The sequence below is a fragment of the Ostrinia nubilalis genome, chromosome 2, assembly GCF_963855985.1.
Source record: "Ostrinia nubilalis chromosome 2, ilOstNubi1.1, whole genome shotgun sequence".
NCBI classification, from domain to species: domain Eukaryota; kingdom Metazoa; phylum Arthropoda; class Insecta; order Lepidoptera; family Crambidae; genus Ostrinia; species Ostrinia nubilalis.
Window position 1 is genome coordinate 17,511,838 of NC_087089.1, and position 72,089 is coordinate 17,583,926.

Sequence of the window (72,089 nt, forward strand, 5' to 3'; positions counted from 1 at the left end):
AAGAGTCGTTTTGGCAAGCAGAGAGTGCTCTCTCCAAAACATTATGATATGAGAATCTTTTCAAACTTTCTTATTTTTAGTGAAGGATGAATTTATTCTTAATTAACTCAAAGATAGCAAAGTTTCTATTACTTACACCAAGAGCAAAGATCAAACGAGTCCTCAAAAGTCACATTACTTTAAACGATAATAAAAGATCCCAGATACCAGGAAAGATTGTTTAATTTCTGCTCCGTTTTATGACAGTTTTCTAGCGTACAATACTTGAAATTCGGAGAAGTCATAAATTATTGTCATGTTATTTTAAGGAAAGTGAGCCAATAAACATATTTTTAAAGAAATCAGACGAATAACCTACGAATGATGATGTTCTGACTTTTGATAATAATATTTTCTTTGACTTAAATTTTTGATAATATTAATAACTAGCTGACCCGGCGAAATTTGTTCCGCCTTAATGGCAATAAATAAGCAGACTTTTTTTTATTTCGAACGGGATAAAAAGTATCCTATGTCCTTCTGCTGGTTCTAAACTACCTCCCTGACAATTTTCAGCTAAATCGGTTCAGCCGTTCTTGAGTTATAAGTGGTGTAACTAACACGACTTTCTTTTATATATGTTACGGCTAAAGATAGGTGTAAACATAAACTTAAGATTAGCCGGCTAAACTTAAGTTTATCTTCGACGAGGTGTTAATGTTAGTTTCTTCTATCTTTAGCCGGCTAAACTTAAGTGTAACCGCAGGCCCTTGGCTAAAAATGTAGAAGGAAATGGAAAAGGAAACAATGTAATAATGTTTACTATTTTGACACGAAAACTTTATTAACACGTTCCGACGCTGTACTCCAGTCCACTAACAATCTTCACATAAATGTTTCATACACCTTTACCCGTACTGTTGTTCACAATATTTTGCAACAACAAGTCTGCTCTCTATGAAACTCTAATGTAAAATCGACGGTTGTTGCCGTAGTGATTTTTAGATTGATTTTCGTGAAAACGGCGAGACCCGTACTGCCATAATATGAATGAATTCCACCTTTATTGTATGTGAAAGTGTTAAAAAATAATCACTTTCATTACACATACTTTTATGTACCTACCTATGTAGGTATTCAAAATTACAATTATTACAAGAACAAAATATTAATCACTTAAAACAATATCTACCTAATCATTAAAATAAAATAATAAGGAACCATTTGGTCATTACAATTGAATCTTCTGTAGGTATTTAAAATTACAAAATAAAACTGCGCGCGCATTGTCTCCCCACCGCCCCCTCAAGCCCTCCGCCGGCCTGGCGCGCCCATCGAATACATTTTTAGCCGTTTCGTTTTGGCTGATGTGCACATTAGCCGGCTAAAGATGGAATATCACGACGCAAACTAACATGCTATCGAACTTTAGCTGCTTCTCGAAGATAAACTTAAGTTTAGCCGGCTAATCTTAAGTTTATGTTCACAACTATCTTTAGCCGTAACATATATATAGATATCAATGATATTATATAAAAACAAAAGCAGATATGTTATAAGCGCTCGCGCTGTGAATACTCAAATACGTCCCAATTGGGACGTCTTGTGTTTAGTCTTCGTGTGGCCTGCGTCGTGCGCAATCGCGTGCGTACCACACCGTAAGTTCCTGTGTTCTTACCAAAATAAATAAAAAATGCCATCGTGTGTGTTTCGAAAGTATACCAATTATGACTCTAAAGTAAAAAAAATACAAGGGATCTCTTACCACATGTGATTATGCAAAATTATTTAGTATTTATATTTTCAATTATTTATGCAAACAATCAAGACGCCATGCGCCATGTTCAAGTTAAGAAAGAGAAAGCGATCTTGTTTTGACGTTAGAGCGATAAGGATGCGTGCGCTGCGGACATAGATTAGTTAGTACAGAATCGTTAAAACTATAGCTATCTCTTTCATTTGCGTGCTATTTCGTATCTTTTGTTTCACTTATCAGTTACATTTGTCAATGTGTGCAATTTGGAATAGCTCGGCACGGATTAAAATCGTAATTTCTATGAACGTAACATATCTATAGTTCTATAATATCATTGAATAATATGAACAAATAAAGACCAAAAGAGTTACTTACAGAGGTACTCGTACTTACCCATGCCAAATTACAATCATTTCTATTTGCTCTGTCTTAAAGGTTCAAAAAGCCAGAGTAGGTAATTTAGTAGAATAGTTTTACCTTAAACCAAATTCAAGTGCTATTGTAAAATTATTGTGAAAATTCAATAAAACCCATAAATTATTATAAAAAAAACTGTATATTTTTAATGCAATTTAGTAAAGTTTACTAACTAAATCTAGTGGTGTATTTGGTCAATAAAAAGGTGAAGTATTCTTATAAAATTATTCACATAATGTACGTTATGATGAAGCATTATCCAAGATCTTAAAGCTTAACTATCTTTCTTTATTTCAACCTTTTTAACCGTTCCGGTGCTCGTTTCTGTGTCATTCGATGAACCAGAATTTGAATGTTCTAAGTTACTACCACTACTGCTGCTTTTACTTTTATCGCTTCTTCTTCGTTCTTTCCTACTTCTCTTTAAAAATGAATTACTCTTCTGTTTTAGTTTGACTGCCTTCTCTGGAGGTCTGTGTATACTTTCTGTTCTGTGCTGTAGTTTATTCAGTCCAAAGTTTGGTTTTATTTGAGCAGTCTTTTCTAAATCACTTACATCTGGTAGATGCAAGTCTGAAATGCAAATGTAATCTTCTTTATTTTTTGGTGCTATGTGACCAGGATTTATTTTCACTGGCACTATTTCTAGCTTCCTTTCAAATGCAGTTACTGGTCCTTTGGAGTCTAGCATAGTATCTGTTGGTGATTCAACCCCACCAACAAGTTCTTGTATAAGTTTGTCTTCAAATAGTTCGTCAATGTTTTCTTCGTCGATGTCTTCATCTTGATCATCGTCATCGGAATAAAACGATGAAAATGAAGTAATTGAGCCAGTCGTTTGTGAGTGAAAATCGTCGGGTAATTTAATACGGGGTACATTCGTGGGAATTTCGGTTTGACTTGGTGATGGTTTAATGATTATGTTTGACTCTGGAGCAGATGACGATGCAATTATTAGCTTAGGGAATTCTCTCTCTTTTGTTATTGCTGTTGAATCTACTGTATCAAAACTCGAAGGTTTTTCAAAGGACCTGCTAAATACTGTGTTGGTATACGGTGACAACGTATCTATATTTTCATAATTCTTGGGTTTACTCGTATCTACCTCAATTATCTTCTTGTGGTTTCCACCATCAAATGATGATAGTGGTTTAGTATTTTTGTAAGCAAGTCGTCGATCTAACGTAGTGGTTCTAGGAGGTGGCTGTGGTGGAACTTTAAGGCGATCATAATCAGCACTACCCATATTCCTGAACGTTTGTAAAGCTCCTGGCTGTAAAGACAATCTTTTTTGCGCCTTGGGTAAATCTGGAAGAACTTTTGGAAAGTTGCGCTTTTTTATAGTCCACAACGCTTCTTCCGCGCTCATAGGTTCTATTTGCACACTTTCGTCACGGGATGTGACGTTTATATCATTTCTAAATGTCACTGGTGGTAGTATGTTAATAACTTGTGTGCCGCTTTCCATTTGATCTTTCATCAATTTTTCGTAATTAACATCAGTTACTGGATCTGATGAGGAATGTTTGTGGGATATTTTTAAAGGAACACTTTGCCCTACAGATAACGTGACTACGTTTTTGAAAGTTGGACTTTTATCGTCAAATTTTGGAAGAGTGAACTTAGTTATATCGAGATCAGTTTGAATTTCTCCATCGGTTTTGGATCGTTCCAGTTTTTTATCTTTGTTGGAATGTTTGATTTCTTCATAGTCCAACGACTTTGAAATTTCTATGGGTTCTTGTTTTAGTATAGAGTTTGTTCGTGCAGCTGGTGTGGCATCAATAGCCACTGAAACCTTTTTGGACTTGACACTATCAGTGCCTTTACTTTTTAAAGAATCAGTAGATTTTTTAGGATGTTTAGTACTTGATAATGAATGTTTATTGCTGCTCAAAGACGAATAAGAACCAAGTGCCGAAGTTGAAGTAGTTTTTTCAGACGTACGTGTTTTCCCAGTTTTTTCAAGTACAGCCTTAGCATCACTTACTTTTAATGTATCTTTGTTAATTTTCTTTGAATCTGATAATAATTCTTCCGATCTCGTAAAAGGTTTAGGTAAGCTCAGTTGCTTGTCAGTATTCAAATCAGAATTAGATTTTCTGAGAATACCTGGAGAGCAGCGATGCATAACTTCATTAGCAATCCAGTCCCTTACTTTTGTATGAGCATCTAACGTGCTCGTTGATAAATGCCTTCTGAGTTGAAATCGTTCTCGAAAACCTCCGGAGTCGTCTGATTTTGGCGTTTTACAGGGTTCACTTTTCTTCTTCGTCTTTTTGCTGTTGTTTTTAATTTTACTAAAACTCATTGACTTGATAACGCTGCAACTATTTTTGAGTGTTTGCAAAGCGCTTTTGTCATCTTTAGAACTTTTTTGGCCAATGACATCAACTTCACCAACATCTGCGCGAGAATGAGCACCACTGATTTCAACCATATTACGCATTGATCTAATGTTACGTCTTTTTATGTACACTATTGAGCAAATACCGATATTCAGTATTATGAATAAGACAGCCAGAGATATGACAAGAGTGATTGTAGCGCTTGATATCTTTACAGGCAAGTTATTTGGATTATTCTTTTGTTTTTCAGTTGATGTGCGTATTGATTTCTTTTCTATTTCCTCTATTATGTTCGGAGGAGGTGGTGGCCTGTGTGGTGTTGTTAATAACTGGATTTGTCGGTAAATAGAGTCAGTGTCTGTCTGCCTATGAACAGGGGCAGAGTACGAGTGGACTGTTCCGTATGGTGCGCTGAATGTAGGTCTCTCTACTGCTGGTCCCGGCCTTGGCCATGATTGTCTGATCGCATCTGTAAAAAATTCAATTTCATTATAACGTTTCATTTTAATAAAAAGAATCGAGCGTATGGAGTGAGTGACACTGTGGATTATATGAGTGATTTTTAGTTAGTAGCGGTATATGATTATTTGAAGAAAATAAACCTTGTCTCTTTCCCAATTCCACATAATTAACAAGACATGTGAAGGTTACTCAAAAGAGGTATGCTTGAATAGGCATAACAAACTATGATATTACTACTGTTTCAAAAGGGATATATAATTACAGTTGCTCGTGCCCCGGTGTGTTGGTTTAGGTCTCGGAGTTGAGGAGGTGGGCGTGTAATCAAATAGTGGATCCACAACGTATCCCCTCATCTTCTTAGGAAGGACCTCCGTCCAAAAACTCGTGTAGTTTGATCTGTATAAACTGCTTATGTGGGGCGGGATATCTGAAATAATAATTCCTTGTTTGGGATTACGAACAGTTTGTTCAATTAATGGTATCCGTGTAATGTTATCTACTATAAATATTCTGCTGGGCATACTAGTTGATGTGATTAACGATAGCTGAAGAAGATCTGTATTTTTTGTAACAACGCTGTAAGGCTGCGTTGCACCATCTTACTTTAAGAAACGTCAAAAATCTGTCAAACTTCGCACAAAAACATCGGTTATCGTTATAATAACGGTTAAAGTTAGGTGATGCAACTCAGCCTAACCTAAGCTGTAGTGTAACAATTATCATTTCAACAATTACTTTGCAGTACGGCTGGGTTGCACCATCTTACTTTTTAACATTAACAAACGTCAAAAATATATCAAACTTTATACAAAAATTCCGGTTAACGATAACGATAACCATAAAGTTACCGTTAAAGTTAGGTGGTGCAACTCAGCCTAAGTGTAGATACGAATGTCGGTTAAAGTCTAATACTGCGGTATCTTTACGAATTCCATTTCTAAACTTATAATTTCGAAACAAAGCTGGTGTCTTTTATGAATAAATAGAAACTCAAAGTAACTACAACTACCTACGTTGAAAGTTTAAATCAAGCCTCAACTGCGAAACTTATACCGCAGAATACGTCTCCCACTCAATGTATAATTTATAGTTAATTTAAACAATTAACGTTACAGGTTAATTCGAGTTTATACTAGATTGTGTGGGAATTGGTTGTTCAAACAGACTGCTGGCGTCTTAGTTAAACTTGCCTCTTGTGAATAGATAACGTGTTGAGCTGAGTTTGCTCCGTCCTTTGGCACGGCAACCAAAGAAGGTCGTGTTACTTGGAATTCAGTACAAATGACAATAAAACAGTACCTTATGTAATGGCAATAGGTCATATTTTGCATTAAAAGCGCTTTAATTTGACTGTATACAGGGTGTCCCAAACAGTAGTGTCAAGCCGTAGCCCAGAGGTAGAGCATCACTAGGGCTATCCAAATCATCCCTATGTATGTCAGAGCACAGTTCATATCGAACAGCTAACATTTACAGAGCTTGTCAATTTTATTGCGTTTACGAAGACAATTCCAACAGTATGTACCACAATTTTTGATAGTTTTCGAGTTATGATTATTTTAAATTTCTTGGCACTTTTTTGGTCACTGTGGCGCGAATAGTCAAGTTACATGCTTGATTTTTTATTTATTATTAGATGAATACTAAGACCTAGCTCATTCAGAAGTATTTACATCCATTACACGAAAATAAACTAGAAATCCTGTAGGTTGTAAAAAAAATCATGACTCGTAAACTATAAAGTCGCGGTGATTCGGGTAGCCCTAATGATGCTCTACTTCTGGGCTTCAGCTTGACTCTACTTTTTGGAACACCCTGTATAATATTTATTATTTATACAAACTTGACGATATTACAATGTTAAAGGTACGCTACATGTGCGACCAAATAACGATATTTTAGGAATTTGGTACTAAAGCACTTTAGGCTGGATCGACATACATTTTTAATCATAAAAGCTTCGAGATACGCTAATGAAAATGCCTCATGTATTTTATAATGCGTACTGGCATGGAGTGGAATTCCCTGTAAGCCTGTGTTCTCGAATTCCTACAACTCAAAGCCTTCAAGGCACGAGCGAATAGGTATCTTATAGATAGGCTCGATCGACCATACATAGTATCTGTTCTCTAGAGTGAAATTTTAATCAAGAGCAAGCTAAGATACTACATTAAATACAAGACATGGACGTGTATCAAACTTAATAATTGTTTTTTTTTATACCTAATTTTGTTAACCCCTCGTTGTAAGCTGAATGCTTATTTACTAGTGGGTTCACCACAAAATGGTCCGGCGGTGGCGGGATTTGAACCCTCGTAACTCGGATCACGATTCAGTCCGACACTGATACTATTATGCTATTGTCGAAGAAGCGTTGTTTTAAAATACTCGGAAAATCGCTTTGCAGATCGTTTGGCTAGCACATTCGTTAGCGAACAGAATGATTGAATGCTCTAAATGAGTCTGAATGCTCAATTAACGGTTTGTTCAAAAAATAAATGCAAACCTCTTAGCGAGCATCTCTATACGAGAAAGGGTTCAGACATATTGGGCTATCACTGTTATTAGAGTAATTAGTAATTCTACGTATTTATTAAGAAACGGGACTTATATTAATCGTAGTCTCGTTAACCCTTTGAGATAAGCTCAATAAAATATGCTTGTGTTACGCGTGGGTTCACAATAATGATCCAAGCTTCAACCACACCAACGCGTGCAGATCGCCATCGGCGGTACGATCAAAGGCGAATGACAGGTCGCGCAACCTATGACAGTCACGTTCACGCGACCTGTCATTGGCCTTTGATCGCGCCGGCGATGGCGACATGCAAGCGTTTGTGTGGTTGAAGCACCAGTGGCGACAGGGTTAGAATCAAACTGATTTTAAACGTACGATATTGAACTTACCTAGTTTTAAGTATGACTGGTGAGCAACGTCATACTCGGGCCACTCCACATTATATTGGTTCCACTGCTCCTTATCTGCTGTGAAATATTTGTTTACACTCTGAGTGTTTGGTGTCCTGTAACATACAACATTATGTATTAATATACACTAGCTTACCGCCCGCGGCTTCGCCCGCGTGGAGTTTTGTCTGTCACAGAAAAACTTTATCGCGCGCGTCCCTGTTTCAAAAACCGGGATAAAAACTATGCTATGTCCTTTCTCGGGACTTAAACTATCTCTATGCCAAATTTCATCAAAATCGGTTCAGTGGTTTAGGCGTGAAAGCAAGATAGACAGACAGACAGACAAGTTACTTTCGCATTAATTTATAATATTAGTATAGATAGATAATACCCTTCATATACTACCCTACTGGCAACATTCTTTTAGCCAGTAGAGCGGCGTATAAAATTCATTTCCAATAATGGAGTTGGTCTGTTTCGCACTTCTAATTTGAATTAAAAGTAAAAACTTTACCCAACAAAACTCCTTTGACCATTGAAGCGAAAACATATTTCTTTTCTAAAAAACAAGTCCGAATGCGAAACTAGTTTTCAACTACAAATTAAAGTTCCTTACCCGATTTTAACGAAGTTGGTCCACAGCCTCATTACGACTTCGCTCAGCAGTTTCTCGCTTTGGGTGTACACCGACGGGAAGTGGGTGGTGGCGCCTCCTAGCGGCACTCCCAGGACATAAGGCATCTCTTGCCCGTGGACGCTTTTGTTTAGCTGTGAACAGAATTTGTATGTTAACTAGCTTTGTTTCTCCAGTCCGTCTGGTCAACGTAGAGAATGAAACTTTTATTCAGTACTTAGGCCCTTTTCAGGGCGCTTATACACGACCCAAATATAGCTTGCCCTACCATTACTTCGGGACAACATAATGGGCTGGTGCTAAGAAGAAGTGGCGGAAGAAACTAATGCCCGTTTTCACCATCAATGTTTGTATTATTATTATAAAGAGCTGTGGTTTTCTGAATAAAGAAAAATAAAATAAAATAAGATAATCAATCCCTAATTTTAAAGTAACCCCATGGTAACACAGGAATTTTGTTTTCATAGGTGTCACTTAAAAATTAGTGATTGATGATGAAAACGGGCATTAGGTTCCTTTTGCCTCTAGTAAATTAGAAAGATTCGTGATCCTGCAGTAGAGACCAAATGGCCTGATGATAACAAACTTGAGTTCATGACTTCACCCGCGTGATTCTGGGTGTAACAGGAAGACCATCTTACTTTAACTTTAACAAACGTCAAAAATTCATTAAATGTATACAAAAAACACCGGTTATTGTCATAGTTTACGGATATAGTAAGTTGGTGCAATTCAGAAAAAGCGGCGTCCCTCCTTTAAAAAAAACTGGGTTAAAACTAGTTCTCACATTATTGTCTTAAACTATTTCTGTACCTACCAAATGTTGTATTTCACTATAGATATTTTAAATGAACAGGTTTAAAGTCCTTGTTCCGTAGCATGTTTAATCTGCGCATCTCTATTGATATTCCGTTATCCTAGACTCGAAAGGACATTGTTTTAAAGCCCTGTCCAAAGCCGGAAGTCTGGGAACGAGTGAAGGGACTACCGAAGATGAGTAAAGTTCTGCATCAATGTTTTGTGAAAATTCAAGGACTATTTGACTTAAAGGTGCATATGCATAAATGGAGACCTTTATAATATTTTTCATCGTGTTTGCGATACGCATTGTATCAGTAGACTGTATGAAATGGACATAAATTCATAAAAAATAACTTATGCTCTTAGGAGACCATTTTAATTAAAATACCATTGATTTTTCTCTCTTTACAGGCTAGAACAAAAAAAAAGGAAAAATTTATTTTTCACCAATTTTAACCTTTTAAAGCGTCTTATTTTTCACAATTTATAGATACGGTTTAACAAAATAAAGTAATATTTCTGGCTTCCTCCTATTACTGCAGCAATATAAACTATTGCAATAAAATGCAAGATTTATTTCAACCGCCTATCAAACGTTTTCATCGTAAATAAATTGCGGTTTTTGAACATATTTCAATCAAAACTATGCAGTTAATAGATCCATAATAAAGATAACTGAATCTGTTTTAATAAATACGGTCGTAAAATTGAAATATTTGTAGGAAATCGCGCAATAAATTAATTAACTTCAATGGCTAACATTTTATAACTGTAAATTCTGATTATTAGGAAGTCGTTAATGAATGACTTACTACATTAAAATATTACTTGGTAATTATATGTATGCGTTACGTATAATATTATGTATTTCGAACACTATTTTGTACAGATTATTTAATTTGTTGTGCATAACCATGCTAAAAGCAATTGGATATTTTAAATGAAATATAAGAACATTAATATGTATTTATGGTGATGATCTCACTCTAAGGCTTGGTTGGACCATCTTACATTGATAGCGATTAATCACAATTTAAGTTTTATAGCCATCAAAGTTGGCTCAAGCGTAACTACCTATTTTTTGAAGAAGTGACTCTGGATCCTTCTAAAAACACATTTTTGAGGTAAAAACCTTTCCTTTAATAAAATGAAGTGTAGAACTAGGCTTTCAAATGGAACCAATATTGGTGGGAAGTGGGGATGCATACGTTAGAGAAGTGCTTGTTGCGGGAGGTGCGATTTATTTGATGCCGAGTGTATTTATTAGAGATGAAACGGATAGTTGTTTGGCCGGATACCGGATACCGGATATCCGGCCTGCTGCTAGGCCGGATAGCCGGATATCCGGCGGCCGGATAGTTGGCACATTGTGAGTTTAGCGCCGCACAAGTGCTTCGAACGCGATTAGTAGACTAGACTAGTCACACTTTTCGAAAATCGAATCAGTCCGAATAGAATGTCAGATTTTTCCACTTGTAAGGGGCAGATCAATTCGGGCGATTTCAGTTGCCATATTGAGTGTGTGATTGAATAGTGAAAATTAAATTAGTTAACTTGCTGCGTAATCTGACTGAACTGCATCATGACATCAGACCATCAGTGAAAAAAGATCGCTTATTTCACGGTAATACTATCATACACTATTGTAACTTCATATAAACGGACAAAACGCGAGCTTTCCTTCGAAATTCAAATCTCGGTATGCGCTCGACATGCGAAAGTCGGGGGTGTCGCGAATGTGCCACGGTAATAAACGGATGATGTGTTGTTTTTGAAACAGTAAGCGCTCTTTTTTTATAAAAATAATTACAACTACCTATTTATACAGGGTGTTTGTTAGGTAAATAGGTTTATAAGCTGACACACGCCCATGTTAACATATTATGCATATAAATGGTATGGTGAAGTCAGTGATATCATTAATTTAATTTGTTTATATTTCATACAAAATAAAATGTATAAAATCAGATTTGTATGAAAATTAAAATTATTAAAATGATGATTTCAATTTTCTGACTTCACTAAGTATGCACATGTTAACATGGGCTAGTGTCGGCTTATAAACCCATTTACCTAACACCCTGTATAATAATCAAGAATTTTGTACGCCTCAGTCGAGGCGCATACATTTTACGGTCGCAAATTTATAAGATTTATTACTAAATCTTAACACAAATATATTTTTTAATTAAATGTACTAATCACAAAACAACATGCATTTTATCCTATTTCATTCAGTTAGTTATTTTATTTGTCAAAATAAAATAAAAAATTACAATCGCAAAATACATTCACAAAACTAGATAAAAATTCTAAGTAGGCAGATGTAATGAAAATAGGGTCTGCAGGTGGGCAGCCCTATCGCATGTTGTCATACGGTGACGTACCGCGCTGCTGTTGACATTTATTTAAAAAATATGGCCGAGTTGGAATACTGTATAGATAGTATTACCGTGCTTATTTTATTTGGCAATATTTCGACATTAACAGATATTTACTATTTATGTATTCATCATTAGAGTGAATAGCCCAGAAAAAGAAATTAGTTTTTTTTAAAGGCCTAATAATATGGCTTTTTTGTAATTTTTTGGACTTTAAATAAAAGCCGTCATTATTATAAGCCATTTTATTGATGTTTACCTCAAAGATTAATGTGTTTCATTTGATTAATAGGAAATCGTCGTAGTTTTTTAATATCCGGTATCCGGCCGGATAGTGAGTTACTATCCGGTATCCGGCCGGATAGTAAATTTAGGCCGGATATCCGGCCTACCGGATAGTTACCGGATATCCGTTTCATCTCTAGTATTTATGGTGGTGATCTCACTCTAAGGATGCGTTGCACCATCTTACTTTAACTGTAAGAAACGCCAAAAATCTATCAAATTTCATACAAAAAATACCGGTCATAGTGATAGCTACGGTTAAAGTTAAATGATGGAATGATTAGATTTCACTATTGAGACCAATCATAGGCCTACAGAACTGAATATATGTTTAAGTGATTTCGTTATACGAGCCTCAATAACTTTTCTAGCCTTTTCTATCCAGTCCAAAAATAAGACAAACACAATGCATCGCACGTCGCCACAGCTTTTTATTCCGCCGTTTAGAGCACCTGTTGAAGTGAAACTTTGAAAGGTGCAAATCCCCTAGACTTCGGAACGTTTATCATTTGTCTAGCACTGTTTCAACGGAGCCGCGTATGGAATATTGATCGTTGATATTTGTCGAGACACCTCCGAACATAAGTGTACCTACCATGAGTTTACGTTAGGTGTGCTCGCTAGCGAGTAGGTACGTCAAAAATCTCTATGAAGATTTTGTTTCTTGAAAGTAGCCACTAGGGGCGCTGCACAATATGTCATACAAATTAATGTCATTTTTTTACGCAGTCGCTAGCGAGCACACCTATCGTAAACTCATGGTAAGCACACAGTATAGTTGAACGATTTTGAAACGTCAAATGGAACGATTTTGAAAATAACCGGGCATTGATGGCAGCGCCCTCCTACAAATGACATTTCAGTGTTTTCCAACGTGACAAAAATCGGAACCAGCGATCCAGTATTAACGGTGGCACACCCCTGTCAATGTCACGGGCGGGACGGTTTAGTGTAGGACATCTATAATTTTATGTTAGACGTCAAAAGTAACTTCAAAAATTGTTCCATGTTATCTAAAGAAAATCATGTTTAGAAAAATTTTTATATACAGTGATGCGAATTTGTATATTCTCGAAATAGCCACTTAGCATAAACTTAAGATGCTCTCAGAGTCTTTAGGAGTTGGGTTGGGGTAGAGTTCAACATTTTGTAGCGATAATCCCGGACAGATGAAAGTGTTAAGACCTAATTTTGGCCCTTTATAGGGAGTTAGGGGCTTTTAGGATTTGGGGTTCAGTTTATTTATTAGAAAACGATACAGAACTAGCAGATGCCCGCGACTTCGTACGCGTGGATCCCGTTTTAACATGATATGGGTTGAATTTTGCAAAATCCCGTCTTAGTCAGCACCTACGTTCTAAATGGGGGTTCTATGCAAAATTTGAGACTCCTGGCACTTGTAGTTTTTGAGATTTTGTGATGAGTGAGTGAGTCAGTGACCTTTTGCTTTTATAGATATAGTTAATAGTTAATACGTACTTGAGCATAATCGGTGCTAACAGAGTTATGTCCAAACACGTAGAAGTACGACTGCCTGTTGGACTTGGACTGGTAGTTGGCGAAGCTGATGGTCGGCGATATGGTTCTGGCGTCGCTGAAGATGTTCAGGATGACGTCACGATTCGTCTCCACGCTCCATCTTTGGGGATCAAGTTTCGATGGAGCGTACCTTGAACAAAAATAATAATATCAGCCTCAATTAGGAAATATTCGTTCGATTCAGTCAAAATACGTCAACTGCTAGACAAATACTTTTCACAACGACCGGCCATGCGCTCTGCCCGCATTCACGTACTTCCCACCAAAATGCCTTATAAACTGTTTCATCTTAATCAAAATGTCAAATATTCGCAACAATTTTTTGGCTGAATGTTTAAGGTAAATTGAACAAATTGTACAAGTCACTTGAGAATTTCAATAATTCAATAGAGTTACCAATGTCTCTCAGGTTAGGCCGTACTGGGATTAATCTCCTAAAACCTGAAGTTTGTTCAAGTTATAAATTATGTAGGTGTTATGAAGGAAATTAGGAGATCGTTATTCAAATTTGTTAGCTTATTCGATTCACGTCTTAGCGCTCCTGCACACGACGCCGCCACCGCGCCGCCGCCGCGCCGTCGCCGCGCCCCTACACTGTTCATACGCAGCAAGTAAAGCCCGCCGCCGCGCCGCCACCGCGCCATCAAAGCATAATTTCGCCAGCGGCGCGGCGGCGGCGCAGCAGCGGGCTTCACGCGGCGCGTATAAACAGTGCAAAGGCGCGGCGACGGCGCGGCGGCGGCGCGGTGGCAGCGTCCTGTGCAGTGGCGGATTAAGAGTATCCGAGGCCTTAAGCACAGAGCCTGTGTAGGCCCTCTATTGCTTAAATGGAAATGGAAGGAATGGAATGGAAGGTATAAAGTACCTATAAAATGAAAGTTCATCAAAATAGAAAGTGTAGTAGGTAAAATGTAAAACTTAAAACATTATTTTCCTTGCCTTAATCAGAGCAAACTCCGAGATTACATAGTCGAAATTTATCCGACGAAGTATGTCTGCCTCAATACACATTAATGCTAAATAATTAAGCTTGTCTGGACGGATTTTTGTTCTTTGCGGGTTTTTTCACCTTTTTAGTTGTGAGAAGGATCGTTCAGCAAAGCAGTTAGTAATCATTAACCCTATACTTGGCAACGACGGTTTTGGTTAATATTTGTGATTTACACTATAAATATTAGATTTATGATGAGTAAAAATCATGTAAAAAATACGAAAAAAAATCTTAGGTATGTAGTTTTGGAAATATAGTATGTATCTTTAAGTGCACATTGCCAGCTTTGTAGTAAATTAAAATATGGTTTATTTGTTAATATAAATTAGTTATTTAAATGAAAATTACTACAAAACCTTAAGATATTCCTTATTTAAAAAACAAAAAATAAATATCTTTTACAAAAAACTGAAAACAAAGTAAAAAAACACTTCAAAGTATGTAACACCTTGAAAGTATAGCTGCATTTGGATGTATGAGAACCACTCCATCAGCGTCGTTGGAGTACCTCCTGAACCTCAGACCCCTCTTACCATCCAGGAGAAGCAAATGCAGATAGAACACATGGGAATCTTGCAAAACCATCAAAGATATACCAGGGGTATTGATGCCAACTGGTACCGAACTGTGTTCACGTCTTTGATTGAAGATAATTAGATATCCAACTTATAGTGGAAACACAAGATAGCGGAAATGGATCTCTGGAACTCTCAGGGAAACTATGCAGCAGTCAAACTGGCTAAAATTCTTCAATCACCAGCTTTATAACCAAATGCATGCAGCAGCCTGGACAGGCTGCTCGCTTTTTGGGGTGATTTGGGTTGGTTGGAGTAGGAAAATAACCACCCAAGAGAATCAGGAGGCTAAGTGCGGCTTCTAATTCATCAGCTGAAGTGTCACCGCTACTGACTTTTGTCCTGGTTCGAGATTTTGGAACCATAACCAGCATTTTGCGAGCCTGATTTTGTTGCTGCAGCACTAAGTTGTTCAAAAAAACAACCATTCTTTAGTAAATGAATTAAAACTCACATCAGTATATTATAATTTACAGCTTTAAATATTACTAACTAATAACATATCCCTTTTATATGCGATAAAATCTATGAAAAAATCATAAAATAGAGTCAACGAGAACCTGGCAATGTGTCTTTAGAGATACATTCAAAATTGAAAGTAAATTATTACGTATCTGACAATGTGCATTTAGAGATACATTCGGACAATCCGCATCGTACAAGAATAATTATACAAGTTTTGGGTTGAAAAAACAGCACTATCATCAAGAAACATTTATTTACTATCCATATTACTACAAATAATCACCAATATTCTTTAAAAAAAACACCGAAAATATTAAAAAATATCAGCCGGTGCGTAGGCGCCTGTCAACGGTCTGACATTTTGCATATTACTGTTAAATCTGTACAGCCTGTAGCGATTCTATACTGTGCAACACAATCTGTAGTATTTGGGCTAACGTTATATTAAAAAAACATTTGAAAATAGTTTTTGGTTTCTCCCCCATATTTTTGTTTTGGTCAACGTATCTATAAATGCACAATGCCAAGAAAAGGGTTAAGCTGTGAAAGATTCTAAACGCAACCACAATGATATTAGTCTTACACTAGCACACTTCTTTTGTTTCTCTTCTTTTTTCACATCGCATGTTTATTTTAATATATGTATACATTTATAAATATATACACATACAGGGTGTCCCGTAATGCAACGTCAAGCCGGAACTGGGTGTTGAGTCAAGTTATGCTGGTTATAAAAAAAATAAAATAAAAAATCTATGTGTCATTTTGTCAAAATAATAGGCATTTAAAAAAAAAAATATCTACTCCCGGTGACGGTCTTTTTACTCGTGTTGCCACAAATCTTCACTTTTTCTAAATTTTTTTTTGTTATGTAACCCTGAATAATGCTTCTGTTTGGAATTTATTGTACCCTTAAGACTCCGCCTTTATCCGAAACTATCCGTAACTTTTGAATCAGTTTCGGTTACGGTTATGGATATTTTTTTTATTTCGGATATCCGATAGTAGCCAGACTTAAGCCAGAACTTTGAACTTGAATTTTGGGCACATTAGAATAATATTTTTTAACCAAGGTAGATAAAGTTAAAAACGGGATTATTTCCAAAAAAAACAAAAATTGTCGACAATTACAGCAAGAATTTACCAAGTGTTATACCATTTTGGAATCCTTACTAAATGCGCCAAATTATGACTTCACTTGCCATACTCGCGTAGTACAATTTTTTTTCAGTACAGTCAGTTTAAACTAGGCAAAATTTTTATTTTGAAAATTTTTTTGGGAATAATGTATTTTTTTCATCCAAGCTGGAGTAGCTGGTTTCGTAATTTTGATAACAATTTAGAGAAGCATTATTCAGGGTTACTTAACAAAAAAAAATTTTGGAAAAAGTGAAGATTTGTGGCAACACGAGTAAAAAGACCGTCACCGGGAGTAGATTTTCTTGTTTTTTTTTAAATGCCTATTATTTTGACAAAATGCCACATAGATTGTTTTTTATATTTTTCTGATAAAAAGCATAACTTGCCTCAACACCCAGTTCCGGCTTGACGTTGCATTACGGGACATCCTGTATACACAGTTATTATTATTTTAATACGGGTATTATTTTATTTCGCAAATAAAATAAATATATTTGCCCACGGGCTGGAAGACGTAGCGTGGGCAGGCTTCCTACTAGGTGGACCGACGATCTGGTAAAGGTCGCGGGAAGAGCCTGGATGCGGGCAGCGCAGGACCGTTCATTGTGGAAAACCTTTGGGGAGGCCTTTGTCCAGCAGTGGACGTCATTTGGCTGAAAAGAAGATTATTTTACTATGTAGCATCTTTAACCGCTTGAGTCCCAGACGGCATTAATTAATGTCATAACAATTGATTATCTATTGTGTCTAGATTCGCGGCCTTGAAGGATTAATTTACTATAATTATGTTTATTCAACAAATGTTTGCACATTATTATTATTGTTATATATTTATACTAGCTTTTGCCCGCGGTTTCACCCGCGTGAAATTTAGTATGTCACAGATCGTCATAAATTATAGCCTATATGTTAATCTGGGTTATAAACAGTAATACTGTAAAGTTTCAACAAAATCCGTTCAGTAGTTTTTGCGTGAAAGAGTAACAAACATCCAGACATCCAGACATCCAAACATCCAGACAATATTATTATCATGACATCCAAACTTTCGCATTTATAATATTAGTAGGATTTAAACGGCCTTGTTGATATGCAGTTTAGATTAGTGTCCGTGACTTCCACTCGGCATGGGGCCCACTGAAAACCAGCGTCGTGGCCTTCCCCACCATGGGCCACGGCATATGCTGAGTGGAATCCCATTGCGATGGGCATCGCTGTTGCGACAGGATAGCACTGCTCATTGCTCAGTTCACTTTTTATTTCCTTGTAATATTTATGTGCCATTTCTGTCTTTTTCTCTGTCATGTATAAGTGATGTTCATCGTAATAAATTTTTCTTTCTTTCTTTCTTTAAACGCCACTTGTATATTTGGGAAAACGCACTTTACTTTATCTACACTATAATATTATAAAGAGGAAAACTTTGTTTGTTTGGTTGTAATGAATAGGCTCAAAAACTACTGGACCGTTTTTAAAAATTCTTTCACCATTTGAAAGCTACATTACTTACAAGTAACATAGGCTAAATCTCGATAAAATGTAGGTATGAAATGAAACGCCTCCATCCTCTGCTGGCGCGCCAGCAGAGGATGGAGGCCCCTGGAGAACAGGGGCCCCAAGCACGTGCTTGTAGTGCTTATACGTTAATCCGCCACTGGTCCTGTGCAGGAGCGCTAAGACGTGAATCGAATAAGCTAACAAATTAGGCAGTTCGATTTTTTCAAATTTGAGACAAAAGTTTTATTACAGAAATTGCTTCAAATTGCCCAATCATACACCACCATGATGTAGCTAAAATTTTGCCAGGCATTTTCATTTCAGCTTTTAGTTTTCCAGTTCAGCTATTCGATTTAGTATTCATATTTAACGAAACATGTTTTGCATGTTTTTACCACAATAGCTTTATTTCACAAACGTTTAGAACAACGGGCTTGTATTGTTAGTTAGGGATTGTTCTGATATCAAAACAGAATAAAAATATTTTACAAACACGGTAACAATTCAGCAGGCTATCAAAGCGTGTTGTGATTGTTTTCAACCGACTTCAAAAAAGGAGGAGGTTCTCAATTCGACCCGTATGTTTTTTTTCTATGTTTGTTACGCGATAACTCCGCCAATTATGAACCGATTTGAACAAATCTTTTTTCGGCGTATAGGTAATACATCAAGGGTGGTCCCATTTAAATTTAATAATAGAAAAAACAACCCCCAAGGGTGGAAAATTGGGGATGAACTTTTTTATACGCAATATCTCCGCCGATTATAAATCAATTTGAACGATTATTTTTTTGTTGAATAGGTATTATCAAAAGGGTGGTTTCATGCGAATTTGAAGAAAATATTTCACCCCCAAGGGTGGAAAATTGGGGATGAACTTTTTTATACGCAATATTTTTAATTTTTAGTTTTTTTTGTGTTCACGCATTTGAAGTCGGTTTTATTTTTTTTAAAAGTTAATTATTATGAAAACCTTTTGAACTATAAACTTTTACTCGGAAATAATGCTTTGTGTAAAATTCAATGGAAATCAATGGAAAGCACGTCTCAAAAAATTGTGGCATTTATTATTTCGCGGGAAGAACCTGGATGCGGGCAGCGCAGGACCGTTCATTGTGGGAAACCTTGGGGGAAGCCTTTGTCCAGCAGTGGACGTCATTTATTTTGGCTAAAACGAACGAATGATTTTTATTTATTTATTGATATGTACAACTACAGAATACAAACATTATAGCGTGCAACGGGACTATCCCACAGCTGCCTCGTAGCCGAGATCTGCAGTGATCGGTACAAACTTGACATTCGCTATCGGGCTACATTTCAGTGAAAGAAGCAACTACTTATAGCATTGTAAGGTTTATTAAAACATATATTTATATTTCGTCTTTATTATTTATGGTCAATTGGGCATGAAAATTTAGTTAATAAAATACTTTAATTTGTTGCAAGGATAATACTGTAAGGCTGGGTAGCATCATCAAACTCCATACAAAATATATCGGTTACTGATCGTTAATGTTCAAAGTTAGGTGGTGCAACTCAGTCTAAGAATACGACGACTTACTGTTTCAAAACTTCCTTCAATGCTTCTTCCTCTGCCCCCTCCAAGACGACCTTGGCGTACTTGATAATGAACTCATCCCTCTGAGTGTCGAGAACACCTTGCCCGAGCTCTAACACTCCGAAGTCGTGGTACGTCTCTAGTTCTGACACTCCGCTTAGCAGTTGGTATCTAGGAAATAAAATAGGGTAATTTTAGTTCATCATGATCACCAACAGACCTCTACAGTCCACTGCTGGACTATGAGCCTCCTCCACTATAGTGGAGGGTTTTGCCATAATCTCCACGCTTGGCAGGCGGGTTGGAGACCGCAGTTTAAAAGATTGATGTTTTTCAGAGAGCGCTGCTGCCCGTTCTCTGTTTGATGTGTAGTCCCTAAGTCGCCTTTTACGACACCGCACCCGTGGGAAGAGTAGGGGTTGGTGACAAATGTATTCTACTCTGCCGTCACCACACGGCTTTTTAAGATTTATTTGTCTGTATAATATTTGCTTAATATTACTGTTAAATTAAGGTGACAATAGCATAACATTAAATTAACGTCCAATTATAAAGGTTGGTAACTAGACTATAGTCGTTCGCTGAACTATTGTGACGAACTCCTAACAAGCGTTGTTAGAGGTTAACCAGAATAGTTAAACACGGAATAAATTATACAAATTAAGTACTACGTGTTAGATACTCTTTTTGGTATCTTTCGGGTTTCGAAATTAGATGAAAATAATGATTTAAATGACTTATGATATAAAACGCCTTTTTTGTTAGTTTGTAATGTTTTTTTTTACGGTATAAGTGTTCAAAGTAAGTTATGTAAAACCGTTGGCTATTATAAAACTGTATATAACTACAGATATATTTCTACGATTTAATAACCATGTATGAATTAGCAAGATCAATACAAGAAAATTCTTTCGGAAAACTAATAATAGCAGAGCCGTTTATAGACTCAGCAAATGAAATACAATTTACTTCAATAGGCGTGTAAATCCGTACAATGGACACTTAATCAATCACGAATATTCGGCTGATCACGCGAGCATGAAAGTAATAAATATTATTGTCGAATAAAATCACGAATTATTCGCACGAAATAGGCGAGCATTTAATAAATATCATAAAATGTAATGATGAATAGAATTTAAGCTTTTCAAGCAACGCCACAAAAAGGATCTTTCGCCTGTCGAGTCTTCCAGTGACTTGGCCCACTTTTAGCTTGGTCCACAGGCCAAGTCGCCGGATTCAATTTTTAAATATTTTTTCTTCCCACCATAACATTTTTGTTGATTTTGCGTTTAATATGTATTGTATTGGCTCTGTGCACGATTACAGCGTCAACTAGCGTCCACAACTTTGTGGGCTCTGTCACATTGACATTTAGGTCGTCTATTTGTGAAAAAATATCGAAATGAAAAAATAACAAATATTTTCGACTAATAAATTGTTGTGATACCACGATTTGGGTGGAAAAAAGGTTTTGAAATCATTTTGGTCATTCAAATCAAATGAGGTAAGTCCTAAAAGTGTGTTTAATTTTGATTGTGTCAGGGTTTGTTTACTTCATTTATAGTTGTAGTTTTACAGTAAAACGAAAAGAAAAAGCTACTTTAACGGTTTCATTATATAACAGTAAATATATTTAAATGTTCCTGTATCGCTAGTAATAAATTAAATATCGTTTTCAGATCGAAATGAGTCTTGTTTTGAAGACCGGGTTTGTGAGTGTTACAATATTAAATTCCAACCACAAACCGTATTTAAAGGAAAGTTGTTGGTATTGGCTGGACAAGTCCGAGATGTAGAAGAATTAAGAACAAAACAAGGGCAGAGTTCAATAATTCACGCTCTCATCATAAGGCAAACATCTGTGCACAACAACTACTGTGACTCATTTTTGTACTACCACGTTGTATGGTCTAGTTATTTCCAAATTGTAAACGGCTATTAAACCAGCCCTATCGAAATACAGTCCACTCTTTTATTTAAGTTCCCAGTAGGACCCTTTTCATGCGATTAATGAATGATATTAAAATGTATTAAGTAGAATCGCTTTGCCATTGACAGATACATCTGATGACAGAGCTTACATTATTTCTACTTTTGACCACCATGAGCGCTGCGATAGATTATGTTACCCCCACCTAGTACTTCGCACCCAGCGAATAGTCATAAAGACATTCAAGGTGGGCTCAGTTTCCGGAAGAAAAAATATTTAAAATTTAATCCATCGACTGGGCCCGTGGTCCAAGCTAAATGTGGTCCAAGTTGCTGGAAGACTCCGCCATTCAACAACCAGCCACTGCCAGCTATCTTTTTGAAGTCGTCGATCCATCGAGCAGGACGTAGAGTATGAAATGCTTTTCGGATCAGTGAGACAATTTAATTTTAAAACAAAAAATGGCCAGGCTTTTCGTTTCCAAAAAACTATTTTTACACGAGCATGGAAAAATATTTATTCGGTAATAATATTATACTCATTTAATTTCTAGGAAACATGGTATCTAATAATTAATTGGTAAATAGAGCAAAAAATATTTGTTCCAACCGGACCTAAATTTTCCTCATTATTGGCGCTTTAGAAATTGTATGAATAACGAATATTAATATTGGAATAATGTTCCATTTATATTTATAAGGAACTAGTTATTAGAAATTGATACTGGAGAAAAAAAAATCGCTTCATCTTTAGACGGTTCATCAACAATAATAAAAAACTACCTACTAGAAGTAATTAATAAGCCAGCTTTCTTCAAGATCTTATCACTAGGTTTTCAATTTCTGCATGATTAGGTAATAATCACATATTTTACTAACTTCTCAAGTACCTACACTTCATTGTCGCATAGCTGGTTTGGCTGGTTTGATAGACGCTCTACATTCATTTATTTGTTTCATTTGAATATGTACGTAAGTATTTTAATGAGGCTTTTGTCAGCATATCGGTGCACTATTACTTTTGCAAGTACCTAGTTAACTGACCTCAGTTACTTTGGAGACTACTAATCAGTGTGCTTACCATGAGTTTACGTTAGGTGTGCTCGAGTACGTTAAAAAATATATGAAGATTTTTTTTATGCTAGACAAGGCAGGTATTTGACCGCAATCGCACCTGGTGTTAAGTGAGATGCAGTCTAGGATGGATAGATTTTAGTTCTTGAAAGTAACCGCTAAGGGCGCTGTACAATCTGCCATACATTTAATGTCATTTTTTTACGCAGTCGCTAGCGAGCACATGTAACGTAAACTCATGGTAAGCACACAGTAGGTAGGTAATTCTGTTCAAAACTTACTTGCTTAGCAAATTGGGGAACGACTCCATAGTTCTGGCAGGCTCGCTTGGGATGAAAGATCCTGCCACTGTGGGGCCCAATGGAGTCTCAAACTCTCGCGCGAGTATTTGCACTTTCTTTATTTCTGAGAGCCTGTGAACAAAGTTCAATTAATTAAACCAACATAAGTTCTCGTCAAGTTACGATTTACCTAATCTAATCGAAATTAGGTAAATCGCAACTACACTGAAAAAAATGTTTGGTTAGGTACCTGCTTACACAACAAAAGTGACCATCGAACTAAGTGTTAACTATAACCAAGCTAAGTCGAGCTTACTACAGAATTATTTGTTTAATTTATACAACATTTTGGTCTTCATAACCAAAGTGTTCGGTGGTCACTTTTGTTGTGTAAGCAGTAACGAAACATTTTTTTCAGTGTATTTCTAATCGTTTCTATTGATCGGTTGATGTCTCAATTCTGGTATCAGTTCAGTCTCTATGAGCTGTTTAACATGACTCAATCAGATCACCTGACTGCTTATTATTCCCTACGAAACACGGAACCATTTTATTTCGAAGACATTTAATTCAATGCAAAATCTTTGAGAGACGAGAGAGTCAATACACAAGACCCCGTAGAATGCAGAAGTATTTTTGTGCAAATCTTTGAGAGACGAAAGAGTCAATTCACAAGACCACGGAGTATTTTTGTACACCAACCTTTAGACATAACATTTTTAATCATCCGAAATTAATTTAAAAAACGTAGCACGAGAGATTTACAATCCCGAAATGAAACCTAGGAAACAATAAATCCCAGTCTTTCCCTGAAACGGGAGACAGCACACGATAAAATCTAGACAGACAGAGATAAGCAGCCGAGTGAACCTGCATTGTGCCAGACAAATGCTTTAGGGAATGGCAGAGTGTAAATGTAGCAGTTAATTCAATAGCGCTTGATATTTTATTGCTTACGGACAGTTAAGCTTTTGATTGAAAAAGCAGCAGCATTGTAACACCATCTTGTTTTGACTTTAATAAACGTCAAAAATCTGTCAAACTCCATACAAAGAACAGGCGGTAAAGTGGTACAATTCAGCCTAAATCTATACATTAAATGACTGCCGATCTCTACTCTGGACAATTTTATACTGATTTAATTGAATTGTCAATATAATAAACACAAAAGCTATTTTAAGGAATAGTACTTTATTTACAATAACATCTAATAGTCGATAGATAACGCGAACCTAAATATAACCTTTACTTCATTCATCGAATGTGTTTATAAAATACACACAAGAACACAATAAGGTAAGTAATTTACATTTATGTAGGTACTCTCATTACGAAGTTGTCACACACGTGGAATTTGCTTAAGCCTATTTAAAAGTGTTTCCAAAGTCAACCCAATTTTCATGCGAATTACAAACGCGTTGTGCTTTGTAATTTCAAATGAAGTCACACGGCTTAAGGAGACGCTAATTATCTTCTGTTGTAAAGGTTTCAAGTTAATTGGTAATTTAACTCCACATTATTATTATGCTGTCTTTGGGAACCTGTAAACTTCTTTATTATGCGTATTATGTTATTAATTTACATTCGAGAAACGTTATGTGAGAGAGCATTGTGATTGGTTCGTGCGTGTGACTCCGCCACTCAAGTATTGTCTATAGAATAGGTTTTTGGGACCCTGTGCGTCCACACGCACCGTGAGACCTCATAGTAATGTTTGTGAGATTGTTTAAAAATTGATAAATCAAACATTTTACTATTCTTCGTCGGTCTGATATAGTAATTGTTATTCTGAACATTGAATGGTTATTTTCTTACTAGAATTTACCATTATTATGTTATTTCACAAACGTATTTATTTTATAAAGGAGGTACTTGTAAGTATGTATCAGGTTGTTATGTTTTTGCAAAATAAATTGGTATAGTACAAAGGTCGGCTCCAAACCAAATATCATGTAAAATTGTTTACAAGTATCTTTCATCCTTTATAAAATTTTAATAAGCATTAAATAAAATGTAATAAATCTAGACATTTTTTCAATCTAAGTCAAAATATTTCAAGGTCGGTAGTACAAGTTAAGGCCAATACTAATAAAAACAACATACTCACGGTTTCTTCTGCAAGCAAGTCATCATGTCCTTGGATGATGGGTTGCAGTCCAGGCTCTGGGCTACTTGCAGCGTGTACTGGGTCGGGTCTTTGGTCATCGCCCAATCGGACAGAGCTGAACCGGACATAAGGATGGCTCGGTGGAAGAGACCTGCAAAGGTTTCAGTAGTATGAAAGGGGTACTTGTTGTTAATTCTAGATTTAGAAAAAGGGAAGCTACAGTGGGGTGGGATTTCTTCTGCAGACATGACGTCATCATTTCTTTGGAAGATGGGTTGCTTTCAAGGTTTTGGGCCACTTGCAGCGTGTACTGGGTCGGATCTTTGGTCATCGCCCAATCGGACAGAGCTGAACCGGACATAAGGATCGCTCGGTGGAAGAGACCTGCAAATGTTTCACTAGTAGGGAAAGGGTAGATACATGTGCCTTGCCTTAATTGCGGTTGGATTGGTTAGAATGACAATAGTTACTTTAGCCACTTCTTGAAGTAATCTATCCATTACATAATTTTTCATCGGCAAACTTGTGAAATATTTGTCACATAGCAGTCGTAGAATTTGTCTACTAAATATTTGTCTATCCGTAAGTTTATTGTGATTTTAGCAGCTAGTTTGGTGGAATAACGCTTTGTGATTATGTGTTTTCTCATATTAATTAGATGTAAAGTTTGGTAAACCAGTTTCTATTCAACTGTAGTTGCTTTGCTTTGTTTAACATTTAAATTAAAGATATAAATTGTTACTTAGTCGGCAATTCAAAATCGTTGCCTAGAAATACAAAATGCAAACAGGCGATGCTCAACACACGAAAGCAACATCGTGACTAAACAATCGTTTTTTTAACGAAAGCTCGCAGCTACGAGAGCTTTTCTAACTTCGGCTGGACAGACTGACGAGTAAAAGTACTCTCTCCGATACGGGCTGATAGTGCGTTTCATGAACACTATGAACAGGACAAAAAAGTCACACTTTCTAACTCGATTATCATGAGCAAAAAAGTAGAGCTTGTGTTAGAGCTACCACTGGTAATATTTAAATTTCAAATACTAATTTTGCTGGTGGGCAAACTGTAGGACGTTCGAAGAATCGTCTGAGGTTACTTAATTCAGGGTCACGATCCTCAAACTGTGTGTGAGAGGACTCAAGAGCAGGCGGTCGTTATTTTTAACAGATAGGTACGATGTAAAAACCACCAATGGTGAAATTTATTAACAATTAATAATAACGTAATTTTCAAAGCTTTGAATGTAATAAAATTCATAATAAACCTAAACCTGGAATGAATTTTCGCATAGAAACTTTCATCCTGTATCCGAATCTTTTTGATATTTATTATAAGGACAATTTTATTAACACTAGAATATTCTTCTCTTTAATCCTAATAAATTTTTTACCAAACTTCAAATAAAATACAGGTTTTTATTCACGGCCTTGCTCGCGTGAATTTGAACTGTCACAAAAATACTTTATCACGCGCACTTTTCCGTTTCAAAAAGGGTTTAGGTCTCACTCTTATTTATTTAGTGGCTTAAGCTTAAAAAAGTTAAAGACAGCCAGAGTTACTTACCTTTATATTAATTAGTTTGGATGTTTAGTTCCTTAGGCGTAAAGCGTTAAAGTCAGATAGCCTTACGTTCGCATGTATGATATTAATTTGAATCCATTTAAAATTCCACTCACCATTAGATATAGGAGACAGCATCAAATAACTGACGCACGCCGCACCAGTGCCGTGCCCCATCAACGTGACGGAGTTGGGGTCTCCGTTCAGGTCCTCGATGTTGTCCTTGATCCACTGCAGCGCGGCCAGCTGGTCTAACAGACCGTTGTTGCCGTCGAAGTGTTCTGTCAGACTTGGCTTCAAGAAACCTGGTGGTTTAAGATCAATATTAGTACTTTCAGCTAGTGGATTGTAAACCAAGAGCTCGCATAACTGACAAGGTTTTCTAACTGTACATACTGCAATCTACTCGTACACAAACACTATGGGAAAATACGCCAGCTATCTCTTGGTCTATAAACCGCAAAAGAACGAGAAAACTGTACCTAATTGTGTAAAAACTGGGTTGTATCTGCTCGCAATTAAACGTCATGTCGAAATTTTAATAATAATGATATGAAAAATGTAGGTATGACCTTAATTGGGCACGCTGGCTTTCTAGTTAACGTAGAGACGTAACTTATACATCAAACGTTACTTATTTTTACTTAGCTTTAATTAAGCTATGTTTCCTAATCAAACGATTAAGATATTGAAACTTTAGTAAATTGTGCCTGTTCAAAAGATAATATATTTACTCAAATCAAGGACCAATTACGTCGTTTTTCAACCTTTTTAAAAGCACCAACCAAATCCATTTTATCATTTTACGGGAAAAAAGTAAGAACGTCTAAACCGCGACAGCAATTCCAGATCTTTTCCGACGTAATTGTCCTATTCAGGGAAACTTATAGCCTTTAAGATTTTTCTTTCTACTTTTAAAGACTAAAAACCCGGATGGGTATCATTGAAGGAAGTTACCGGACCGTAAAAACGTGTTTCGTCAACAAAATGAGTTCCTGTGCAATAAGGAAACTTGGTATTCTATTACTGACTTTAATTATGTTTTATAGAGTATCAAATAGCTTCAGCTGATTTAATTTAGAAATAAATAAATTTCGTTGACGCATTTTAAATATTCCAAACACTAAGTAACAAACTAAGGCCCAGAACACACGATGAAACGCAACTGCAACGAAACTGCAACTTCTAGTTACTTTTGAGTTGCATCTAAGTTTCTGTCATAGCGTCCGTTGAGAGACCACAAATGACGCGATCAGTTGAAACCGATTTGAACTGGTCAAACTGGTCGCGTCATGTGTGGTCGCGATACTTGTTAAATATAATTATGATTTCAAGATGCCAACATTTCATCATCACTTTTCATCATTAAGTTTCCGCTTTAACCCTCTTTAATTAACCAGAGGCATATGAAGTATTTGGTCTACATTCTTCACGGTTGACCAGACTGGTTGCTATCATTTTAACGTCAAAGTCAAAGTCAAAATTTATTTATTTGTATAGACTAATTAAATATTACTTACAAATCGATATACATTTTGCTCTTAAGGAGCCTCTACATGTCTCATAATCTTTTTACCCTACCAGTCACACATATTAATCTATCTATATAAATAAAAATGAATTGATGTTCGTTAGTCTGATTAAAACTCGACAACGGCTGGGCCGATTGAGCTGATTTTGGTGTTAAAATGTTTGTCGTAGTCCAGGGTAGGTCTAAACGGTGAGCAAATAAGGAAATATTTGATTATTTATTGCCTTTAAGGCGGAACAGAGTTCGCCGGGTCAGCTAGTATCAGAATAAAAGGTTTTATAATTCATACATGTCTCATAATCTTTTTACCTTACCAGTCACACATTATATCAGAATAAAAGGTTTTATAATTCAAAAATAATTACCCAGTATCCCCAATCTGAAGTTAAGGGTTATGACCATGATGTTTCCGTAGGACGCTAGAATCTTCCCATCGTACGGGTTCCCTGAGCTCCACTCGAATGAGTCTCCGTGGATGAACACCAGGACTGGAAACTTTTTGGACTTTTGATCTGAAATAAAAAGACGAATTGAATATTTCCTCATTTCTAAGTCAGTTAAAATATTAATAGTTTTAAAAATATTTTAAATAACGTTTTAATCTACACTTATCACCTATTCGTTAGTCTCTTTCTATTCTCTATTCTAATGTTAGAGTTCATTACACTGAAAGTTATGGTAGGTACTCTTTGAGGTCTAATTTTCAGAATTCTATGAATAGGCTCATAGAGTCATTTATATTATGAGGTTGAATCAAATATAAAACTTGATACACGGGTTTAATGAAATAAAACGGTTAGGTACACATTAGATATACGGTATAACAAGTTCTTTGCTTAGAGTTAAGTTACTTAATTGACCTTCAAAGATACTATTAATAACTTGACACTTAAAAATAATATCTACTTTCTACTTTACTGAATGACTTTGCCTTTTTCTTAATAATCACAAACAATCCGACAATTAATCACAACTAAATAACTGTTATTTGACTGTTTGTTTCTTTCTCTTTCCAAAGCAATATTCGCTGAAATACTAATCTTTATTTATTTGATAATCTCCATCCGTTTCGAGCAAAAAATTATGCTCGTTCCCGCCGGATTAATTTCAACTTTATTTCAAAAGAAGAAGGTCCAATTTGGGTTGTGTACAGAATTGGTAGAAACCTTTGAGTTAGTCTAATCGCTCACAAGGACTATTACGAAGGGCTTTAGCCTCAATCAATCTTCGCCCGTATTTACAAACGATGCTTGCTTAAGTGAAGCAGCAAATCGAACGCACAGCGTTGAATAGAGCTCTGTGATTGGTTCGTGTGTCACCCTGTGCGACCACGCGCACTGTGAGACCTCATAGTAAAGTTTGTGAATACGGGCGCTTTTCTCTTAGGTAGATAGACACCTATAGCAATTCAAAGTCAAAGTCAAAGTCAAAATTTCTTTATTTGTTTGGACTAATAAATAGTTCTTACAAATCGTCATTTTGCTCTTAAGGAGCCTCTACATGTCTCATAATCTTTTTACCCTACCAGCGCTTCGAGACCAACATTTGGCAAGTGCTGAGAAGAAGCGCCGCAACAAACTCAGTCACCACTGTCTGCCGGTTAATATAAATAAATAGAAATAGTAGTAGTAGGTACATTCGATTCAGGAGCAGTTCACTGAATTTACCATGCATTCTTGTTTGGTGTATCTTATAAGAATGGGTATACAAGATTGCGTGGTATATTAAACAAGGTAGTGACGTGCTAATATCTAGACTTACATATTAAGATACTAGTAGAAATGACTCACATACATAAATTTGAATAACTTGGATTGACCAGTCCCCGAAAGCAGCGCCTGTTCACAGACATGACGAGTGAACCAGCCATCGCTTCACTCGACCATATTAGAGGGAATGTAACGACCCGCCTCACTACGCCACCACCCCAGAGACATTTTAGTGAGAATGACAATTCCAAGTTATCTCTTTAAAATAAAAAACTAATATTAAAGCTAAGTAACAGTCCAGATTGAGAAGCATGACACTATAACATTTGAGAAATTATTATGAGTTTATACATTACTTTTCATTTTAATTCTTTTTAGTGCGAGCATGAGAGGACCATAATCCTACTCCCAGGATGACTTATCATTAAGAAAATCTCGAGTTGTATAATAGGCTTTTTTAAGCATGTGATCTTTAACTATATCTTTAAATTTATTATACGGTAGCTCTTTATATTTATCAGGGACTTTGTTATAAAAATGGATACCTTGTCCCATAAAAGAGGCAAACACTTTATTAAGTCTTAAAGCGGGTATAGCCAATTTATTTTTATTTCTAGTGTTAATTTGGTGAATATCACTTTTCTTTTTGAATTCAGTAATATTTTTTTGAATAAATAGAATACAGTTTAAGATGTATTGTGAAGCGGCCGTGAGAATGCCAATTTCTTTAAACAATTCTCTAAGGGATGCTCTTGCTTTCATTTTATACAAGTATCTTATCGCACGTTTTTGCAAAATAAATATTGTTTCAAAATCTGCAGCTTTGCCCCATAGCATGATTCCATATGACATTAGGCTATGAAAGTAGCTAAAGTAGACTAAGCGAGCTGTTGAAACATCGGTTAATGACCGTATCCTTTTTATTGCAAAAGCCGCTGAGCTGAGTTTTCCCGCCAGAGTTTCTATATGGGGGCCCCACTGGAGTTTTGAATCCAGGGTAATTCCCAGAAATACAGTAGAGTCTACCAGATCGATTGCATTATTATTAAGTTCTATTTGAGTACTAACTGTTTTTACGTTAGGCAAAGAGAATTTTATACATTTTGTTTTCTTTGCATTGAGTTGTAAATTATTTGTAGTGAACCAACTTAAAACTCTTGTTAGTGCATTATTTACATCGTCAAAGTTATTTTTACTTCTGTCGATATTAAAAATCAAAGATGTGTCATCAGCAAATAACACGATTTCGCAAGAGTCCTTAACAAAATATGGTAGATCATTAATGTATATAAGAAACAAGAATGGACCCAGAATGGACCCCTGCGGAACTCCCATTTTCACAGGTGACCCAGAAGACAAAACACCATTTATGTCAACTTTTTGAACTCTAAAGTTTAAATAGGATTGTATTAAATCCAAAGCCGAGTCCTTTACCCCATAATAGTGCAGTTTGCGAATTAGCGTTTGATGTTCTACGCAGTCAAAAGCTTTTGAGAGATCACAGAAGACCCCTAGTGCATTTCGAGAATTCTCCCAAGCCTCGAAGATATGTTTAAGTAGTGCAACCCCAGCATCGGTGGTGGAACGACCCTTGGTGAAACCATATTGTTCACTATGAAATAGTTTATTAGAGCCAAAGTGAATCATAAGTTGCTCCTGTATGATTTTTTCAAAAATCTTGCTCAGAGCGGGCAAGATAGAAATGGGTCTATAATTGCCAGGGTCGGTTTTGCTACCAGACTTAAATAATGGCATTAGTCTACTATGTTTCATGAGGTCGGGGAAGATTCCCTTCTCTATGCAATTATTGAATATTATCGCTAACTGTGGGGAAATTATATCAATAATGTGTTTGACTATCTTGACAGAGATGCCCCAGATATCAGTTGTACTCTTTACGTTTAAAAGATTAAAAGTTTTAGTGATATCCAATGGAGTAATATGTTTAAAAGAGAAGTGCGAGTCACAGGGTGTCACGTGGGTTTTCAATATTTCTTCGGCCTCGGAGGGAGATGACTTCTTTATGTCATTGTATTTTGTCGTTAAAAGAAAAGTTTTTAATTTTTTATGTTATGTATTTCATTTACGTCGTTCAACAGTCATTTAATTTTAGTAAATACATAATATTAGTATTTTATGACATAAAATGTAATGATTTATTGTTTCCGTTCCAAAACAGTTGAAATCAAAATAACAGTAAGAGTAGGCGCACACCGTTGACTTTTAGTTGGCCGATAGTTGTGCCCGATTTTCATTTGTATGAAGAATCGGCCAAATCGAATCGGCGTAGTGTGTACTCCCATACATGCCCATACTGATCAACTGCCCGACTAAACTATCGGCCGACGAAAAAACAACGGTGTGCGCCTACTCTAAATGAATGATGTAGGTACTGAAAATAGGTGCGACTTAAATTCGGAATCAATTGCGAACTCATTTGTGTTTAAAGTAAATAAATAAAAAGATAAAACTAACGGTATTTACTAAAATAACATTGAGTTTATTCATGTTCATTAATTTCTGTAAAGTAAAAATCCTAAATATTAGCTTGTAGGTATGAAATAACAACAGAAACTAGCAACAGAATAAATCAATCTACGATCTCAGAATACAGAATAAACACTACTATAATAGTACTTTCAGGTACAAAAATAATAAAATTAAAATGCTTCAAATACGAAATTTCAGGACTTATAGCGACATCTAGAGCATTTCTCCGTAAACTATTTGTAGGAGAGGGTCGTGTCCTGAAAAAGCAACCCAGATTACCCGTCTCTTGCTTTTCAGAGCAGTGGAAACCTTTTCAGTAAGAGTTTCGTTACTTCGAGTATAGATGGCGTTATTTGTAGGATTTGGAGACTTGTCTGTGAATTGTATTAATATGAATCAAGAAAATTATTGTTGCATCCTTTTTAATAAGTGGAATACAGTTATCTAATAACTGGTAAAATATGAGTATTTGTAACTAAATTTAAAAAGCCTTGTCAATTTGCTACACGTTTTATCTGAGTAGGTACATACAAATTTATTTGAATAGGCTTTTTGGCTTTTTAGACTTTTTTTATTAGTACCTTATTTGAAACACAAAATATAACATTGTGGACTGATTTTTCAATCATCAGATAAAAGAAGAAAAAAATACCTACATTAGAAAATGAAACAAAATCAAACCCGTATTTCTATTTCTCCGCATTGAGTGTATTACGTATCTATACCACACACTCATATAAAAAGCTCAGAAAAAGCCTATTCCATGAATAACGCAAACGGAAATGAGTCTCCGGCGACGGCTCCGCTCGAATCGAGCTTTCTTTGACGTGCCGCCATTAAGCTTTTATAAGCTTTTGTTTAGGTATATTAATGAGGTAGTTGCGGGCTCGTGTGGGCTGGATGACGGAGCTTTAATTTGAAATATGTAAGAAAAGGGATCTCAGGTTTTTCTTGATGAAAAGCTTGCGAGATATTCTTGACATGACGAAATTGGGGACTTTGAAAGAAAAATGAGAGTAATTACATGAAAAAAAGCTAGTATTAAGAACAGTTCCAGAAGTTAATGATTTTTTGCCTACAATTCTGCTTCCATTTTTCTCGTTTTACACTATGTATTATTACTTAGCATTTCACCTGCGTCTCATTGAAATAATTACTATTGGCACTTGTTGTAATGCCAATTATAGTCACATACCTTTATTGATCATTTTAATCATTGTTAATACCTGCGTAACAGTGTCAATAGCAATTATACGAGAGACAAAACTAAATTGAACCAATTTACTGGGTAAATATGAATAAAAAATATAAATACAACGATTGATGACATTTTGGCTAATACTGACCAATCTTTATTAAGCTAGTTGGTATTTATAAAGTATTTTAATGAGTTTATCAAAAAATGTACAAAGTGAATTAAAAATGCGACTAATTTTGTTTGCTTTCTTTGAAACAAGCATACCACGAGTTCCTTCAAAAGATTCTTTAGATTTAAATTATGTAAATTTTAATATTCAACCAAAATCCAGATATTAAAGTACGTTAGAAAAACTGAAATTTCATTCGAAAGTTTTGGTTATTACTGCTACATTTTAACTCTAGTACCTCAAGGGTAAGACCACTTACGCCGGCTAAATGGATTAAATTCTAGTTTTATTTAACCCCGTGAATGGAACGCAACGTCAAGCACCCCTTTTATTTGAAGTCAGTTAAACTCCAACTTCACGTTTCGTTAGGTAATTAAAGAATGTTCCGGACAATAAAACTCAAAAAGGTGTAAAGCGTACTTCCAGGTTAGTTTATAGGGTTCAGTGATTTAGAGGTACTAACATAAAATATGTTGACCCATTTCACAGTCGCATACATAGGCTTTTACCGAGTAGGTAGGTATTGTAGAGAAGGTAGGGTTGAGAAAAAAAAATACAAAGTTATTTTCTCTTTAAACTTAAACTCCTTAAACCATGGTTGGTGCCAACTAGTAATCATACTTAACCTTTAAGACTAACACTGACCGCGGGGCCCCTTGTATTCCATTTTAGGATAAAACCGCATTCTAAATTGTTTTATAATATTAACGAGTATTTAAATACTCAGGTATTATACATCAGCTTATCATACATTCTTGTGGCGGAGTTTTGGGCTGACGCTATGTAGGTTTGTTGGCGACATCAGCTTGCCACGTATTATCTAAAAAATTGCTAAATGTGATTTTCAAAACCTATATTATACATATTCGTCATTTCGAACTCCTCCTATGTTCTTGTGATAAATTTCATTGCGGGTCCAATGACAGTTTAACTTTCCCCCGGGACAAACTTGGCCTTCATTGGTTGGGTTTTTATGGCGGTCAAGCTGTAGATCCTGGCTACACAGGAGTTGCAGTGGTGGGAATAGTCCCGTATATTTGTCATTTTGCGAAAAGAGTAGAATTTTATAATGTGGAGCTGCGATCCAGTGATCCGATTATACTGTGTGGGTTATGCTAAATTCAAGTGCATTCTTTTCATAAGTACCAATATCAGCAGTCCATACAGACTCGCAAAATTCAATTACAATTCGCCTAGAGACCCCTAAAAACTGGAACAATAGCGTCCAAACCCTTGCATTGCCCGTCTACTCCCATTGTTTACTTCGACTTCTTTGTTCCAAGCTTTGTTTGTGGGGAAATTACTTGAAAATTTCACTTGATTTTCGTTGAACCGTGTATTACATAGGAGCTTTGGAGTCAGTTACAGACGATAGGGGGCGTTGCTGTTGTCATTTCGTCGTCGAAATGCTTATTGTTTCGGTATTTTGGGTAACTTTTCGGATAGTTTGGGCTCTGAATTGTTACGGTTTTTAGACAGTTTGAGATAATGGCTCGGAGGAATTAGTCTGGAACACGGTAATGTTTTTAATGATAATTTTAAATTACTAAAGGCGATATTTTAAAATGTATGTGCCAGGGAAGCGAACAAACTTATCTGATGATTTTGAAAAACTTTAGTTTTTACACTAAAGTAACAGAATTACTTTAGTGTAAAAACTAAAGTTTTTCAAAATACATTTATTACTAAATTAATTAACATTAGTTTTCATATCATGCCCACTTGAGAAATTACAACACAATTTTCCCGACACAAACTTTCACCCCTTATAACATTTTTATTAACCATAATAAAGTAACATAATATACCTTTTTTATTTCAAAACTCATTCATCTTTACCAAAAATCATCAAAGTTGGTTCATAGCCAAGACAGTATATTAATATTGCACACAAAACTCTTCCAGATGTTTGGAAAAACGTAGTCTATAGTTGTTAAAATTATGGATTTTCATATCAGTTTCTTATACATACACATAATTTAATTCTAAATTATTTATATTTTCAGCTAATTGTATTATTAGTTATTTCACTACAAGACCCATTTTGCGATATCCGCTTTTCCCCCAATTTGTGGTGCCGTCGGAAGAAGCCAAAAATAGCGGTAGAGGAAATAATGAAATGTTTTCCTTACATTAATTTTAGCCATGGATTTTGTTATATTTGAATTTTCTCCAGTGTTTTTGGGTAAATACTTTATTTAGGTATGATAGAACAAGGAAAGTTTTGGTTTAGATGATGGTCTAGTTTTGTGAAATGATCTTCGTTTTTCCTTCATAATTATTAGTAAATAATTCTTTTTTTTTTCTTTATTCTTTCACCCGTATTCACAAACGATGCTTGCTTAAGTGAAGCAACAACGCTATGCGAAGTTGAAGCGTTGAATAGAACTCTGTAATTGGTTCTTGTGTGTCACTCCGCCACTCAAGTATAAATTGTCCATGAAAAGGTTTTTGGGACCCTGTGCGGCCACGCGAACTGTGAGAGTTCTATAATGTTTAAATACGGGTGTAAAGTGTTGTATTAAAGAAATTGCTTCATAATTAGGAGACCACCTGATCTTTTAACTAGTAATATTTTTTTAAGTGATAGTTTTCTTCGCAGACATTACATGGAAATAAGCTACATTGCAGAAAAGTTCAAAATTTTTTGAAACAAACACATTGTAAAGCACTAACAAGTTTGAGACTGTAGTACAAAAATATGCTTAGTAACATTGTCACAAAATGCACATTAGGTAATAATTATTACTAAATTGGGAAATAAGTATGACATTACTTCTAATTTATTTCGCTTGCCAACTAAAATGATTAACTGTAAAACGTGATGATGTCAAACATCAAAGAGTATAAAGTGTCCAAGTAACATAATTAGTATACTACTGGCGCCATCGTGTGTCTATTATAAGAACTTCCGTCCCATTTGAGAGTCCAAATTCTTAACCATTTATAAATAGTACGTTTCTATTTAGTTTACGCGTACGAGTAAAAGAACAGGGGAAATTCAACCGTAACTCGATTGTAGTAAGAGCTAGTGAGTTTAGAGATTTTTGTTATAAATAGTTGCATACCGTGCACGATAATAGGTTAACAAAACGAGATCGTCACAGATGTTGTTAACTGTTTCTTGGTACGGAATTGAAATTGGTTCCTTGTATTTTATAGTTACCGCTTATTCTTGAGAGCTTGACTTCTGACGTACCTATACGTCGGCGGCGGATGAAATATCCCAATTTACTGTGGACGTATGGTGCCCAAAAGTAGCTATAGAACCATTTTATTCTAGGCTCCTCGCCTACTTTTGTCGTCTCTAAAAGATTAAATGCAGCTATGCACATACAAAAGGGGTGAAACCTGTTTCTTTTAGCTACCAACTCCATTATCAGTCGCCAAAAAAAACCTAGTTAAGTATAAGGGAATCCTTGTAGGTCCGTCGTTTTTATACTTTCGTTCATTCAATCAGTCCATTTCAGGATCCAGTGATTTATTAACAATTTACTTATCTCGTAAATAATTTTTAATTCATTAATCACGTGTTATGTGTATAGTAAACAAACTGTGTTTACGTAAGTAAAATAATAAGTAAAAGTTTCAATTAAAAAAAATATTTATTAAAATAAAAACAAATCCTGTCTTCAAGAAGTGAATCTAATGTAAACATTTTAAAACAAATAATTATGTACCCGTCAAACCGTCAATAGTTTCAATTGCAATAAATGCGTAATTGATGCACGATTATTAGTTAGATACAATTAAAAATATAAAGAAAAACAGTTCGAATAAAATAAGACTATTCCAATGAAAATAAGAGTCTTTTAGCTTGGTCCACGAGTCAAGTCGCTGGATTGAATTTTTTAATATTTTTTCTTTCAGTAACTGGGCCCACCTTCAATCTTTTACTACGCCAAATCAACAAAAATCTACTTTAGAATCTTAAAGTAGACCCACTTACTGGAAGAATTTAATCCCCGTGGACCAAGCAAAAGGGGGCAAAGTCACTGGAAGACTCGTCCGTCCAACGTGGACTTCAATCAAACCAAATATGAGCATTCCTTTAATATTCAGTTTGCCGTGTTATTTCGCGTTTTCCCTTGTATATTTTTTATGGGTTTTAAACGAGTTTTTCCGTTTATTTTAAGAGTTTTCGGCTCATCGCAAACGGTGAGTGATTGACGTATATTTACACAGAAAATTGGGTTCCAGCGGCGCTTACTGTTTCAAAAATAATCCGGTTTCGTCCATTTGATCCCGGCTGAAAGATACCAATCAGTGGCGAATCATTTTGCGATAATGAAAAAATATTGCACGGTTAATTTGTAATGTTCTTTTGCTTTTAATGAGAGTGTTATTGGGACTTTTCAGCAATTAATTAGTAAAATATTACTGTGTTTCACGAATAATTTATTAGCAGCGATTGTTCAAGATTTGGACGGACATCTTGTCTGCAGGATGTCTGACAAGAAAGGTGAAACGTATTGGTTATTTTATGAAATACTTTGTCGTATGGTCACAGAGGAATCGTTACTTTTGTAAAAAAAAATCACGCTGTTGTCCCGTGAAGCGCTCCAATCGTGACTAAAATTGCATGAAGCGATGCATACTTTCTGCCACCCACGCGTTTATGCGAACGGCTTTCAAGAAATCGTGTACCTACTGTATATTTTATTTAGATTGTTTGTTTAATTTTCTTGATTTTATTTTGTATCGCTGATAAAACATTTCATTTTCACTAGAAAAAACTATTGGCGCACCTATATTTATCATTACGCAGGCCGCTACCAACCGGGCAACATTGAAAGCATTGGGGGAGGCCTATGTTCAGCAGTGGACGTCCTATGGCTGAGATGATGGTGATGGTTTTATGATTCTTCATATGTTACTGAGTGGGTATTTATAGTCTTACCTCTATAAGGCACGTAGATGTTCAAATACAAGCAGTCCTCTGACTCGTTCTTCAGGAATGCCTTCAGCTTTGTCATGTAGTGCTGCCGCTCCCAAGTCGGCGGATCCCCCTTTTTTATGGGGGGGAGAGCCTGTGGGCAGACGGGCTCGAAGTGCGTCGCCATCTTCACCCCCGGCCAAGGGGGTGCGTTCACTGAAAAAGGGGAAATTAGGTATGAGCTAAAACATATGTAAAAATGTATTGTGTTGCTAATTAGGCGACAATAGCCCAACTAGTCACTATCGGCCTAACGGTATGAGGGTCAGTTGTTCGAATCCTGTGTCCGCCGGACTATTGTGATGAACCAACTCCTAAGCAAAGCAGCTTTAGCTTAGTTGGACATGTTTATTTCTAATTAACTATCACAAACTACTAATGTTCTTTAAAAAATGGTACCTACGTAGAGATAATTAAAGTAAAGCGGAAACTCAAAAACACAAGGTTACACAAGTCATTCTTATTGTATGTAGTACGATATTTCATAGTCAAAGTCGAAACTTTTATTCTGTAGTAGGTACTTAGGCCTTTTCCAGGGCGCTTATACACGTCCCAAATATAGCTTGCCCTACTACCACTTCGGGACAAGATTAAGGGCTGTTGCTCAGAAGAAGACACGAAAGAAACTCAGTCACCTTTGTCATAGTTCTCAAATTATGATTTTTTGGGCATAAGCCATTTCCTCAATTCGGATTTCATCCGAATCCTTTACATTAGATGGATCAATGAGCAACAAATAAATTATTTGGGTTGACTGAACACGTTTGTGAGAATAGCTATAATAGAGATCAAAGATTTAAGTGTACTCGTAAGTGTATCATCCACGATCATTGATACTTTTATATTCGTTCAGCCAAATGACGCCCACTGCTGGACAAAGGCCTCTTCCAAGGTTTTCCACAATGCACGGTCCTGCGCTGCCCGCATCCAGGCTCTTCCCGCGACCTTTACCAGATCGTCGGTCCACTTTTATATTACAAATCTCTTAAAGTACGAGTCCCCACTAGGTGGACCGACGATCTGGTGAAGGTTGCTGGAGGTGCCTAGATGCGGGCGGCGCAGGACCTCTCTTTGTGGATATCCTTGTAGGAGGACTTTGTCCAGCAATGGACGTCATTCGACTGAAACGAACGAAAGTACGAATAGGCTACTCAATTTTTTGTACTTCATATAGGTACGTCTTTCTGTATTACCTATCAAGTTTCTGTTGAAAATTATTTTGTTTAAAATACTTCAATGGCCTCGAAAAATTGAAAGATAGCAGGTATAGAAGTCAGGACCAGGAAGTTTGAAGTTCTGATTTTGCAATATTTAGTTGGTTATCAATTTTAATGTTATTTCATTCACAAAATTAATTTGTCCTTGCAGTTATCATTACAGGCCAGCTTATTGCGAATTATCTGTATCATAACTCGCTATCAAACTACAATTTAGAATTCGATAACTTTTGACCCATGATTAGTAAAGCGATTGTAATGTTTTTTTAAAACACTATTATTTTTAGTTTGTTCAGTGTCAATTTTGTTAAAACTTAAAGATAAGTAAGTAACATATTCGCTAACCAGGATAAGGGTAAAAAAATAATCTTTAATATGATAACAAGAGATTTATCTAAGCAAACGAGTATAATATGAATCTCACAAGAATACTATAAGGCAAGCAAAAGTGAAAATTTCAAGAAGAGACCGCTCAAAAGGCACCGTTCATTTTCATTTGCAGTCAGATAAAATTCATTTCATAAGACATTATACAGTTTTATGCTAAACAGTAGTTGGCAAAAACGGTTGGCTCAACAATTTCAATATTATTCAGTGGGAATACCCCTTAGTTTACTTTTCATTTCTATGTTAATTCTTTCTTCCTTCAACCCGTTACATAATGTAAACAATTATGATATAATATTAAATATCTACTTCATGTAAAATTATTACAAAACTCCAGTAATTAAGAAGTTGTTATGTAATGTAATTAGAGTGATAAATTGTCCCAATTTAAAAATATAATGGAGCGTAATAAAAGTACATAATTGGTTACATATTGTACGCTCAAAAGTATCACGCGCTGCCATTGACATTAAGTTATAATATAATAAACGATACACGGAATATTAAATTATAATTCGCTGGTTATTTAATGGTCTAGTTTATTATGCTGTTAATATTTAACCCGTTCAATGTCCACGGGAAAAAAACAACAGCGTGTATTGAATTTTATTTTTGGAACATAAAAATATGGCGCTTATACTATAGACTATAGAGTCTGATACCAAGAACATCGGTAGTGTTAACAAATACATAAATACATACATACATGCTACGTATGTTATGTAGTAACTTCTGAAAATAAATTCGATACATAATTTTAAACTCAAACACATCACACACGCAACCAGTTCCACAATCGTGGTATAGTTTAGTAAAAACATTGGATATTGCTCCAAAAGGCTACTAAACGTGTAGTTTCAACAGATTCCATTCAGTGAAAATAGGAGTTTTTTTTTTGTTACATAGATAGTAAGCATTTCAGGATCAGCCCCACAGAATGCCTTTAGACTTCACAGTGCGGTCGAAAGTTTTCAAAGCTTTCAGGTATTTCAGGAATCGCTGTAAACCTTTTTCAGCGGTCATGCCGGCGCTTTTCAGGCACATACATTACAGATACACGGTGATACATTTAGAAACCTGACTGACTACCCCATTCTCCTCTCGTTTGACTGAAAGCTTTTGATATTGAATAAACTACTAGTTTTACCCGCGTTTCCCCTCGGAATTCGCTTGTCACAATATCACTATGTGACATCTCATGGGAAATATAAGCATTCCCGGGATGAAAGTCAACTCAAGATGAGTGTAGAGTTTTCATCAGTATAAACATGTTGTTATAATTTTTATGTCATTTACCTATAATAATTATGATAAATATTTAGACCTTAAGAGTATTTTTTTCATCGATATGAAGAATATTCAGACCTCACAACAGTCCAAAGGACTTATTCTAAACTAGTTTTCCACCCGCGGCTTCGCGCGCGTGGAATTTTGACTGTCACGGAAAAACGTTATCGCGCGCGTTCTTGTTGATAAAAACTATCCTGTGTCCTTTCACGGGACTCAAACTATCTCTATGCTTTTAATCAAAATCGGTTCAGTGGTTTTGGTGTGAAAGCGAGACAGACAAACAGAGTTACTTTCGCGTTTATTATACTAGCGTAGAGTACCTACTCATACTCATAGATGATTATTTGAAACACATATTATTATATTATAATAATAAGGTACTGGTACTAATCCTGCTGCTGCTAGACTATTTTGGATAACCCCTTCGTAACACAAAGCGCTAACGAGAGTTCATTCTTTGTTTACCAACTCTATAGGCTTCCAGTTTCCTTACCTGGTGGCATAAATCTCAAGTGTCCTGTAGGAGGAGCAGCATACGGTATGCCCAGAAACATCTCCACAGGCTGCAAATCATAATGGCGACTCGGCTTTACTATTAACCCTCTCAAAGCTCCCTGCCGCAAATGGTACTCGCGTGTCAACCGCTTTCCGTCATCGCTCGTGAAACCTCGGGCGTCGCCGCCCAATCCCGGCGCACCCTCATTCGCCATCGGCAGCAAAAGCGAGACGGCAACACAAATAAACAGTTTGTGATTTATAAACGGAGTCGCGTGCCGGTTGCCCGCCATCTTGTTTATTGGTTCGTTTTATGCGCGCGCGATCTCAAAATAGTTGCAGTTTTACTGTTTGTTTGCTCTTTGAGTTAGTGAGTCATTATCCGTTTTTTATATCTTTATTAGAAGCATCATTCGTGTCTTCATTTGCATTCTTTAGCACTAAACGTAACACTAAATTTCACTGTACATTTCAATCACATTTTTACACTAAATACATAATTTTTATCACTAAAATTAAACTAGAGTCATTATATTTTAAGTCACTACGTTTTTTTCACTCTGTAACGTTTTTTGATAAAAAAAACTTTAGAAACGATCGCGTTATTGGATCAATAACGTTAGCGCGTTCATGAGTTGCGCACACGACTGGATCGTATCCAAACTGTCCCCGCGAGATTCTAATACCAAAATACTACTACTCCGGCGACAGAGGGGATAACATTCTACGATATAACTGAGAATATTTTTGGCATTCCACATTATCCGAACTCGTTAGTAGGTACGTATAATAGTAACTTTCAGATTTTAATTAAAAATATCTTCCAGATTTTCTCGAAAAGGCTGAAAAAACAGGACCGTGCTCACTGCCACTATCGCAGAGAAATATTCCTTAAACGCGGTTTCAAAATTATTATGTCACGGGTTGACGTTTATTAGCATATATTTTAGTCATCAAGATGTACTTGTCTGTGTACTTACATTTACTTATCTATGTACTTGACGCTCAAAGATGATTTTCAAGTTTAGCCGAATGGTTCACATACAGACACATACCAGATGCGATTGTGAATTCCAATTCCACTGCACTAGGGTAAATTAATGTTAATGCTATGCACGTCATACGTCGTTTTTACAGTCCATAGACTCGTGAATGTTAGTGTTAGTTTTCTAGCAGCCAACAATAACATCAACATACCTACTTACTCAGAAATTCAAAACATTTATGTAGTCATCGATTTTTATTCCAGACAAATTCTGCCGATAGTCATAATTTTAACTCATTAGAAAGCAATGTTTTTGACATTAAATTTCTTGTTACCATTCAAGTTTCGGACTACCGGTTATAATTTATGCCCAATTATTATGTACGTTAAAATTATTACGTAATTTTCGCACTGAAAATGTATAATAATATCATTAATAAAAAATATTACGTTATGTTAATGTCGCGAAAAACGCCAATAAACAATAATTACGTTGGATTGGAGTAACAAGACGCAATCCAATTAGCGTGCATGATGAGTAATTAATATTATTATTAACAAAAAGCGTTGTTCTCGTCTTCCTAGAATATTTTCTTTGGGAAATGAGTTATTTATGTTAAATTTTTATAAATATTCTGAATCGTGTAACATACATAATATTATATTTATTATGATTAATAAGATCACTTGATATTAAAGCCATTAGTTTATCGATTTAGGTTTATTAATAATTTTATGCATTCCTCAATTTCGTACATTCCACTAGTAAAATTGAACTTAATTTATAATGTTATCCACCGAAATGTTTTCCAAATATTTAAGATTAAAACACGTTTCTAGTATTTAACTACATAAACAGCAGATAATTATGATTATCCGAATTGATAAAGTTTTATAAAAATATTTTATTAAAAGCAAGAGTTCAAGATATACACATAATATACTATTTGTTTATTTTTTTATAACACAACTCTCACTGACTCATTGACAAAAAGTTTAAAACAAATACACAAATGAAATGGACAATAAATAACGTAAGTTTAATTTGTACACAGAAATAACATTATTGTTTGCACTAAATAAAATAAAATCGTTTGTCAATAGTTCAAAAATCATTAACGCGTTAAAAATACAAGCAATAATCTAAAACTGACCAACTGCGTGCACTAATTGCGTTAAGAATATTTACTACCAATATCCTAAGATCAGTTCGGGAAAACGTATCTCATCCAACGCGCAAGGGTTTTCTGGTGTCGCCCGTGCATCGCCGCAGCGCGAAGGGGACGCGGGTATTTCGGGCCCCCACGTGCCGGTGGTAAACATCCGGACAGTGGCGGGTTAAGTTTGGGAAGTACGGAAATAGCATACAAAGGACCAGTAGTGGGATTAACCATAAATAAGGTGATAGTAATAAAACAGCCTTTGATTCCGGACTGCTGGTTGGGGAGATACAGATCTTTTCTTTGAACAATTCGGTCTGCCTTTTGGCACAGCTCTTCTCCAATCAACTATCTGATAGTTCACGTCTATTCCCGTTGTCCTCACTAGCGGACATCGGGAAGAAATGAGTAGCTTTGTCCTATATTGGTGAATGTAGAGCCCATAAAGTATCCTTTCACGATTTTAGTCTGTGGATGACCATTGGTATGGTCCAACGGGAATACACAGTTTTAAGTTAAATGAATCCCTATTACTAGGATTTGCCCATTAAGTATACAAGTGTAATATGCACAAAATGGGAAGATTGAGAAATGAAAATCACAAAAAAGATTTGATTCAAATTCTTAGAACAGCGACGACGACTTTTATTAGCTTAATAAACAGTAAGGTTACAATTAGCTTAGGCTTAAATATTTACTAGAATAACAAATAACAGTCATAACATACAACTCATACCTGTGTGTGACTGTGGATCTGCAGTCCTGTTAGTAACTGCTCATTAAAAAGAACTGCCAAAGGTGATAATTATTTTTACTTGTCAAATTTTTTAAAACGTTTCTTCGTAAAGTGGCGTAAATTGGTATTTTTAGTATCCGACACTAGTGTTGAAATGAAAATTGTTCAAAACTTACCAGCAAAATGTTTAACAAAAAAAATATTAATCCATTTTGGGCGAACAGCAATCTCTGTTAATTAATTTACGATCGAATAAGTTTTACGTTTCGATGATATTTACAGGTACATATTTTGTTAAAATGGACAATTGAATTTATGTTGCTCATGTACGAATTATGTTTGTACCAAGCTAAGCGGTCACACTACCTATTTACACGCTTCATTGGTTTTTCTGCCCCGTGCCAAACTAGTCTTCGACTGTTCTACTTACGGACAACATTCAGAGAAATTCGTATAGAAACTAATAAACAATAATAGATTTTTAGGTTTTTCTTCATTAAATAACTAGCATCGTCTTGACCCCACCCTAAAAACAAAAGACAACTTTCGCTTAATTCAAATGTTATTAAAAAAAAAAAAGCTATAAAACTCTTGCTGACTTTGAAACCTACGACAGTGAACAGTGAAGCGATCAAATCTATTTTATTGTCATGTCTAGACGCTGTTGAGTCATCCAATGATTCAAAATTCTTGGATACGAGTATTTTTGCCATGTGTGAACTTTGAATCGTGTAGACAGATTTTAAGAAGTTATTTATTTTCAAAAAATATCAGTTAGTTGGATCCTCTCTTTGCAACTCGGAGTTCCGTAGTTGGTATGTCTAGGTTGGTATGCCTCCTATCACATAAAAAAAAAAAAAAAGACCATTATCAAATCTCTTATTTTAGTTTGAACACTGTGGGTTAGAATGAAATGTTTTTCCAAAAAGAGATTTCATTTCGTATTAAATAAGTGGGTACTTAGCTGTCATCGTATTAAAAACACATTAAGCCATAGCAGATTTAAGGTAGTTTGCTGAAGAATTGGAGATACTTATAAAAAAATCTCAAATTAAATCATTGTAATTATCAGTAATATGTATAATTTGTCTTCGATCTAGGACTAAACTGATTTAACAAATTGTTTGGTAGAGTCGATAGTACCACAGAATACACAATAGTAGCATAATACGAGTAGTACTACATAAAATTTGAGTTTTTGTTTAATATAAGATAACATTTTTTAGCTAAATGCGCTGTCGTCCGTAAGTGTCGACCTAGATGAACTCTATTATTCGTGTAAAAGTATGAAACGTGCACTCAAAATCCGCGTTATTTTTAACCCAGCTCTATATTCGTGGCAACACCTTATTAATGTGGCGACGTGTGACAGGTGACACTGATGCGCTGTCACAGCCAGTCACAGCGGACCTGTCACTGTGACGGAGTTGTGAAATCAGCTGTTTTAGTACACGTCTTAATTATGCGTGCGTAGTCTGAATAATTGCATTTCAATTGGTAATTTAATTATTAATTATGGGTCTGTTCTAACAAATTAATATGTGAGTTAGGGTTTGTTCCCATGGCAATCCAGGAATGCGGGATCCCCCAGAACAGGACTGTCGTGTGAACAAACATATAATAGTGTGTGTAGAATTACAAAATTTCGCTTTAAGAATTACAAATTTATAACAGAATGTTCGTGTGAACGTTCATAGTATTAAAACACGTATAGGTACTACTAAACGGGACCCTGCAAAAAACAGTTCCGGTAAAAAAGTTTTCGGCTTAATGTTGCCGTCAACTGAATATGATTTACTTTTTTGTCTGAGAAATAGCTGTAAATAAAATGGCAAAACAATTAGTGCAAATGTAAAGAACTAATGAGTCAATATTTCATCCAATTACTACCCCAAAATTACATAAAACAGACACTAAAAACGTTTAAAGAGACATTAAAAATCGCCAGTGTTTGTTAAAATTGATTTGAAGCATAAGTAAGAAATGCATTGCTTTTTAAATTATAAAACACAGTTTTTATTGCTAAAATAAATACATTACTCGCATATTTATTTTGTGCACGAAACGAAATTTTATTAGCTGGATTAGATAACATTATGATGAGTGAGGATTTCAAATTGTCTGTTAAGACATTACTAGCTTTTGACTATGGCTTCACCCGCGTTATTTTTGGGACTAATAATATTCCCGTTAACCCCTCGTGGTAAGCTAATTAAGCTTGTGTTACAAGTAGGGTCGCCATAATTATAGTAGCGGGATTCGAACCCGCGTTCCTCGGATCTCGATTCGGCAGTCCGACACCAACACCATTGGGCTATTGCCGCTTAAAAACCTACAAATCGGATAGATAAACTATTTGACCCCATTCCCCAGTAATTCAAAATCACAACTTTTTGAAAAAGACTATGTTCATTCTGGTTTTAAAAACTTAATTAATTTTAAATTACCTGTTAATTAAGATTTTTAGTTTAATTGTTATTGAAAAAAGTACTTTAATTGAGTTGACAAAATAGTGATTTCACTTGCTTGTATTGCCATAGAAAATCTATGGGAGAGTTTCGTTTTGACAGTTTTAAAGAGTACGTCAATTGATTGGTGGTGTGAGGTGTCAAAACGTCTAATTATCATCTAATTTAATACCAATTGGTTCAGTGTTTTAAGCGTGAAACATCTTCACAAACTTTTACAAAATATACGAGATTCTTTTGTTTGTTTTAGTAAATACCCGAGTTCGGCAAACCCTCAGCTATGCGAGACGCGCGAATGAATCAGCATCCGAAGACATATCTCAACATTCGAGGCAAAAATAATCGCGGACAGCGGCGCGGGCAAAAGGACCAAGTAATGTTAGGGTTAGACTACACGAGCGGGGCTAGAAGTGGTAAAAGCAATTTTGTTTGATATTTCATCATCATCATTTCAGCCATAGGACGTCCACTGCTGAACATAGGCCTCCCACAGTGCTTTCCATGTTGCCCGGTTGGTAGCGGCCTGCGTCCTTGCGGTTTGATAATATTTAATTGTGTTTAATAATTGGAAAAAATTAATAAGTAATTCATTTAGAATTCGTTCGATCGATGTGTAAATCTTTTTACAGTTTCAATAACAACGGAAATTATACTTTATTTTCTTAATTTAAAAAAAACTCTTAATTAAAAGCTAATGATTATTGTAATCTACGATTTTATTTCCGTGAGATATGTAACCATATTAATATTCTTTCTATTTTTCTCATTAAATGTGTTTGCATTTGTCAAAAAAGAATAGTTTTTATTTTTTCAAGAATATTATTAGTAATACACAATTGCGCAAATTACTCATAGTCTCAGAAACTCTTCGTAGTAAGCTAAAAATTTGCTTGTGTTTCGAGTGGGTTCACCACGGTAGTCTGGCGGCAGTGGGGTTCAAACCAACATCCCTCGGATCTCGAGTCAGCCAGTTAAGTATTGTAAACCCATGCCAACTAGAAACACTAAGGCTTTAACGGTTACTATAACGATAACCGGTGCTTTTTGTATGGAGTTTGACAGATTTTTGACGTTTGTCAAAGTTAAAGTAAGATGGTGCAACCCAGCTTAAAAATTTAAACCAAATAAAAGTCTGTGATGTGCATTGCCCCTTACTGCACAGCTGCTGTGTTCCAGAGATATCGATTGCAAAGAGTACAGTCAAACAGGCAAGCTAACGGTGTGTACACAAGCTCCGGTTTCCAAAGGGAACGGGGACTCGTGCCAATATGACCGTCTCAGAAGTTCAGTTTGAGTTGGTGTTGGGCTAAGGATTTAACTTAATACTTGTATATTTGAGGCATGCTAGTGTGTACCGGGTCTAGCAAGGCTATGTAATTTCAATAAGCCTTTGTAACCTTTCATCTGCATCTTTCTTCTAATACCTTGGTCAAGACATTAAAAGTCTGAGCTTGATGGTCTTAAAAGATTTTTTTTTCTTTCATGAGCATACAAGCCAAATTGTACCATGAATGCCAATACCGTCTGACACCAGGATTATTGCCCTAGTAATTAATTACCCACACACATCAATGCCCAGACATAACAAAAGAGAAAACTTGTTCATCATCATCATCTCAGCCATAGGACGTCCACTGCTGAACACAGGCCTCCCCCAATGCTTTCCATGTTGCCCTCCACTCCAGAACCTTGCTGCCCCATCGGCCGTCAGTTATGCGTACTATGTGCCCTGCCCATTCGTCCATTGCCACTTCAGCTTATCAATATAATATTACTTTGAAGATTAATTTTGAATTCAAAACTGAAACATCAAGGTATAACATGATCAATTACATCTTAATTCTAAAAGTTACACAATAAGTATTTACATAACTCAAACTCCTAACTCATCTCTCAAAAAAAATTCATCCCATTTAACTTCAATGTTTAAGTTTCATTTCTCGAAGATTTTAACAGCTGAAATTAATAATTATGCAATGTGAAATTGCCTCAAGGAAATCGTAAAGGTCTCTGTTCGTTTAGCCGTTTCACGTTTCAATATTTTAACTCGCGTGTTAAAGACTACATTTATTTCATAAAAAAATAAGATTATAACAAGTATTTACTTTGTATTTAATTATTTTGTAAATATTAAAGTAAATGTTAACAATATTGCTTGTTAGAACTTAGAAGCGAAGTTGTAACGTTTTATGTAATCAGATAATTGTATCATTTAGTTAAATCTTGATTAATCATCAAATTACCTGAAGTAAACAGGTTTGATTGTTTATTTATTTAACTACCGCCCGACTTCGTACGGGTGAAATGTATTAATTACATATTGTACATAATAAATATTAGTTAATAAACCTCCCTTTAGTTAGTAATCTAGTCTAGTTTTATACTTTGGAAGTCGAATCTTAACTTCGAACTCCTCCTATGTTCTTTTGATTAATTTCGTTGCGGGTCCAATGACAGTTTACCTTCCCTCGGGACGAACTTGACCTTCACTGGTTGGGTTTTTATTGGCGGTCAAGCTGTAGATCCTGGCTACACAGGAGTTGCAGTGGGAACGAGAGGTGGGAAATAGTCTCATTAGTTTTTTTTTTATCTACTACGAGGAAGCTCTTGGCATGTATCTCACCTGATGGTATGTGACGATCAGGCCTAAAGTGGAAGCGAGTTTATACTTTGTAAAGATTAAATTGAGTCAAGCCATCGATTAGCACTAATCATAACGCAAAATTAATATTAATCATGACTTTTGTATCAAGACTAGCGTTTCATTCAAAGGAAAAGGCGCGTAAACGAACACACACCTTTATGGATAATAAATATTTGCTTCCAGATTTGCACATGTGCCGTGGGCGGTCTTATTCGGTATTTCTCATGGAACAAGGTGAGATATAAATCGCTATTTATACACAGTTGGGGTATTTGTATAATTTGTGCACGGGTATTTTTGTTGGACCACGTCTGGGCGGTTAACGGTGTTGATTTCAAACCATATCATATTTACGGAGAAGTGAGATATATTTAGCGTGAATCAACTTGAGCTATTTTGGAAGATCTTATATGATCAGGTGTGTATTTAGAGAGCTTAATATGTGCTGTAACAATGAGGGTTGCTGACCTGGTATCAGAATTTATGAGCCGCTTCTAATCCTAAATCTCTTTTCGATATCATTAAGCATTTAAAAATTAAGTTAATTTACGTACTTTTTTAAAACTGTTAAGACAATTTATGTTATAATTTTGTAACTTATTTTGTTACATGAAATTCATTTATAATCATCATTATTTTAGGCACAGGACTGAACATAGGCCTCCCCAATGACTTCCATATTGTTCGGTTGCTAGCAGCCTGCATCCAGCGCCTTCCTGCTACCTATGAGGTCGTTGGTCCACCTTTTGATTCGTAATTCATTAGTACCTATCGTTATAGTCGTATTTTAAAAACAGGTCCTACTAAGGTAATGTAATACTTTGATAGATATTTTTGTTTTCCTAAAAAATACTTACCAGTAAAGCAACTTGACGGAAGATAAGTGTCGAAGTAAATCCTTATCACCGTCTCGGATTACGAGACATTCCCCTGGATGGAGGATTTCATATTTTTACGCGGGAGACACGCGTTTGCCGGTAATCCCGCGGAGCTCCCTTAAATGTACAAAAACCTTAGCGTCTTGTAAGTGACAATAACGTGTATGAGTATATAAATTGTATTTGGTGAAGTAGGTGTTAGAAATATAAAGGTTTTATTTGTAATATTTGATTAAGCACAAAAAGGTAAACAGCGCTCTCGAGCTTCGGGTAATTTTTTAACCCTATCCTACTTCCTACTAATATTTAAAGTGCGAAAGTTTGGATGTCTGGATGTTTGTTACTCTTTCACGCAAAAACTACTGAATGGATTTTGATGAAAGTTTACAGTAATATTGTTTATAGTCCAGACTAACATATAGGCTATAATTTATGACGATCTGTGTCAAACGAAATCTCACGCGGGTGAAGCCGCGGGCAAAACACAGTCGATCATAATAATGCAATTTGTATACTGAGAGCTAAGCTAATTTATCATAGCTCGCGTAGCTGACGTAGTTTTCTGTTGTATTTGTAAAGCTGTGAGAAGCTAAAATAAAATAATTTCACTGATATGCATGAATGGTCCCATTGAATGATATCAAGGTTATGCTTTGCTGGACTAAATGACTGATTAGAAAACCCTCATGCTTAGGTACTCGTACATTACAAAGTTATAGAAAACTTTTGGTATTTTTAGTGACTTCTTATTTTCTTTTACTTTACTTTACTTACCAGTTTAATTATTGCGTCACTATTTTTTATTCAACTCTGCAAAAAAAGTAATACTTAAAACAAAATTTTAACAAACGTAAAATCCTCTTATTGACAGTTGAAAGATTTAAAAGAACTGTTATGTTATAAAAGCAGCTATGTCTGGAAAATAAAAAACTTTATTCACTAATATTTGAGCATTAAAATTCTAGCAGTCTGAAAGTCTGAGTGCGTTCATGCACAAGCGAAGCTTAGGGTGGTTACACACTGCTACAATTTTCAGCAAATATGTTTTTTGCAATTCACTTGTTTCTGATTATTCAGCTTTATATTGTTCTAATAAAATGGAGATTGCTAAAAACGATTACAAGATGCAGTCGCTCTTAAGAATTGATAAATGCATACGATGATAATATACACAGCATAAGTGCATAAAAACTTATACCTATGTGTGCTCCGGAGATATTCCTCGACTGCACCAATGTTTAAAGGGTGAAATTGAGACTAACTATTTATTTTACCTTATATTTTGTTGTATTTTTAGCTTCTTTAAGATCCAAAAAAGCTCAGCGTTTGCATGAGCGAGGCCTAAGGCCGAGCCTAAAATTCGAATAGTCTAGTATCTTTAATGTAAGAACTATCTTAGGAATAAATAATAATGCGATTTAAAAGGTTTTGGGAAATTCCTCACAGGGGAATTGATAGAAAGCGTTCACAAAATCCGTTATTTTTCAGACAGTTTAACGCCCGTATTTACAAACGATGCTTGCCTAAAGGTTCAGTCAAACCAACGCGATCACACGCGATCAGCCGGCGTGAAGCGATGGCGATCAGACTTAAATGCATTGGTCGCCATCACTGCACGCCGGCTGATCGCGTGTGTTCGCGTTGGTTTGGCTGAACCTTTACCTTAAGTGAAGCAGCAAATCGAACGCACAGCGTTGAATAGATTGGTTCATGTGTCACCCTGTGCGTCCACGTGCACTGTGAGACCTCAAAGAGTAATGTTTGTGAATACGCACTAAGGTGAGCTTCTTACACTTTATGGGCTACAAGTGTTCTTACTACACATAAGTCGGAATGAACGGTGGGTGCAGAGGTCAAGATGACCGATGTCTTTGACAGACATTCGCGATCAGTAATAAGCCTGTAAAATAATAAACAGCTCTTTATCTTCAACTGCAACCATATTACTGTGCATTGATTTGCTTTATCTTGACAAAATATGTACTAATTGGAGCGCCGTTTTTGTCATTTCGATACCTACGTACTCCAAAATGTGTACGCAACCCTGTGCGTGCTAGCACGATATTGTTTGAAGTCGATAACTTATTCTGTCTTGTAACTGTTAGTTAAATGTTGTAAGATTTTCATCTAGAACAGGTATAAAAATATCAGATTACCTACAATAAATATTTTATTAGACTCAGAATTTTTACACATTTTTTTACGACTTAAAAAGATGATAACCAAACAACACACCCGTAAACGAAATAATAGAATGCTACTAGTAATATAAATGCCAAAGTTTGTATGGATTTCTGGAATCCAGACTGGATGTCTGTTTGTTACTCTTTCATGCAAAAACTACGGAACGGATTTTGATGAAACTTTGCAAGATTATCGTTTAAACATAAGAATAACATAAAAGCTACACTCTAAAAAATGAAGGCCAACTAAGAGCGTTTTTCTCTTGGTTGACAATAAATTGTATAAAACAATTATAATAATACATAAATCAATCAAAGCTAAATTGTTAGAATAACATTTTCATCTGTGATTGACTTTAACATGTACGCACTCTTATTAATTCTAACAAGTAAGTTATTCGTCGTTTCTATAATTTACCTATTTTTTTGCTTGATTCAATTATTTTTAATTATTTAGCTCAAACAAAAAGTAATGTTTATCAAGATGAGTTAGTTAGTATAGTAATTTATCATGCTAATATTAAACAAGATCTTAGATAACTTTATAAAGTAACAACAGTAAGAGTAATCAAAACCATCTTATTTGATGTATCTAACGTCTTGATAGGTTTGTATGGAGTCAAGAGACTTGGTCGCATAATCACAATATTGTTTGATGCAACAAGATTTTTTTAAGAGTGTATATTATTTTATCTGAGACAAGCTAAATTTCACGCGGTCGGAACCGTAGCAAAAGCTAGTAGGTAGTTAGACAATTAATAATGCCGATCATGATCAAACAGAGATAAACTGTCACGAAATTGAAACCTAACACAGCATTACGAATTCAAATGGCATTCTGTAAAAATTATAAGGCGCCCAAAACGAGGTGGCAACTGCCCCCAAGATATTAAGCGGCCATTAACGTCGGCGGGCGTTATAAAACAACGACAGAATTTCAAATACCGCATTAGGATACCGTTTTTTACTGTATTTATTTAAATTAATTGCTTTTTTATAGCCGCCTTGAGCCGAATTGTTTGCTGAGATTCTTCTGTTGGAAGTAATTGATAGCCAATATTTGCGAACTGTTAAAGTGTTTACGATGAACGATGATCGAGACGATTTAGTTTTATTTCTGCAGCGTTTTGTAAGAATGTTTTGTCTTATCTTGAACCTTAAAAAATTAAGTATTTACATTTTAAAACCTAATGAACTTAAAAATTAAAAGAAATAAGTTTTGTAGCGCATCGTGGGACGTCCATCTACAAGGTGGACAGATAACCTCACAAAGACAGCAGCAGATGCAGGCCGCTATCAACCGGTCACAAACGAAATCATTAGGGAAGAGCTATGTTCAGCAGTGGAAGTCCTGTGGCTCAAATGATGATAGTGTTGTAGTATGACTCTACAGCACAATCAATTTACCACTTGTTGCAAAATAGAAACTATTGATAATGATGATACAGTTTATTTTGATGTACATCATATTGCCTGTTTACAAACATCTCTTGATACTTCCTTGATAATTTTATTGCATAATTTTGAAATAAGTAAATGGTAGTAGATAGGTACATTACTTAACAAAACAAACATCGCATGGGCACTTCGCTCAATTTTACGACTGCGTTCATAGCCTCACTCCATCTGCCATCACATAATTATCATACCCTTAATTACTCTGGAAGTAAGTCTTCGTAACTTTACATTTCATTAATGACAAACTTTATGGACCATTTGGAATATCGTCAAAATTAAAGAAAATTGTAGCTCGAATCCAATTTGCCTTTTTACCAGAGGCCAAGTATAGTCTTTTATGTTTTATGTTGATGACGTAATTGCTTTGCAATGTTACGAACACAAATTGAAATATGCCGCTTTATTAAATTGGTTTTCCATGAACTTTTGAAATGTAATTTTTGTTTGCCTAAATATTTTTACCTGCCTACAGTTACTACCGTTTATGTATAAGTTTTGCGTTTGAAACGGTATTGTTTTGTATTTATATTTGCGTCAGTAGGTTAAGAGAAATGTCGATGGACTTGATTTCTCGTTGGCTTATAATGTGTTGAAGTAAAATCTGTAAAACTGGGATAAATATTTCTTGTTTAATTTTGTATGTTACTTTTTTAGTAGACTTCATAGTCATAATAAATTGTTATAGGGTAAAGACTATGTTAAGATAAATAAATAGTAAAAATAATGTTCAGCAGTGGACGTCGTGAGGTGATAATAAATGATGGATAATAAATAATAATGAAGGAATAAAATTGGTGTTTTTTTATCACCTTTATGTCTGTTACATTGATAATCGTAATTTACCTGGGAATAAGAGAAACAGTTTGAGCGTTTTATGTTATTCGAACATTTTACTCATTTACGCGTTCAACCGGCGTTCAAAGCAATAAAAACAGAGCGATACTTGGATAATATAAAAACGGATTGACCACGCGCAAGGTTTGGAAAGAACGCGAGTTCGATTCCTAGATACGGCTATGAGCTATATTTGGTAAATACGTAAACTGTGTGCTTACCAATACCATGAGTTTTCGTTAGGTGTACTCGCTAGCGACTGTGTAAAATAATATGTACAGAGCTACTTTCAGGAACTAAAATCTTCATAGAGTTTTTTGACGTACCTACTCGCTAGTGAGTTCACCAACTCATGGTCATGTAAGCACACTGGTATCACTTTATGGCCTAAAAAATAAGTAATCTTTTACTTATATGCGTTATATTATGTCGTAAAACATTACCTACTTAATTGATTACATCTTGAAATGTTGAATGATACAAGTCACTGAGTTTCTCCCAGCCGAGTATTCCCTAGCCCCTTATTAATAAAAACTTACACCTAGGATGAACACTGGATTAAAATGACATTTTCATACTAAATGAAAATTTAAGCCAGAGTTCAACTGGGATGTAACTTTTATTAATAAGGCTCTAGGTGTATGTAGAGCAAGCAATAATTGAAAAGTATAAGAGTCCTGAAAAATTGTCCTGAACTTTGCCTGACTTTTATTATCTACAAGTTACTCTAAACTCCGCCATTACCTTATCTATTTATTACCTCAAAGTGACTAAAATGCTGCAAATCCATCAACCAGGCTGTACAGTTTTGTCCCATAAAGTGTAAACAAACAAACATTGTAAGCAATAAGCGCCCAAGCAACATAGATTCTAAGTTCAAAATTCAAATTCAAATATTTTATTCAGTACATAGGCCCTATCCTGGGCACTATACCGTCCCAAATATACATAGCTTGCCTTACCACCACTTTGGGACAACATAATTATGGACTGGTGCTAAAAAGAAGTAGCGGAAGAAACTCACGCCTGTATTCACAAACGATACTTGCTTGAGTGAAGCAGCAAATCCAACGCACAGCGTTAAAAAGAGCTCTGTGATTGGTTCATGTGTGACCCTGTGCGCCCACGCGCACTGTGAGACCTCATAGTAATGTTTGTGAATACGGGCGTCAGTCACCTTTGTCAGATGTCCCGCCTGTGTATTGCGCCACCCAAAAAATGTACAATGCCGAAACCTTCATTACGCAAAGTTGTTTGCCGAGGACTGCGCAAACAGAGGCAGGAGTGTGTTTAATTTTAGTGGCCGGTATATTTTTGATGTCCCCCATTGTTATTAGGGATGTGGGTGCATTGCGCTTTTTATGACTTGAATTTGAATGAATATCGTTTAGGCATTAAGTGGCTAGAGAGTAAATATAGGTTAGATATTTTTTGGTTTGCGGCTTTCAGCTCATAGTGGCGGTTATCATGATGCCCATAGATGGGGTTGACAAGATTTTTGTATTGTTGTCGAATGGGCAATTTACCAAAATGTTTAAAATTTTAAACTTGTGAAAAGCTCGGGAGGACTTTAATAATGTTAAAAAAAACTACGTTGTTCGCGATCATTTAGGGTTAAATGTCACAATACCTACCTACAACCAAATAATGTACCTAATTGACTGTGGGCACAAAATGCCATGCTTAATTTTGATATAACATACATTTTTAATGATTAACATTGCTGAAAGTATTTCAAAATGTATGTGAATTACTGAAGTTACTACATGTTGGCACAAGCCAACACGACTCTACAAATTGTCCCAACTTAATTTATAACCGATTTCTCATAACACAACATTTATTAGTTTTTGAAAACTTCAACGGAACCCATCCCAAGATGAACCCTCTCAAACTTAGCGAGTTGCGCTTGTGATTAATCTCTTGGAGCCCGCTGTAAACATCGTTGTTAAGATTGTAATTGGGCGTCTTTTGTTACGATGTTAGTTTTGGTGCAAAGACGTTGTAGCTAGGGTTTCTTTCGTATGTTTATGGACGAAGGTCACCTAGCAAGGCCTAGGACAGGTTTTATAGCCTGGATATAGGTTACCTAGAGGCACATAAGAGCCGCACGTGGTACTAAAAATTCGGTGGGGTGTTTTAAGCGTGTTGATTCTCTTCATAAAGTTACGAAGAGAGCAAAAATAAAAAGCCGTAAGTATTGCGTTTGTTTGAAAGTCTGACATCTTTATTGTGTTTTTTAATTTCTTTTTAATTCATGTCCTTGACACGTTTGGTCATCTGATGGTTAGAGAAAGGACTATTGATTGACCAACAAGTCCTAGTTTTGATATCCACTTGGGACACGATAAATATGCTAGTGTTACGAGTGGGTTCACCAGTGCCTTTCGTGCCTTGACAACTTGTAAGGACCATGGAGACTTGGCAATCTAAATATATTTAAAAAATCCTATGCTTCGTGTCCACGTTAAATCTGTCCAGCCGAGTTTTTAAACAGGGTTAATCTACTTATCCCCATATACTTTTCTTGTGCAAACTATTCAGTTCATACTTAGAGCATAGCTAAACGATTGGGTGAGTCAATGAGGATAAGTAGAATAGCCCGCTAAGCAAACTTAATAATTTATTAATTTCGTGTTTATTGCTCAAAGTAAAGATAAATGAGCTACACGAGAAACTGTCATGACGGGCTAACTTCCAGGATATTGAAAATCTATCAGCACCCTGTATAAGTTTCAGTATTATTCAAATAGAGTGAAGTGTTTCATGAAGCTTTAGTTGAGCAGTACATTGTTAAGTCTCAATAACCACCGCTTATCTGAGCCTCGTGAACGGTTCTGCGAAGTGCTCTGGTTGAATTCAGTCGGCTATCTGTTTCGAGTTCGAACTTAGTGTTGTGGGGCTAGATTTAGTTGTATCGTCTTAGGCTCGAACTCGAGTTCGAACTTAGTGTTGCTGAGAATAGATTTAGTTGTATCTTCCTAGGCTTGAATAGTTATCGTTGGAGTTGACATATTTGCAACCTATTATCTTACTTCAATCAGCATTTGATTTGATGATTGACAATAAAAATGATAGTGAAAATTTTATATCCACAAAACTTTTTTTTTAAGAAAGAAGAAAGAAAAATTGTTTACTTGGTTCAAACATAGTAATTTAACACAATTTGAATAATAATTATAAATCAATTGTTGAACCAAAATGGCTTCTACTCAGCTTGTATCATATTCCGTAAAGAACATGATGCTGGTATTTTGTAGGAACCATTTTGAAAAGAGCATAGTACAAATTGTATTACAGTACCAGCTCTTAGATGGTGTGTCATAGAAAAATAATCAGTTAAAATATTTTGCTGACTGCATTTACCTACTGTAGTACATTGTTCATGATTTTCGTTTCACCATTTCAATCTTAAGTTCATAAGAAGTTGCGCTGTCATCAGTTTCTTTATATCTTTTGATAGCAACTTAAATAAGTTATGTGCCTTAATAATTCCAATAATCCTATTATCGCCCCAATTTTAACTTACTTCTGCTAAGGGGATTGATCTATTTCTATTACTGCAATAAAACTCACAAGAACTAGAAAGATAATATTATTAAATCAGCGAAGAGATAACGCAGTTGATACTTCGAATCCCTTATCAGGGCACTCGCAGCCTTCGGCCCAGCCGACAAAGCATCCCAACTCGAACTTAGTTGCGAAGTGAATAGTACCTGAGATATTGGGAGGTAATGGGAAATATATAAGGGAAGTTCTTGTTTTCGAACTGGGTGGTTTTGAGAAAAATATATTTTTAAGTTGGCGCCATTATACACCGCAAGGAACGAGCCTATTTTAGTGACACTTTTTTGTAGTAATTCTATATTTCTGATTAAAATGAGTAGATAATTACCCACTTTTAAAAAATAATGTGACTTTGAAAGATGCATCGTGTTAAGTGGTCAAATTTTTGGCATTCCATTTTGGGGAAAGTACAAAAAGTTCCCATTTAAATCTAAATCACAAGTGATGCTTGAATAGTTTAACAATTTGTTGTAACAGAATAAAAAGGGAATAGTAATTTAAACAAATATAACAAGCTCATTGTCAAATACGACAAAATGTGTTAAATTAGTAAAAATACCAATGGGAGCTCAAGCTAAACAAAGCCATCTTTTCTAGCAGTAATAAGGACGATATTCATCTGTACATCTAAAAACAGACGAGATTATGTTGTAACCTTCAAAAACTTTTCCATCTCGTGATTTATTATCCACGACATTTACCCAAATGTCAGGATCCATAATGGCGGGAAGGTTATACTTAAAATTTCGATGTCCGATAGCAAAAAATGCGTAGAAAACTTCGAAAACTCACTCCCAGTAATCTTCTAAACCACGGACCCCAACTTCGGCATCAAGTATTTTAATTATCTTAATACTGCCAGCAAAACTCCTTGAGAGCTCCCTGGTGACTAAGAATTATACTTAAAACAGCGCAAGTTAAAAAAAGGAGCGTGAATTATGGAATTTTTTTATAGAAAAATGTACGAAAATGCTGAAAAAACTTTGTGGTTTGAATAAACATTGGTTGTTTTAATGTTTCGATCGGTCACTATGGAATATAATAAAACAGCACAGCAAAGCTCCATTGAACACGTGCACAAAATTGTACGAAAGAGCTCGTTCATAGAGCTAATAGCTGTTAATCAAAACCTACTCGTAAAAATATTGTGAATCACTCAATCGGTCGCTCGTAGAGAAAGATTTTTTGAAAGTAGGTACAATTTAAAGTTGTTTTCGTTTATGTTAAGTCTAAATTAATTAAATAAATTCATTTCGTCGTCTTTTGTTAATTTAGTAGGTAATTAGTCATATCTTCAAGAGAACCTTTTGACATACTACTTACTACATACACGGACTATATCAGTGACTTTTTTGTTTTTTATGCATCTACGCCTGAAAAACCTATTCTGGTTCTACCCCTGGTGTCGTACAAACCAATCTATCATTTTTATGAGTATTAATTAATGATTTTTTATAAATATATCATCAACAAATCCAAAATCTGTCTCCTGTGACTTAGACTAGACCGTGTTTTGTGAGTTCCGCTAATTTCTGGACAACTCCTGGTGGACTTGGCCGCGGCCAGCGAGAGTGGAAAGACTTGTTCGCAACAATTTGTTTAAGGTCGCCATCGCTTGCCGTAATTGTCACTCACACATTGTGACATGAACGTTGTTTATACAGATAATATGCTGATATTGAATTTGCTGACAATGATGTGTATGGGTCGTATCAATGCAGCACCAATTCGAAAGGAACACGATAGTTGAAACAGTTTTATATGTTTTTGCATGGCTTGTGTTTTTATTACCAATTATACTTCATCCTGTCTTTTTTCGGGTAGAACTTTATACTTAGACGTAGTGCTTTAATAACCGCCGTAGCCTATAAAAATTCTGCAAAATTACACTATTGCATCGTTATAACACTATGTATTTGTATAAAATAATATACAGAAGTTTCTGAGAGCAAATCAAAAAGCCAAGAATATGCGCAATATGTCATTAGGTATTTATAAAAAAGTAGATGATAATAAATAATAATAGTGATGATAATAAAAGAGATGAGTAACAGACATTTTCTCTAGGGATTATTTTCTTTAAAATGTTCTCATTTTTAAAAGCTTCTGTATTTTTCGATTACCGTTAGACATTTTTAGACATCTCTTAGGAATAAAGATTTAAAATACTTTTTGGCAGTTTTAGATCGTCAAGGGCTTAATTTAGTTAGATAGATGGCATGACCTTTTATAAATTGCGCTTTTAAAAGATTTATATTAATAATTACTAACTGTGTCCGCGACTTCGTACGTGTGAAAATAGTTTGAACAATATTTCCCGTTTTTTTCTTTACTGCTCCGCCCTTATTGACTGTACGGAAGCCTTCCATGATAAATGGGTTATCCAACACAAAAATCTTTTTTCATATCAGACCAGTTAGTAATTCCTAAGATTAGCGCGTTCAAGTAAGCAAACAAACTCTTCAGCTTTATAGTATTAGTATAGATAGTGGTCTAATTTGAATATACCAAATTCCATCAGTTTGATCCAATCACGAGAAATTTGCATGTAGGCGATACATCAAAAATAAAAATAACGGATCGTATAAATGAGCACGACGATGCGTTTGGCAAGCTACGAATTTATGCGTCCGATGATTTTGGGCACAGACTAAAATAATGGTTGGTGTGAGTGACAGAGGATGGTTTATTTTATTGGCTTCACAAATTATTGAAATAGTTCATATGAAATGACTTTTTTAAATAAATATCTTTGAACAATTTCACACACCGCCATCTAGCCCCAAAGTAAGCAACTTATTATGCTTGTGTTATGGTTGCTAGTGTATAATAATATTATTATAACGGATGTACTACTTATATCGTCGTCGTCTTAGCCAAATGACGTCCACTGCTGCACAAAGGCAAAAATTTTGTGGTAGAGACAAAAAACTTTTTTCGGCAACATAGCTGTATGATGATTTATGTATAGTTTAACTAATATTATCTCATGACTAAGACGCTTCTACAAAAAACTATGATTTACAGTTGATAAGCAACATTACAAAGAAACTATAAACGTAGAAATGTCATTTTGTTTTTTTTTTACATTGGTTATTCTTCCAAATTACCCTTCAAATGTCTTGTACATTTCCAATTCATCACTATAGAAATAAATATTCCCTATTTTCATGTGACGAAAGCAATTTTCTTTTCAGTTGAACCACCAAAAAACTACACTGTGACACAAAGTTTTATCGGCGAAATGGAAACGTCACTTGCAAACGTAGCGTTGGTTGATAAAAATGATTTAATTCCTCCAATAAGTTTGCAATTTATTTCCTTTCGATTGTTTCGTTATTTGACGTAATGGGATGCGCTATCTTTATAACAGAGTACTCTATACAAATAGGCTGGCGAAATCTATATTATCATGAATTGCAATGGTTGAAGTATTTAATTGCATACGTACGTTCTTTTACAACTGATGGAGTTTTTTATTTGGAAATAAATCTATTCTAATATTATAAATGCGAAAGTAACTCTGTATGTCTGTCTGTCTGTCTTGATTTCTCGCCTAAATCACTAAACCGATTTTGATGAAATTTGGCAAAGACATAGTTTGAGTCCCGGGGAAGGACATAAGATAGTTTTTATCCCCGTTTTTGAAACAGGAACGCGCGCGATAACCTTTTTCTGTGACAGACAAAATTCCACGCGGGCGGAAAGCTAGTTATATTATAAGTAGAATATGTTTATAAATTGAACCTAGTTATTAGACGGTAAGGTGAAAAGTATTTTAGGTTGGAACGCGCAAAAGTTATATTCCGTCCTAGGTAAGTCTAATTCCAAAAAAAAGCAGTAGAGGCTTAAGAATTCAAGTTACAAAAACACCATACTTAATCAATTTCTCCAAAAATCCCCGCTACGGTACAACTAACCCTTAAATATTCTGTTGAATCAATACGCTGATACCTTTCAAATCTCATTGGATTCGGTACCCTCATCAAACGGCCCGTGTGGCCCACAAAAGAATTGAGCATTTTGCGCAACTGTCAGAAACGCATATACGAGTATTTCACCTCGTGCTCGTCTGTTTTTGAGTGGAATTCTCAGATTTGTGAGTTGTACTTGTATACATGGAGCAAAGAAAGGTAGTAAAAGGAAACATGGTTATGGGGTTTGCACATTAGATAAGAACTGAGAGTGAAATCTTTATTTTATGTTAAGTGTCATCGCAGTGGAGTAGATAATGTTTTTTTTTATTTTTTGCTAAATAATTTGAGGAATCAATCTTCATCAATCAGTCAATGCTTGCAGAAAAAAGAAATGAATCCCAAAAATATAAGAATTTGACAACATTAAAGTTACAAACTGAAAGCAGCTTGTGAAAAATTTTCCTCAGTCAAAATGTAAAACAGCTGCTTACAAATAAAAATCTTGAAATCATTACACTAATAGTCATAATAAGTTTTCAGATTTTCATAACCATTAAAATACATAGCTTGATCAAACCCTTTGATAGAACATTAAAAGTCTTTGTTTGCTTGAAGACCTAACACCGATGTTTATACAGTCCAAGCTCTTTCATAAACGCGATATGAAAGAGAAATAGTTACGAATAAGATATAATAAGTTTCTTTATGTTTACTCAGCGTTACAAAGAGTCAATATAAGTGACATAAATTGTTGCTATTCGCTAATAAACAAGCTCGGCGCAGTTCATTTGTCAGTGGTACAGACGCCGTTTGGGGGCTGGTGCAAGTCATAGGCTAAGTTGCACCATCTTACTTTAACTTTGACAAACGTCAAAAATTTGTCAAACTCCATACAATAAATACCGGTTTTCGTTAAAGTTACGGTCAAAGTTAGGTGGTGCAACTCAGCCATAGACTTTTGTAATCTAGTACCTACATCCGTTACTTATTAGAATTTGACAAGCGGTTCTCAACCTTCTGACAGTTTGGGTGTCGTAGAATTGGGTTAACACAATAGATTCTTTTGACAGATTTGTTGTGGAATGATTAATAGAATCAATGACTATTAGAATTTTCATGTAAAAAAATTGTACTTAAACGACATAATTTTTAAGTTTTGAATTAGGTTTTTTAATTCACTTCATCTTTAAAATTAAACTATACCTACGATCTACATGAGATAAAATCAAAATGATGTCTTATTTCATGAACAATTAAATGGATAATAAAGTTTGTGCTTGAAAAGCATGATATTTTAACAAAGTTAAAATACCTACACCAGTAAAACTAAAATAAGTAAATTAACAAAGATAAATTGATTTGTTTTGGAAAATATTTGTTGCGAAAATAACATCAGAAAACAAAACAATCTCTTACAATTTGCACCACAAAATAAATATAGCTCCGCGGTTGCGGTCGCGTATGTGCAAATTACTTGGGCAAAATTTATTACAACATTTTGGTAGGAAATTATGCACCAAGGTTTTTAGTTCTAATTCCAGCCGACGGAGTCATTTGTTCGGTTCCTAGCCTTTGCTGGGTTTCCGGAATTCTCCCCTAATTTTACCGCTTCATTTGGATTTTGTAAATGCGCAAAATTAACTGGCGCTTTTAGTGGGTATAATGCTTTATACAGGGTGTCCCGTAAAAAGCGTGCCAAAATTAAGGAGATGAGACTGGTTGATGATTATCTATACAAAATATGATTTAGTAAAAGTATCACCATTTCAGAGACGTGATTTTTTCATCCCTAATTTTGAGCCTATCTATTGTTGCTCTGTGTATAAATGGGCAAATAAATTCAAGATGAATAAGAGAAATATCTGCTCATTTACACACACAGAAACAAGAGAAAGGCTCTGAATTGAGGATTAAACAAAAAACATAAAAAATCGTACCGAAAATGATGATACCTTTAAAAAAAAAATAGATGGCCATCCATTAGTCTATCATCTCCTTAAGTTTGACACGTTCTTTACGGGACACCCTATATAAAACTGAGGTTATAATAAAAGTTATTATACCAAACGTACGCCCTCTGGCCTCTGACGACCAATAAAAGAGTCATAAAATAGTTTTGACAGAGACTTGCCTGGGGACATGAAAAGAGTTTAATGTAGTTTGTCTCGAAACTGTTATTAATAATAAAGTCTGTCTATAATAACTTATTATAGACAGACTTTACTATTTAATAACATATCAATAAAATTCTTTACGGTCATAACTCTTAGTTTCAAAGTCACTTTTATATTATCTTCGAACATGCTTTTTGATTGACAGACAGTAATTGAGTTTGCGGATAAAATAATATTCAATTCTTTTGATAGCTTCTGTCAAGGCCTAGAGCTATAATATGATTAAGAAGTCAATAAGCGAGATAGGTTTGAAAAATATGTTACTATTGTCTTCAAAACATTAGCGTTGATGATGTTTTAATATCGTGCGGATTTCATCGTGGACGCAGGATTGCCCCGAACGCATGACACCCAAGTGTCTTTATCAGTTTTACCTTCTATCATCAGCTACTCAATACGAGATGATGATTTCCAGGCGCAAATAATTGTATAACTTAAGAAAAAAAAGATACATACAGCTGAACATGGAACCTCCTCCTTTTTTGAAGTCGGTTAAAAAAAGAAAAACGATATACATGCCTATAAAATTTGAAGATCCCATCATCAAACCCTGACTTGGTGACAATGGGACCACCTCAGAAGTGTACTCTATCGAACAAAAAAATAATTTTGAAAATCGGTCCACAATTGATGGAGTAATCGGTGAACATACATAGAAAAAAATACATACAACTGAACATAGAACCTCCTCCTTTTTTGAAGTCGGTTAAGAAAGAGAAATAATTCTTCGAATAACATTGGTTATATCATACAGCTTTATCTCTCATAAGCAACCTCTGACTGTACCATAAAGCAGCGATACCTATGAAGTCACTCATCGAATCAGACCGCGACAGCGCGGACAGCACTCAGGCTTATTTCTCAGGGGGGCTGGGGGTCCCATTCTGTACAACTTTTTCGATGTACAGGGTTTTATATCTCCCATCTCTGTCATGTACCTAAGAATGTAATCTTAGGATCAAATATACCGGGTGTATGAGACAAATTCTTACTAATACTCGTAAAATTCAGTCCAGTCATTAGGTCATAAGATTTGCCTAATTCTTGTGTTCTTTTTCATAATTATTATAACTACTAGATGCTTAAGTGTTAAGCTTGTTTTGTTTTTGCGTTTTAAATAAAAGTTCTTTGGTTTAATTCCTACCTCCGTCAAATCGAATCCTTTAAGATAAAAAAAGCGTTGTGTGTTAATTGAATAGTAACAAGGTATGAACAAGTTGTATTTCTTAGGAAAAATGGCTATAATCCAGTTCACTGAAAGTTTTTTTGCAAATGCAAATGTTGGATGCTGTTGTATGTTGTTGCACACCCTGTATGGAGACAGTTTTACTGATTCACGTAGTAGACCCCCGAGGCGACGACGACGTAAATGATTTAACAAACAATAACTTTGTCCGGGGACGTCTCAATTCTTCCCGTGGAAAATTCCTTCACCTGAGAATCTTGGAAGTTACAAGTTGCATAAATGAAGGCAACTTTCAAACAAATATTTTGAGCTTGACCTACATGACAAATAAGATGTGAATTTGAATTCTTCTTCTTCGCCTTAGAAGTTTTGTTTGTTGTTACTTTGCTGGCTGTTTGAAACGACATTCAAAACACAGTCTAGAATCTGTTATTGAGTTAATAAGGGCCTAGGACATATCGAACACTTCTTGAGTGAATAAAGAAGCTGAATAATAATTCATACAGTTCGTAAATCTTTACCGGAGTTGTAACTATTGACGTGTATTACCTACCTAAATTCGTTCGTTTCAGCCAAATGACGTCCACTGCTGGACAAAGGCCTCCCTCAAAGCTTTCCATAATGACCTACCTAAATGTACACTAATATTATAAAGAGGAAAGATGTGATTATTTGTATGTTTGTTTTGAATAGGCTCCGAAACTATTGCACTGTTTTGAAAAAATATTTCTCCTTTAGAATCCTAAATTATTTCTGATAAACATAAGATCGCCTCCGATCGATTTGTCAGGTGCCTAATTGTCAGTTAGACAACTAGTAAGTAACTACCCTCGATTATTCTAAACAGCCTTGTTGCCAACACAGGAATAACTTAATTCTCATCACAAGTGCCTGCACTTGTTCACTTAAGACCTGATATTAATGGAAACATCACCAGCTCTCACCCGGGTCGTGGTACTCAGTCTGCATTAAGTTGTGTTCCGGCTTTAATACGGAATTAATTGCTAAACGTTTGTGTTTAGGCACAGTCTAAACAGAACGGTCTACTCGTATCGTATTTTTCAGTCGTATGGTTTGGTACTATGGAGGTCATCATAATAATATAGGGTTTTTTATCTCAGAAATCCGTCACTGATTGTTGGGACCGAGGCGACGGATTGACGTGAACTCCGAAGCACAAGATCATGTTCGTTTTTTTAAGGTTTCTGTTTACTTTGTTATTATAAAGAAAAAACTACGTCATTTACAATTTTTTCTTGAACTGATTGATTGAGGTGCTTTGCAAAAAGTACTTAAGCAAATATTTTTTTTACTACCGCAAAATCTAAATAGCGTTGGGATACAAACATCAAAATTTTAAGAATAGAAAACCAAAAAGTATGGTAACTAGGTAGTTTTACCACCACATTAAAATAAACTTTAGCTAAATTAGTAGAGCAAGAAACATACTAAACAAACAAAAGGAAAGCATATCAAAAGAATGTTAGGTAGGTAACTACTAAAATCGTAGAGGAAGTGTGCAGTCAGGATTTTCGTTGCTCAAAATAAATATGAGGGGCTGCAGTTTTCTGGCTGTTTGCTTTGCAACTGTGGTTTAGTGGGCACGTAATTAAGATTCCCGCGTGCCCTGCATAATTGCAGGAGTGAGGAATCCGCCATTTTCAAATGTTGGCCTTTTTAATTCACTTCTTTGCGCGGTTTCAGTCCCGAGCGGAGATTAACAGATTAAAACCACTTTACTGAAGTTTGGACTCATTTTGTTATTTTGAGTGATTATTACTTAGGATTGCTTCTAAGCAATCTAATGTTTATTTCTTTTATTGTGTCGTTAGAAGCTACGAGCCACCATGAGCGGTTAATAGTACTTAATCAGGGCTATCGTTTTAGTGCTCACTGGTTGGCGCCACTATAGACTAAGGTCCGGGCACTCAAAAGTTGTGCAAAATGTTGTATAAAGATTGTTAGACCAATGCATGATCTGCTATATTACGAACGTAATTTATGCATTATTTTTCTCTGTTGTCAGTCTGACAAACCTAGTTACCCAAAACCAAACTTCGAGTAGGAACTAGGGAACTTCTAGGTGTATAAGCCTACGATAATCTCCTACGCAGCTACGTACTTAGATACTAACTGGAATCTACCTCGCATTATGACAGCTAGCTCACAAACCACTTAACAGAGTAGTGTATGTATGATACATTGGATGGTGTTTATTGTATACCTAATTAGGCACTTTATTTACCAAATTAACTCAAGCAACTTTGCATTCTTCTTCTTTTTGTCGTGTCGACAACAAAACTCCGCCACAAGAGTGGCGTTGTCAGTAGCCTTCATTAAATCTTCCTGCGTGCAGTTGTTTGAGCACGCAGGGCACGACATCATGTGCTTCGTCGACTGGGGAACAAAACCACACTTGCACTCCAAGTTTGAGCCATCCAAGAATCCCCACCTGAACATATTGTCCTTATTACGGCCGACCTGCATAAATTGTAAATTATTATAACATTAAAAACGCCTTTATTACCCTATTTAAAATCATCACATCATCCAATTCAGCAGCGCACCATGATGTAATTATCGCTAATATAATATTCGCGCTACAGAGAATAATGCGGGCCCATATCGGATTCGTACCGATAATGATTTTCAACAATCTACATACAAATTGAAGGCGCGACATCAATACACCTGCCCGGTATTGTGTTGCTGAATGTGCGATGATAATTATAAAGATGGCCGATGAAATTTTATGAGAATTGTCGTTTAAATGTATTTAACGGTTAATAATGCTTGGAGGATTTAACCTGGCTTTTCATCATCATCATCATTTCAGCCATAGGACGTCCACTGCTGAACATAGGCCTCCCCCAATGCTTTCCATGTTGATCGATTGGCAGCGGTCTGCGTCCAGCGCTTCCCTGCTACCTTTACGATGTCGTCGGTCCACCTTGTAGGTGGACGTCCCACGCTGCGTTTTCCGGTACGCGGCCTCCATTCCAGAACCTTTCTGCCCCATCGGCCGTCAGTTCTGCGTACTATGTGCCCTGCCCATTGCCACTTCAGCTTGCTAATCCGTCGGGCTATGTCAGCGACTTTGGTTCGTTTACGGATCTCCTCATTTCTGATTCGATCTCGCAAAGAAACACCAAGCATAGCCCTCTCCATAGCACGCTGTGCAACTTTGAGCTTCTGTATAAGGCCTATAGTGAGAGGCCACGTTTCCGAGCCATAAGTTATCACTGGTAACACACATTGGTTATACACTCTAGTCTTCAGGCATTGAGGTATTTTGGACGAAAAGATGTTGCGTAGTTTCCCGAATGCTGCCCAGGCCCAGCCGAGTTGGATTCGACGATTGACCTCCTTCTCGAAATTGGACCTACCTAGCTGGATCGTTTGTCCGAGGTAGACATACTTGTCGACAATCTCGAGAATTGAGCTCCCAACTGAAACTGGGTAGGGCGTAACATGGACATTCGACATAAGCTTCGTTTTGTCCATGTTCATCCTCAGGCCTACCTGTTGGGAAACTCGATTAAGGTCTTCGAGCATTGTGCCAAGATCTTCTAACGATTCTGCCATGACTACAATATCGTCGGCAAACCGAAGGTGAGTGATGTACTCGCCATTAATGTTTATGCCGAATCCTTCCCATTCCAGGAGTTTGAAAGCGTCTTCCAATGCAGCGGTGAACAGTTTCGGAGATATAACATCTCCCTGCCTAACGCCTCGCTGCAGTGGAATCGCCCCCGTGCTCTGCTCCTGTACTCGGACCGACATGGTGGCGTTTTTGTACAAGCACTTCAGCACCTCGATATACCGATAGTCAATACGGCACCGCTGGAGAGATTGTAACACTGCCCAAGTCTCAATCGAATCGAAGGCCTTCTCATAGTCCACCACCACCTGGCTTTTGGTACTTCAAAATTAAAGGAATGAGAGAAATATTCATGATTACACCGGAAAGCTTGGTTAGGGAACTGACCAAAGTTGTAAATAAAAATATTATTTATTGTTGACCTAGATTTCACTTACAAACCATTTTTGGTGTATAGTAGGTAAATAAATAATTTAAAATTATTTAGAACCACAGGCTATCGAATGTTAGAGTCATTTAAATATGCATTTATTCGCAATCAGTAAAATTAAATTAAAAAAAAAAACAATTGCATTCTACTTAGCTTGCCATAATAATTTTTCTTAAGGAACAAAAAATCGTCCGATGTATTTGTTACGGTTAAGTTACATCTGTCCCTACTTCAAAATAAAAAATGAGCTTATTAGAAAAATAACTAATATCTAACCACAACACAATCACTATCAACTTGGGAATATTCGATTACACAACGAGGTCCAACGTGTTCCAAACAGGTAAATTACAATGGCGATGTAACACAACCGCCGCGACAAGCCGATAATGCGTCGCTCCACTTACCGTATTTCCTTGGGGAAATAGGGGCCACGTCGGATGTGGTGCAACCGATATTTGCTATGAAAATGTTTAATGCACGTTTGATAAATTGATGGCAAGCATGCAGGTTGACATGTGGCTCGTATTTTTAGATATTTTTCTGATGATTGTCTTTTTTACCCCTCTAGGGATGATCATATGAATTAAGGAAAGAACTTGCATGCTTTTGATCTTACGCTACACTCTTTAGAACTTTAAGTAATATATTTAACTATCAAAAACGTTTCCATCTAAAATTTTGCAAAGACGAGATCCTAATGGCTCTGAGGTGGAATTGTGTAAAGCAATCGTTATCATTTGACAGTTCATAACGTACGATTATTCTGTCAAACGCTTTGTTTAACTGACTTTATCGTAAGTTATGAACCGTCAAGTGATTAAGATTGCTTTACACAATTCCATCTCTGATTGTGAAAAAAATATCAAATCTCATGATGAGCCAAACTTCAAACTTTACAAGATCTAACATAACAAACTCTAAACCTTAACATCAAAATGTGTGGCACGACCGTTTTGCTATCGTCACATGGGCGCGTAAAGAAAAAACATTCACTTCATTATTTTTATGATAAACAATAGTTAGTGGGACGTCAACCCACAAGGTGGACCGACGACATAATAAAGGTAACAACTGGAAGGCGCTGGACGCAGGCCGCTACCATTCGATCAACATGGAAATCATTGGGGGAGTCCTATGGCCTATGTTCAACTATGGACGTCTTATGGCTGAAATGATGATGAATAGTTTTTATAGTAACAAAGCGTTTCGAGAAAAAATATGTAGTGCTCTTGTGCTTTTCGACTAGCATAGAGCTAGAGAGATTATTTTCATCAACCTTTTGATCCTCAAAATGCCTACGAAAATTCAGAATCGTGTCCTATCCATAAATTACTATTCAGGTCCACTTTTATACCCACCGTCGAGACGATAGCTGAATTTCAATAACAAAAGGCTGAAACCCACTGAAACTCCGCTTATAGTCAAACACATGCTTTAAACTATGTTAACTCACAATAGGCGTGAACTAAGTCTAGCAACTGGAGATAACTTAGTTTTGTAGACTAAACAATATTAGAATCAGTCAGCGATACTGAGTACTTACTCACTTACTTACATACTTATGTAAGTAGAACTTACAAACTAAACATGAGTTTTAGTGATAGAGAGCTCATAGACGAGCGACAGTATGTCGGCGACTGCTTACGAATAGTGGTAGACGACTGTAGGCAACTGTCAATATGCTGTCGCTCGTCTGTGAGTTCCCTTACCTATTACTATCTACTTTTACTAGCATAAATCCATTT

At 35.8% G+C, this 72,089-nt stretch overlaps 1 protein-coding gene across 1 annotated transcript; it reads right to left on the reverse strand.

The window, feature by feature from the left end:
* Nucleotides 1-2,272: 2,272 nt before the first annotated feature.
* On the reverse strand, nt 2,273-42,425 carry LOC135085457 (uncharacterized). The gene is made up of 12 exons (XM_063980257.1): nt 42,119-42,425; nt 38,696-38,887; nt 28,595-28,741; nt 26,815-27,003; nt 25,136-25,286; nt 23,029-23,160; nt 19,745-19,912; nt 13,453-13,642; nt 8,489-8,640; nt 7,870-7,985; nt 5,225-5,389; nt 2,273-4,969 (listed from the first exon to the last, which is right to left on the reverse strand). The coding sequence occupies exons 1-12, from the start codon at nt 42,411-42,413 to the stop codon at nt 2,427-2,429; spliced, it is 4,440 nt and encodes a 1,479-aa protein (XP_063836327.1). The 5' UTR covers nt 42,414-42,425; the 3' UTR covers nt 2,273-2,426.
* Between the last annotated feature and the right edge of the window lie 29,664 nt (nt 42,426-72,089).

Excerpts from the sequence above, each read along its gene's own strand:
- LOC135085457 (XM_063980257.1), bottom strand. The coding sequence starts at position 42,413 with ATGGCGGGCAACCGGCACGCGACTCCGTTTATAAATCACAAACTGTTT. Across the intron at positions 28,742-38,695 it reads CATCTACGTGCCTTATAGAG|ATCAAAAGTCCAAAAAGTTT; the intron begins GTAAGACTATAA and ends TTTTTATTTCAG. Across the intron at positions 25,287-26,814 it reads GCTGTCTCCTATATCTAATG|GTCTCTTCCACCGAGCCATC; the intron begins GTGAGTGGAATT and ends AAACCTTTGCAG.